The following is a 71,719-nucleotide window of genomic DNA, read 5'->3' as shown; positions in this document are numbered from 1 at the left end:
TTTATTCAAACAAAAACAAAAACAAAAACAAGAAACATACAGACGCTCCAAGTAAAGTACATAAGATGTGATGGAATAAAAATATAGTTTCACTAGAGGAACCTGATAATGTTGTCGATGAAGAAGGGGATGCCTTGGGCATCCCCAAGCTTAGATGCTTGAGTCTTCTTGAAATATGCAGGGATGAACCACCGGGGCATCCCCAAGCTTAGAGCTTTCACTCTTCTTGATCATAGTATATCATCCTCCTCTCTTGACCCTTGAAAACTTCCTCCACACCAAACTCGAAACAAACTCATTAGAGGGTTAGTGCATAATCAAAAATTCACATGTTCAGAGGTGACATAATCATTCTTAACACTTCTGGACATTGCACAAAGCTACTGAAAGTTAATGGAACAAAGAAATCCATCAAGCATAGCAAAACAGGCAATGTGAAATAAAAGGCAGAATCTGTCAAAACAGAACAGTCCGTAAAGACGATTTTTTAAGAGGCACCAGACTTACTCAGATGAAAATGCTAAAATTGAATGAAAGTTACGTACATATCTGAGGATCACTCACGTAAATTGGCAGAATTTTCTGAGTTACCTACAGAGAATTCAACCCAGATTCGTGACAGCAAGAAATCTGTTTCTGCGCAGTAATCCAAATCTAGTATGAACCTTACTATCAAAGACTTTACTTGGCACAACTATGCAACAAAGTAAAGATAAGGAGAGGTTGCTACAGTAGTAACAACTTCCAAGACACAAATATAAAACAAAGTTACTGTAGTAAATAAACACATGGGTTATCTCCCAAGAAGTTCTTTCTTTATGGCCATTAAGATGGGCTCAGCAGTTTTAATGATGCACTCGCAAGAAATAGTATTTGAAGCAAAAGAGAGCATCAATAAGAAAATTCAAAACACATTTAAGTCTAACATGCTTCCTATGGAAAGGAATCTTGTAAATAAATAAGTTCATGAAGAGCAAAGTAACAAGCATAGGAAGATAGAACAAGTGTAGCTTCAAAAATTTCAGCACATAGAGAGGTGTTTTAGTAACATGAAAATTTCTACAACCAAATTTTCCTCTCTCATAATAACTTTCAGTAGCGTCATGAGCAAACTCAACAATATAACTATCACATAAAGCATTCTTATCATGAGTCTCATGCATAAAATAATTACTACTCCCAACATAAGCATAGTCATTCTTATTAATTGTAGTGGGAGCAAATTCAACAAAGTAGCTATCATTATTATTCTCATCATCAAATATAGGAGGCATATTGTAATCATAATCAAATTTATCCTCCATAACAGGCGGCACCAAAAGACTACTATCATTATAATCATCATAAATAGGAGGCAAAGTATCATCAAAGAAAATTTTCTCCTCAATGCTTGGGGGACTAAAAATATCATGCTCATCAAAACCAGCTTCCCCAAGCTTAGAATTTTCCATATCATTAACAACAATGGTGTTCAAAGTATTCATACTAATAACATCGCCATTAGCATGCAAATAAGGTTCCATAGCTTTTCAATTTTTGCAACACACCATTTATGTCTTAACTCAGGAAATAGATTAAAAAGCTCCATGTTGCTTTCCATTATGCCAAACTAGTGATAAACAAGAAACAAAAAGATGCAATTGCAGGATCTAAAGGAAATACCTTCGAGCACTTACAACGACGCCGGAAAATAGCTTAGTAGCCGAGATCCGGAGTGTGAGTACCTTTTACCTTTCCTCCCCGGCAACGGCGCCAGAAAATAGCTTGATGTCTACTCACGCTTCTTTTCATGTAGACAATGTTGGGCCTCCAAGAGCAAAGGTTTGTAGAACATCAGCAAGTTTTCCCTTAAGTGGATCACCCAAGGTTTATCGAACTCAGGGAAGAAGAGGTCAAAGATATCCCTCTCATGCAACCCTGCAACCACAAAGCAAGAAGTCTCTTGTGTCCCCAACACACCTAATACACTTGTCAGATGTATAGGTGCACTAGTTCGGCGAAGAGATAGTGAAATACGTGTGGTATGAATGTATATGAGCAGTAGTAACGGCGCCAGAAAATACTTGATGCTACAACTGGCGTGTGGTTGATGGTGGTAATATTGCAGGCAGTACAGATGCAGTAAAACAGTAAACAATCAGTGATTGCAGTATTTGGGAACAAGGCCTAGGGATTATACTTTCACTAGTGGACACTCTCAACATTGATCACATAACAGAATAGATAAATGATATACTCTACACTCTCTTGTTGGATGATGAACACCACTAATTGTGTAGGATTACACGAACCCTCAATGCCGGAGTTAACAAGCTCCACAATATTCGATATTCATGTTTAAATAACCTTAGAGTGCATGATAGATCAACACAACTACACCAAGTACTAACATAGCATGCACACTGTCACCATCACACTATGAAGGAGGCATAGATCACATCAATACTATCATAGCAATAATTAACTTCATAATCTACAAGAGATTACAATCATAACCTACGCCAAGTACTACACGATGCACACACTGTCACCATTACACCGTGCAGGAGGAATAGAGTACTTTAATAACATCGATCACTAGAGTAGCACATAGATTAATAGTGATACAAAGCACATTGCAATCATAAAGGGATATAAATAAGCACTTCACTATGCTATTCATAACAGTGAATAAGTATTCTGTGAAATATAGCCTAAGAGACCCACACGGTGCACACACTGTCACCTTTACACACGTGGGACAAGGAATCTCCGGAGATCACATAAGTAAAATTCACTTGACTAGCATAACGACATCTAGATTACAAGCATCATCATATGGATCTCAATCATGTAAGGCAGCTCATGAGATCATTGTATTGAAGTACATAGGGAGAGAGATTAACCACATAGCTACCGGTACAGCCCTTAGCCTCGATGGAGAACTACTCCCTCCTCATGGGAGACAGCAGTGTTGATGAAGATGGCGGTGGTGTCGATGGAGAAGCCTTCCGGGGGCACTTCCCCGTCCCGGCGGCGTGCCGGAATAGAGACTCCTGTCCCCCAGATCTCGGCTTCGCGATGGCGCCGGCTCTGGAAGGTTTCTCGTACCGTGGCTTATTCGTATCGAAGATTTAGGTCAGGGACCTTTAAATAGGCGAAGAGGCGGAGTCAGAGGGCTAACGAGGCGGTGACACCACAGGGGGGCGTGCCCCCCCTCTAGCCGCGCCAGGGTGGCGTGTGGGGCCCCCATGGCTCCCCTCTGGTGGCTCTCGGGTGTTCTAGAAGCTTCGTGGGATTTTAAGATTCTGGGCGTTGATTTCCTCCAATTCCGAGAATATTTACTTACTAGGATTTCTGAAACCAAAAACAGCAGAAAACAGGAACTGGCACTTCGGCATCTCGTCAATAGGTTAGTTCCGGAAAACGCATAAAATCATCATAAAGTGTGAACAAAACATGTAGGTATTGTCATAAAACAAGCATGGAACATAAGAAATTATCGATACGTTGGAGACGTATCAGACATCATCTCCATCACCATCATCATCATCTCCATCATCATCACCGCCGTCTCCACCGCTGCACCTCGTCACCGCTGTAACAATTTGGGTTGGATCTTGATTGTTTGATAGGGGAAACTCTCTCGGTATTGATTTCTACTTGTTATTGATGCTATTGAGTGAAACCATTGGACCAAGGTTTATGTTCAGATTGTTATTCATCATCATATCACCTCTGATCGTGTTCCATATGATGTCTCGTGAGTAGTTCGTTTAGTTCTTGAGGACATGGGTGAAGTCTAAATGTTAGTAGTGAATTATGGTTGAGTAATATTCAATGTTATGATATTTAAGTTGTGGTGTTATTCTTCTAGTGGTGTGATGTGAACGTCGACTACATGATACTTCACCTTTATGGGCCTAGGGGAATACATCTTGTACTCGTTTGCCAATTGTGGGGTTGCCGGAGTGACAGAAACCTAAACCCCCGTTGCTATATCGATGCAGGAGGGATAGCAGGATCTCAGTGTTTAAGGCTCTGGTTAGATTTATCTTAATTACTTTCTTGTAGTTGCGGATGCTTGCAAGGGGTATAATCACAAGTATGTATTAGTCCTAGGAAGGGCGGTGCATTAGCATAGGTTCACCCACACAACACTTATCAAAACAATGAAGATTAATCGGCTATATGAAGCGAAAGCACTAGACTAAATTCTCGTGTGTCCTCAAGAACGTTTGGTCATTATAAGTAAACAAACTGGCTTGTCCTTTGTGCTAAAAAGGATTGGTCCACTCGCTGCAATTATTTCTCTCGCACTTTACTTACTCGTACTTTATTCATCTGTTACACCAAAACCCCCTGAATACTTGTCTGTGAGCATTTACAGTGAATCCTTCATCGAAACTGCTTGTCAACACCTTCTGCTCCTCGTTGGGATCGACATTCTTACTTATCAAAAATACTACGATACACCCCCTATACTTGTGGGTCATCAAGACTATTTTAAAGCGCCGTTGCCGGGGGAGTGAAGCGCTATTGGTAAGTGGAATTGGTAAGGGAAACTTTCTTGTTAGTGCTGATTTTATTCACACTTTCTTTGCTATAATTCATTATGGAGAGATCTTCTCTTGAATTTTTATTTGGAAAATCTACTACTACTGCAAAGGTAGTGGATGAGGCGCCAGGTGAGGAAGAAGTACCATACTACCTATGAAAATTATTGAACGTGTTGTGGATAACCGTTATACAGGGGATGGAACTGTCCATCCTGGAGATCATTTACTGTTCTTACATGAATTATGCGGTTTATTCAAGTGTGCAGGTATTGCTATGGATGAAGTGAGGAAGAAACTATTCTCTATATCATTTATGCAGTAAAGCGGCGCATTGGTATAAATTACTGGATGATAGGGATTCTCTTGAATGGAATGATATTGTGCCCCGATTTTATTCTAAGTTCTATCCTCCAAGTGAAATTCACAAAGACCGGAACCGCATATATAATTTCTGGCCTCATGATGGCGAGAGTATTGCCCAAGCGTGGGGGAGATTGAAGTCTTTAATGCTCAAATGCCCCATTCATGAGCTTCCTGGTAATATTATCATTGATAATTTCTATGCAAGACTTTCTTTTCAAGACAAGACCTTGCTGGATACTTCTTGTTCTGGATCATTTACACGCAACAAAGAAGAGTTTAAAAGGGACCTTCTTAATCGGATCCAGGAGAATACTGAAGGATGGGAGAACGACAAAGATAGAGAGTCAGGTATAAATTATATTATAAATGCATTGAAGCTTTTATGGATACCGATAAATTTCGTAATATTAGTGCTACTTATGGTCTTGATTCTCAAGTCGTTGCAAATCTTTATAAAGCTTTTGCCTCTCATTATGAATTGCCTAAGAAGAATTTTGATAAGTATCATGAACCGTATAAAGATAAAATTGATTCATCTATAAATAAATGTGTTGTAATTGAAACTGTTGATCATGTTATTCCTGAAGCTTATATTGAAAAAACTCCTTTCCCTGCTAAAATGAAGGAGTTATCTGTTATAAATAGTGCGGTTAATAAAAGTGAAAAGAAACCTATAGAACCTGAAGAGCAAATAAAAGTTGAACCTGCTGTTGCAATAGTTAAAGATCTTGTGACTGAAAATGTGGAAGATGGTCATATTATTTTCTGTGAAGATGCTTCTAATATTGTTTCACATCCTAATAAGTCTAGAAAAACTAGTGTTCCTATGCTATCTGTTAGAATTGGTGATCATTGCTATTATGGTTTATGCGATATTGGTGCAAGTATTAGTGCTATTCCTTATGAGCTTTACACGGAGATCATGCACGAAATTGGTTCTTGTGAACTTGAGGATATTGATGTGGTTATTCGTCTAGCTAATAGAGAAACTATCTCTCCAATTGGTATTGTTCGAGATGTGGAAGTTCTATGTGGTAAGATTAAATACCCTGCTGACTTTTTGGTACTTGGTTCTGCTGCTAGTAAGTATTGTCCTATCATTTTTGGTAGACCTTTTCTAAATACTTGTGGAGCTGTTATAGATTGCAAGAAAGAGAAAATTTTGACTAAATTTGCTGGTGAAGCTTATGAGTTTAATTTCTCTAAATTTGCCAAAACTCCTTATAAAGCTGATTCGCCTAATAATGATTTTAGAGTTGAACAGTGTGCATCTATTGCTCTTGCTCCTAATAATCCTTTGCAACAACATTTGGAGAATAGTGAGAGTGAAGTTTTTAGGGAAGAAAGAAATGAGCTTGATGAAATTTTCCTTCGTCAACCTATTCTTAAGCATGATTTACCGGTAGAAGATCTAGGTACAACACTGCCACCAAAAGAAGATCCTATTTTTGATTTAAAACCATTGCCTGATAATCTTAAATATGCTCATATTGATGATAAGAAAATATATCCTATTATTATTAGTTCTAAGCTTTCAGAGATTGAAGAAGAAAGGTTATTGGAAATAATGAAGAAACACCGAGGAGCTATTGGCTACACTCTTGATGACTTGAAGGGGATTTCTCCCTCTATTTGCCAACATGCCATTAATATGGAAGATGATGCAAAGCCTGTTGTTGAACATCAGCGTCGTCTAATTCCTAAGATGAAGGATGTGGTAAGGAATGAGGTATTAAAACTTCTTGAAGCTGGTATTATATATCCTATTGCTGATAGTAGATGGGTTAGTCCTGTGCATTGTGTTCCTAAGAAAGGAGGAATGACTGTTGTGCCTAATGATAATGATGAGCTCATCCCTCAAAGAGTAGTTGTAGGGTATAGAATGTGCATTGATTATCGAAAAGTTAATAAGGTTACTAAGAAAGATCATTACCCTTTACCTTTTATTGATCAAATGTTAGAAAGGTTATCTAAAAATACTCATTTTTGCTTTCTTGATGGTTATTCTGGGTTTTCACAAATTGCTGTTAAAACTAAGGATCAAGAGAAAACCACTTTCACTTGTCCCTATGGAACTTTTGCTTATAGACGCATGCCTTTTGGTTTATGTAATGCTCCTGCTACTTTTCAAAGATGCATGTCTGCTATTTTTCATGGCTTTTGCGAGAATATTGTGGAGGTATTCATGGATGATTTTTCTATCTATGGGAATTCTTTTGATAATTGCTTGCAGAACCTTTATAAAGTTTTGCAGAGGTGTGAAGAAACTAACCTTGTTCTTAATTGGGAGAAATGCCACTTTATGGTTAATGAAGGAATTGTATTGGGACATAAAATTTCCGAGAGAGGTATTGAAGTTGATAGAGCTAAGGTTGAAGCAATTGAGAAAATTCCCTATCCTAGGGATGTTAAAGGTATTCGTAGTGTTCTTGGTCATGCTGGGTTTTATAGGAGATTCATTAAAGATTTCTCCAAGATATAAAAACCTCTTACTAATCTTCTTCAAAAAGATGTACCTTTTGTTTTTGATGATGATTGTAAGGAAGCTTTTGAAACTCTAAAGAAAGCCTTAAAAACTGCTCCTATAGTTGAACCTCCTGATTGGAACTTACCATTTGAAATTATGTGTGATGCTAGTGATTTTGCTGTAGGGCGCTGTTCTTGGACAGCGAGTAGATAAAAAATTAAATGTTATTCATTATGCTAGTAAAACTCTTGATGCTGCTCAAATAAATTATGCTACTACTGAAAAAGGATTGCTAGCTGTAGTCTTTGCTTGTGACAAGTTAAGATCTTATATTTTTGATTCAAAAGTTACAATTCATACTGATCATGCTGCAATCAGATACCTTATGCAAAAGAAAGATGCTAAGCCAAGGCTTATTAGATGGGTGCTTCTGTTGCAAAAATTTGATTTGCATATTATAGATAGGAAAGGTGCTGATAATCCTATTGCTGATAATTTGTCTAGATTGGAAAATATTGCTTATGATACTGTTCCTGTTAATGATAGTTTTCCAAATGAACAATTGGTTGTAATAAAGGTGAGCTCGCGAGATAGCCCTTGGTATGCTGATTATGCTAACTTGATTGTTTCCAAGTACTTGCCTCCAACCTTTTCAGCTCAGCAAAGGAGGAAATTCTTTTATGACTTGAGGCATTATTTTTGGGATGACCCACACTTATATAAAGAAGGAGTGGATGGTATTCTGCGAAGATGTGTACCCGAATATGAACAGCAAGAGATATTGAGTAAATTTCATGGTAGTGCTTATGGAGGACATCACGCCGGAGATAGAACCGCGCAAAAGGTTCTACAATCAGGTTTTTATTGGCCAACTCTCTTCAAGGATGCAAGAAAGTTTATTTTATCTTGTGATGAATGTCAAAGGGTTGGTAATATCTCCAGACGCAATGAAATGCCTATGAATTATACTCTTGTTATTGAACCGTTCGATTGTTGGGGATTTGACTTCATGGGACCTTTTCCCTCTTCAGAAGGTAACACTCATATACTTGTCGTTGTTGATTATGTTACTAAATGGGTGGAAGCCATACCCACAAAAAGTGCTGATGGTGAGACCTCTTTAAGAATGCTTTTAGATATTATTTTTCCTAGATTTGGAGTTCCTAGATATATTATGACTGATGGAGGTTCTCATTTTATTCATGGTGGTTTTAGAAAAACTCTTGCTAAATATGGTATTAATCATAGAATTGCTTCCGCTTATCATCCTCAAACTAGTGGGCAAGTAGAATTATCAAATAGAGATATCAAATCTATCTTGCAAAAGACTGTTAATAAATCTAGAAAGAATTGGGCTAGTAAATTGAAGGAAGCACTATGGGCTTATAGAACTGCTTATAAAAATCCCATGGGTATGTCACCTTATAAAATGGTTTATGGAAAAGCTTGTCATTTACCTTTAGAACTAGAGCACAAAGCTTATTGGGCTGTAAGAGAACTAAATAAAGATCCTAAACTTGCTGGTAAGAAGAGATTGCTACAATTGAGTTCTCTAGATGAATGGAGAAGTGAAGCTTATGAAAATGCTAAACTCTTTAAAGAGAAAGTTAAGAAATGGCACGATAGAAGAATTATCAAAAGAGAATTTAATATTGGGGATAAAGTCCTATTGTATCGGTCTCGTCTCAGATTCTTTGCAGGGAAATTACTCTCAAAATGGGAAGGACCATATGTCGTTGAGGAGGTATATCGTTCAGGAGCAATTAAAATTAGTTCTCTCCAAGGCGATGCCACACAAGTGGTGAATGGACAAAGACTCAAGCATTATATCTCAGGTGATTCTTATAATGAAGATGTTGATGTTATTCGAGTGGAAACTCCGGAAGCTTTCATCAAAGGACAAATTGACAGTCCGGCATAATTCGACTTTGAATAGGTAACAGTACTGGTAATAAAAAGTTCGCGTTTTACTTTCCGAACAATGTTTTTGCTGTATTTGTAAAATATGAAAAATTACGAGATCGAAACGGAGTGGAGAAGACGCACGAGGGCGTGCCCTCATAGGCCGGCGCGGGCCCCAGCCTGGCCGCGCCGCCCTATGAGGAGAGCCCCTCGCTGCTCCTTTCCGACTCTGGTTCGACCTGGTACTTTCCTTATGTCGTAAAAATTCCTGCTATATAATCCCTCGGACCCTTGGAGGTCCGTATATCGTTTTCTCGACGTGTTTTGTTTCGAGCTGTTTTCTGCCAGGATCTACTTTGGATCTAGAGCCATCATGTCTTCGTCGGGAACTCCCAAGGACAGCTTCTTTGAGGACGTCGTCAACCCGTACATGAACGAGCTGAAGATGCACCCCAAGGAATTGCTGCTCGTTGATGGAGAGTTGCAGATCAAATATGTCCAGGGTCCTAAAGGAGAAGGAAGCTTGGAAGACAGGATAGAGAAGCTAGAACAAGAGGTCTTCAACTACAAGAAGATGGCTGAGCGTGAAGTGGACATCTTCCACAAGATTGTGTCTGAACTTATTGATGGACACAAGAAGGAGACTGCAAAGCTGTGGGACGACATCCTCTCGCTTCACGACACCACCAACAAACTCCAAGCTCAACTCTATGATGTTCAGAATCAAAACTGTGAGTATGAAAACAGGTTTAAACACATAAGCTATGCTGCTAGTTTCAGGATTCCCGAGACCAAGATGTCGTTTGTTGATGGAGAGCCTCTTCCTTGGAAGTCTGATGATGGGAATTCATCACCACCACCGCTGAAGGAGTAATTCATCATCGGTATTGGCATCCCCTTGGTTTGTTCCAAGCTTGGGGGAGTGCCGCGGTATCACATCATCACTATCTTTTACTTTTTACTGTCAAGTAGTGTCATATCATGAGTAGGGAAGTTATCATATAAGATGGGTTGCAGTGTGGAAGTATCTCTCCTTAGTTGGTTGTCTATGTATCCCTTGGTGTGAGTTATCATTATGGAATATTAATGAGAAGCCTTATCATTTACATATTGCACATCTTATTTTAGTTTGCAATCTCTATTATATGATTGATCTTGTTATTAGTATTGGTATCACTTTGGGAGCATTGAATAAATCTATTTGGTTTTGGCAAACTTAGCATTGGTCAATAGCAACAACACTTCGAGGTTTAGTAGAAAAGAGAAATACATGTAGTTGTTTCATTGTCTTTCTTTCTTGTTAGCTCTTAGCTTATTATTCTGAAGTTAAAATTATTTGTGCTTACAAGGAAGATGCATGATTGTTTCTATCACATGTATATTTGTTTGTTTCCCTCAACTCTTATGCTTGCTAATCAACCTTGCTAGCCAAAAACCTATACCGAGAGGGAATGCTTCTCGTGCATCCAAACCTTAACCCAAACCTATGCCATTTGTGTCCACCATAACTACCTACTACATGGTATTTTCTGCCATTCCAAGTAAATACTTCGTGTGCTACCTTTAAACAATTCAAAATTTATCATCCTTTATTTGTGTCAATGTTTTATAGCTCATGAGGAAGTATGTGCAGTTTTATCTTTCAATCTTGTTGGGCAACTTTCACCAATGGACTAGTGGCTTCATCCGCTTATCCAATAATTTTGCAAAAAGAGCTGGCAATGGGGTTCCCATCCCCGATTAATTAATTTTCATAATTTTACAAATAGACACTCTTCCATGGTATGTGATTGTTGGAAGGCACCCAAGGATTCGGTTAGCCATGGCTTGAGAAAGCAAAGGAGGGGAGGAGTGTCATCTAAATTAAAACTAAAATAAAAAGGCACTCCTTCATGGTATGAGATTGTTGGCAGGCACCCGAGGATTCAGTTAGCCATGGTTTGTGAAAGCAAAGGTTGGAAGGAGTGTCAACCAAAAATAAAACTTTATGGGAGCCGCTCTTCGAGAGTTTGTCTGGAAAGGGGGTTAGAGTACCCGCTACCATTCGTTGACAACAACAAACACCTCTCAAAATGTTACTTTTATGCTCTTTATATGATTTCAAAACTGAAAAAGCTCTAGCACATGATTTAATCCCTGCTTCCCTCTGCGAAGGGCCTGTCTTTTACTTTATGTTGAGTCAGTAAACCTATTTCCCTCCATCTTAAGCAAGTATTTGAGTTGTTGTGATCAAACCATATATATTGTGATCTATTTCATCATGTCTTTTACTCTTCCTTGTTTAGTATGACGTGGGCATTACCCTTCGAGTAACTAGCGTTGCCCTATCCGGTATTGTCTAATTGGAGGCCCATGAAGATACCTGAAGGTGTGGTGGGCCTCTAGGTCGGCGCCCTAGAAGATTCCTTGACGTACAAGACGAGGAAGCGAACAAACAAGGAAAGATTGGATCTAAACTATTGTAAATCTAGTCGTGTTCGGTTAGACCCCTTGAGACCCGACCTCCTATATAAAGGCCAGGAGAGGGGCTGCCGAGGGACACGAACAACCTTAGCAATCTTAGCCAGGAAAAGCTTAGAGCTAGGTAACCCTAGCAATAGCAATCTCGACTAGATCTCAGCCGAACTATTCGGCACCCCATTGTAACCCATTGTCATCATAATCAAAGAACAGACAGGCAGGACGTAAGGGTTTTACCTCATCGAGGGCCCCGAACCTGGGTAAATTGCTCTCCCTGCTTGTCTGTGAACCGATGTCTCGTGTCAGCCTACAGGATTCCATCAACCCTAAGCCCCTATCGGAGGGCATTGGCGAGGAGTACCCTCGACAATTGGCGCCGTCTGTGGGAACCCTGTCGGCACAAGATCGGACATCGGCTGAACCCGTCATATCATCGGCAGCTTCATCAGCACCATCATCGCCTCATCTGGGAAGCCCGATCCGTTTTGGCTCCTACAAATTCACCCCGCACAACGAATCATCTCGCTCGACCTTCTCTGGTCTACAAGGCAACATGGAGATGGCTTTCGGGAGCGTCCACTACAACGTCAACTCGGAAGGAATCCTCTGGCTGCTGGAATCTCCTATCTCCAGATCGACAAGCCCAAGCGCATCATCGACACCCGACCTTTCGGCTGGCCTGACAAGCCCGTCGAGTCCGTCCGCGCCATCGACTCCTCGTTCGACATCTTCCATGTCGGTTGGATCTGATGACCCCGTGCCCTCGGAGCTGACCTCGTATTACTGCATGAACTGCGACACCAGGCATGGACTAGGGTCAAGCGACACACCATTCATTTGTAATGCCTACTATTCATCGGGAGAGGACAACATCGGCAGCATCGCCCGAGGAGACACCCGAAGAGTGGCGCCCCTCCAGGTTTACGTCGCTAACAGGGGAGATGGAGACCGCACCCCCCGTTCCAGCAGGCGGGCTAGTTTTGAGAATAGCGCCAGCAATGACAATAGCGACCACACCATTACAGAGGAGGAGTGGGCGGCGGCCAAGGCAGCTGTACTCAACAACACACCGCTTTCGGCGGGAACCACGGTTGGCACACTCAATGCTTACCGCTCCATATTGGAGAAAAATCGGGAGCGCCTGTCTAAGGAGCAAGCCACCCTCGAGAAACGCCTATCTGCGGCAGACCGGTCCAGCGAGCGACGAAGGGGCTCGCAGGGGAGCGCCTCTCGAAGTACCCACGGAGGAGGCAAACATCGATCGAGACTGTCCAGGCTTTCGGAAGATGACGCAAGGGAGATAACATCAAACCTGACCAAGTCTTTTATAACCACGGACACCGCAGGCATGCCACGGCCAAAAACCGTTGCGGGAGCAACAGCCAACCTCGCAGCATACCTCATTAACCAGCGTCCCGAAGGATCCATGGCTCAGGCCCACCGTGGCGCTTGGGAAAGTCTTGCGATACTAGGACATAATCTAGTTCCACCGAAAGAGAAGACCCTGCAGGCCAGCGGGTCAAAGCATCGCGCAAAAGACGCTCGGGACGAAATCACACAGAGCAGGATCGACAAAGCAAGACGGCGACGCGCCATCAGAGAAGGACTTGACAGTGATTCTTCGGACGAGACCCAGGAGAACGACGGCGAGCTTAGAGGAGCCGATTGTTGGAGCTACAAAATTCGGGAGGCGATGCCACCCAAGAAGTTCAAACCTACACCTACCGACGCCGCCAAATATGATGGGCAGCAGGAGCCAAGGTCCTGGATAGAGGACTATCTGCAGACAGTAATTCTGCAAAAAGGGAATCAGATAGCAACAATGCAATGCCTGCAGCTTTACCTAAAGGACTCAGCACGAGCCTGGCTCAGAGGGCTGCCGAAGGGTTCCATCAAGTCATGGGATGACCTAGTAGAAGCTTTCGTCGCTAACTTTCAAGCAACCTACAAAAGGCCCGTCGGGATCGAGGAGTTACGGCACTGTCAGCAAAAGCAGAAGGAGTCGATGCGCGCATATATCGGGAGGTTCACCAAACTCCTGAATGTTGTGGAAGACGTATCTGTCGACAGAGCAATCGACGCTTTCAGTGATGGCATCCGACGTGAAAGCTACATAGAAGAACTTGGGCGCAAGAAGCCGAAAACCATAACCAAGTTAATGGAAATCGCCAACAGCTGGGCCGATGGTGAAGACAACGTCCGAAAGCCGCGACAGCGCAGTGACGATGAAGAGGATGATCAGTCGAAGCATGATTCGGGTGGTCGAAGGGATCGGAACAAGAGAAGGAAGAACCGCAGTTACGATGACAATAACTTGGTGGCCGCAGGTTACTCTGATCGGCAGGATGATCGGTACGACAACAGGCGGGACGATCGGCGGGGCCGGTAATCGGAACGACTACGGGAACCGTGGCAAGCCAAACCACGACCACGAGAGAACTCCCAAATTGCCTTACGCTGAACAGATCAACGCCCCTTGCTACCTGCATTCATATACCGATTCCAAGGATGGTAAAGTAAAGTCTAGCCACCTGCTCGGGGGTATCGGCGGTTCCTCGATATGCATGAACTCATCCGGCGAGCGGGCCGGCAACAGCCTACCGCCACCACCACCGCCACCTCCGTCACGACATCAAGTCCAGCAAGCTCAACCTCATCAACCCAACGAGGCGTTTCCACCACCACGCGGGCAAATGAGTATGATCCACAGACAGGTGTTTCAAGGAGAGAGATGAAGAAGCTCACCCGAGAAATCAACTTTGGCGAGAAAGCGTCATGGCGAACATTCCCGAATATGTCGAATGGTCGTCTCAGGAAATCACGTTCAGTCGAATGGACCACCCGATGACTATACCAAAACCAGGGCACGCCGCCCTAGTGGTCGAAGCACAGATAGGAGGGTTCAAGATGAGCAAAGTCTTCATGGATGGAGGAAGTGGACTCAACTTGATATTCCTTGACACAATTCAAAGTATGGGGATCACCATGAGAATGTTGGAAGACTCAGACACCCGCTTCCATGGGATACTCCCTACTTCACCAGTGTACTCTCTTGGCAAGGCATACCTGAACGTCGTCTTCGGCAAACCCGACAACTTCAGGAAGGAGAAGATAGAGTTTGAAGTCGTGAACTGGGAATCACAGTATCACGCCATACTCGGGAGACCAGCTTATGCCAAGTTCATGGCTGTGCCGCACTATGCATACCTCAAGCTGAAGATGCCAGGGAACAACGGGACAAACATCACAGTTTACGGAAGCTTCTCGCGCTCGGACAATTGTGATCGTGACTTCCAAAGGATTGCTGCAAAGTTTGGGCCACGGCGAGACACTGTCGATCCCCCGCCCAAATTGACGATACAAGAAATCAAGGAGGAAAAACTCGACAGGGAGACCAAGAAGAAGCCAACTCCTGAAGCCCCAGCAGCAAAAGCATCGGCGGAAAAAGTTTCGGCAGTGGCAAAAGCAGAAGAGATAGGAGGCGGCAAGATGCTAACAATCGCTGCCCAGACACCTGGCGAAATCAATAGCGCTGCAGCAACCACCAGCATGGCAAAGAAATCGGAAGATGCTTCTGAAGAAGAGAAGAACCCCTTCCTTGATAAAACACTCCCTTAGTTTTAAATTTTTTCCTTTACTTTACACAGGGCCTCTTGTTTTTCGCCCTCTAGTTTCGTATTTACCCTATCAATAAGCACTTAAGTTTCGATTCTTGTTAAAGTATTGCAGTAATCTAAAGCATCTATGACCGTGCTGCCGCCAAGTAGCGGCCATAACATAACGTGCGGCAGAAGATAGCGCCCAGGGCAAAAGCCTCTACGAGCACTGCAAAGAAGAATAAGGACATTAATCCTTCCCTCTGCTTCAGATGCCTCTACGAGTGCCGTACAAAGCAAGAGTTTGGAAAACTTACACAACCCACGCTCGATATTTCACTTATGGAAATATCAGAGAGCAACGGGCTCATCGGTAGAATCATTACACCTGAAATATTTGGGAATGACTGTCGAAATTTACAAACGGTTGAAAGCAAAGTTGCGCATACAACAGGTTTAGCAAAACCTGCAACACGAGCTGATCACTCATAATGATTTGCTGACCAACTAGTACACATACATCCAACGGGCAATTAAGCTTTGCTCCTTTGAATATTTGCCAACGGCATGGTAAAAGTACATATTCATGTATTAACCAGATAAAAACGTTTTGGCTAAACAACCTAACACTCGGATGGACTAGCCAATACAATTTACAAAAGTAACTTTGCACCTTCATATCATCCTTGCGGGGTTTCCCTTTCCTCAGGTACCTTTGACATCTCCTCAAGCCTGTCGACAATTATATGGGCAGGTGCTAAAACCTTCGGGTACAGCTCTTCGAAATCACCAGTTGCATTGGCAATAGATAACAAGCAAGCTGAAGGATAACAAGCAAGCACAAGGGCAAGCGTGCACTTGTCCCCTGCAAAGACTTGAGATCTTACTAGCTCCCGAACCTTCTTGGCATTTCCAAACTCAGACATCAAAGTCAAGAGAGTAGGGGGAACTGCATTCAAAGGAAACATCATCTTCCAAACTACCCTCATAGCCTTGTAGCACTTGTCGAAGAACTGGTGGACCTGTTGCACTCGATCCTGAAATTTGACGACAGCCGAGGCCTTCGAGTGTTCCCGCCAGAAAATCTCTTCGGATGAGGAAAGCTGAGTCAAAGCATGCACTCGCTCGTGTATCCGCTTGTTCTCTTCCGCATGGTTCAAAGCTATGACTGCCAAAAGAATTAGTAAAGACTCAGACAAGAAGTTGCTAGCAAACAGGCAAAGGGATCAGGAAACTTACAGTTTAAACTTTCGGTAACCTTATGCAGCTCGCTAAGAATGTACCGCTCCACGTCGGCTGCAATCTCGCTCTTTTTATTGATGATGGCAGCTAAGGCATAAGTGCTGCGTAAGTCTTTTTCCATCTGCGTGACACGGTCCTTCATCCGCTGGATTCGATCACTTTCAGGAAGAGCACCCGACAAGTCGTCAACAAACGAGGGCATTGGGAAGACCTGCAGAAAATACCGTTATAAAGGGATGATGGATATGGTACAGCCGAACATCCAAAATAACTCCCATCGGGAGAAGTGCAAGAAAGTAATATCATAACAAAAGTGTGCTAACAACACTGCTAGCACGGAGTTTATTACAAGCACAAGTTTTGCGGCAGAACAATGTTTCGCATCAGCTTAAGGCACAAGTTTGTTACAAAAATCAAGGGAGTTGGGTCTGAGTTGATAAACTGGGTCCAGCCGACGACTTCCTTGATGAAACCAGTTCAAGGAGCTGACGAGCACAAGTAAGAGCAGATGCTTTAAAGGTGCTCAAATCAACAAGCTGCCCGTCTCGCTCTTTCGGAAGCCCCTTAGTCATTTCCTCGATGTCACCCTTAAAGCCGTAACCCATCATAAGTTGGAAGGCAAGGACAGCACCAAAAGTGCGCGATGTACGCTTGAATACCTCGATAACCTCCTTGGTGTCAACTGCGAAGGTATCGATCAGCTGTCCCAGGGTCTTTTCTTGCTTGATCTTGGGGAAGATCATCGAGTGCATCCGCGCCAAGGCACCTTTCCCCTTTACAAGAAGTTCTTGTGTAAGCTGGTGAGAAGCGAGGATCGTTGATACAGCATTTGCTGGGGAGTTATTTGGAACCCTTTCCAGGGCATCGACAGGGATGTTCGCTGCCTGCGATGAGAGAGGAAGGAAAAAATTCAGTCATTGACAAAAAGTTCGAATCCATAAGTACGTCTTTCGACAGAAGTATAACAGAAATTACCAAGCAAGGCCAAAGAAGACTGGCGAAGGACTTCATCCTTTTCGGCTGTTCGAGCTTCAGCCGCCAGCCTGGATGCTTCCTCCTCCTTTAGCTTCTCTTTCAGCTTGACTAGTTCTTCCTTCAGGGAATCGATCTCTTGGCGAGCCGCAGCAGCTATCTTGACTGCGCCATCCAATTTCGAGGAAGAGGATTCGACTTCCTCTTGTAGCCGAATCTTGTCAGCTTCTAAAGAAGTAAATCGGGAGGCAAAAACTTCCAGAGAAGAGATGACACCTCGCAGGTCCTTAAGAGAGAAAGAAAAAACAATTAAACAAGGCACGCTCCAAGAAATCTGTATTGCAATCAGAAGAGGACTTACAGAAAAAGGAGCCGCAGTAGCAGCAGTTGGAGAAATATCCTTCCCTTTGGAAAGGGAAGAAGCAGTCGATGCTTGAGCCATGGGGGCAGCCTTAGGAGCCGAAGCTTCGGAAGCCACCACGACTGGCGAGACAGCATCAGATTTGGCCTTTTTAGGCGGAGGCTCGATAAAGCCCTCGTCGCTGCAAAAGTGAACGGTCGACTATGATTATAACAGGGGTATGAAAAGTAGAAAGGCACATTATAACTTTTGGAAAAGAACTACTTACATGTCGAAGAGATCATCTTCATCGGCAAAGCCGCCGGTTGATCTCTTCGCAGGTGAAGCCCTGGCCCCTTCCGCAGCTGCATCAACAAAAGTATCACGATAAGTGTCGTCATTGCGCACTAATCCATTTGCGACACAAGTGTTATCGGCTGGGGAGGGAAGGTCAGTGTGGGCAACTTCGAGATTCAGCGGACCATTATATTCATCCTCTAGACCTGCTTGCTCGGTGGTGTGAAAATCTACGGGGATTGATGAGCCTCTCCCCTCGGAAGTATCATCCAGTGAATCATGTGTATTTTCAGAAGCCATGGGGATCTGGCAAAGAAAAATGACAAGTAAGAACAAAGGTAATTATGTCGGCTAAGAAAGAAGGCATAGTAGAGATGTGAAGAAAGGAAAATACCCCAGATGGTGGATGATCAACGTCAAGGGGAGCATAAGAAGAGATCAGTGGAATCGAATCTTCCTGGTTGAAGGAAGTAAGGCGACGGACTTCATCAAGCAACTCCTTTTCTGATAGATCGGCAGCATTGATCCTGGTCTCATCCTTTGGACCTGAGTACAACCACATCGGGTGAACTCTGGCCATGACTGGCTGGACTCGGCGCTTCAGGAATACTACTGCCACCTCTGTACCAATCATAGTTTGGCCGTCGGCCTCTTTGATTCGAAGGAATTTGGCAAATAATTCTTCGGCTGAAGCTCTTTCGTCGGTTGAGAGAATATTCTTCCAAGAGTTCTTGGGCTTGGCTTCAGAAACATCGGCATAGCAAGGGAGCCGACACTCGGGTGACGAGGAGTCCTTGACGTAAAACCATTTTAGCCTCCATCCTTGCACGGACTCTCTCATTGGGAAGTTAAAGTAATTGACCTCTGAGCGAGCGACAAAACCTACTCCTCCGGTAACAAAGTACCCATTACTACTGCTGTATCTCTTCACATAGAAGATCTTCTTCCACAGCCCGAAATGAGGTTTGATACCCAGAAACGCCTCGCAAAGGGTGATGAACACAGCAACATGGAGGATTGAGTTGGGGGTAAGTTGCCATAATTGGATTTCATACGTCCGCAAGAGATGGAGGAGGAACCCGTGAGTAGGGAGCGAAAGGCCTCGGTGAAGGAAAGATAAGAACATCACAGTAAATCCAGCAGGAGGATCAGGCCGAGAAATCGCACCTGGAAGGATCACATCTCCCGCATCGGAGGATATCAATCCCAGGCTTCGGGATCTCTTCTCGTCACGCTTGGTGACGGTTGATGCAACCCAGTCTCCAGGTTTGACCATTGAGCTTGGCGGCGCTGGCGGCGCCGGAGCTGGAGGAGGGGCGCCCGGAGCGCCTCCCTTCGGAAGAGAAGAGGATGACTTGGCGGCGGCGCCTCCGCTGGTGGAGCTAGCGGCGGCGGCAGGATTCTTCTTCTTCACCATCGTGGGATCAAAGGGAGATTGGAAAAGCTGTGGTGGCGGCGCAACAATGGCGAAGGAAGGAAGAAAGGGGAGAATGAGGAGATACTGCGGGAACCGTGGAGAAGATTGGGAATTTCTCGCCCTTTGGAGATTTTGAGGAGAAGTTAAGAGTTAAGTAAGCACGTGGCGCTTGAGGAAGGGGAGGAACTGGCGGCCCACTACGCCCACGATTGCCCGAAAACCGAGGAGCCACCTCGATCGTTACGCTTATAGTGGTAAATCCCTACAAAACTGTTTGCACAGAGCTAGGGCAAGCCTGTCAGGTCAGGACCCGTCAGATCAGCCCGCAGCTGTTACACGTCATCAATGACGTCATAAAAAAAACTAAAGGCACTCGAAGGAAATATGAAAAGTCATCGGATGAAGGACTTGAGTCTACGCACGGATTACAAGCATCCGAACCTAGACTCGGGGGCTACTCCCATCGGGAGCACTGACGTGCACCCGATAAAAAGAAGGCTCGACAGAATAAGCAGTTGAAGGGAAAGAAGTTTGAGTCTGTACCCAGATTCGATAATTACTCCCATCGGGAGGACGTGGTGCACACCCGTTGAAAGTTTTTTACACTCCAGGATCATGCCCGGGGACTTGATTCCGTGTAGGGTAACGTTGTTTTGCCATCGGCAGTTAACCAACAAAAGTTGGGCACGTTACTCATTATCCTTTGCGTAAAGAAAATGTATCGGATGACCTATAAAGACTTGCGAAAAACTCGGCAGAGGAAAGTATTCGAGTAGTACAACTTGAGTCTACGCACGGATTGCAAGCATCCTTACCTAGACTCGGGGGCTACTCCCATCGGGAGCGCTGACGCGCACCCGGTAAAAGAAGGTAAAGCAGATTCAAGATGAACAATGACAATGAAGGAGAAGAGTATCAAGAGAAGACATGCATTAAGTCTCTACCCGAATTATCTTCGGCTAGACACTCGGGGGCTACTGACGTGGGCATTACCCTTCGAGTAACCAGCGTTGCCCTATCCGGTATTGTCTAATTGGAGTCCCATGAAGATACCTGAAGGCGTGGTGGGCCTCTAGGTCGGCGCCCTAGAAGATTCCTTGACGTACAAGACGAGGAAGCGAACAAACAAGGAAAGATTGGATCTAAACTATTGTAAATCTAGTCGTGTTCGGTTAGACCCCTTGAGACCCGACCTCCTATATAAAGGCCAGGAGAGGGGCTGCCGAGGGACACGAACAACCTTAGCAATCTTAGCCAGGAAAAGCTTAGAGCTAGGTAACCCTAGCAATAGCAATCTTGACTAGATCTCAGCCGAACTATTCGGCACCCCATTGTAACCCATTGTCATCATAATCAAAGAACAGACAGGCAGGACGTAAGGGTTTTACCTCATCGAGGGCCCCGAACCTGGGTAAATTGCTCTCCCCGCTTGTCTGTGAACCGATGTCTCGTGTCAGCCTACAGGATTCCATCAACCCTAAGCCCCTATCGGAGGGCATTGGCGAGGAGTACCCTCGACATAGTACAAGTTTTATCTGAATGAATATAGCTTTGAAAGTTATCAATGATTATGGGAGATTATTATGATTGAGTATGCAAGTTGTGCCATATAAGCTTTAGCATAATTTGTTAATTGTTCTCTGACCAAGAACGAAGTTTTCCATCACCAATTATGATTTCTTATGCACCTTTATTTGTGATTACCTTATACTTGTTTCAAGTTGAATTATATGAGGAAGTTGTTCACTAGAATGTCTTGTGTGAATGAATATGATGCTTCTTGTCCGTATTTTATTTATCGACTCTTCACTCCATAAACATGTGGTCATGTTTACCGAGTTCAGTTTCGCTTGGGGACAAGCGAAGTCTAAGCTTGGGGGGAGTTGATACGTCCATTTTGCATCACTATTTTATATCATAATTTGTTGTTATTCATTGATATATTTCATATTTAGAGGTGATACTTATGTTATTTCATCTATTTTGCATGTTTCATGATTATTGGAGGATCGCGCACCGGAGTCAGGATTCTGCTGGAAAAAGCGCCGTCAGAATGCAATATTTCGGAAGATCAACAATTGACGGAAATTATATGAAAAATCCTATTTTTCCAGAAGACGAAGGGAGCCAGAAGGGGGAGCCGAGGAGGGCCGCCATGGGCCCACCTCATAGGCCGGCGCGGGCCAAGGCCTGGCCGCGCCGCCATGTGAGGAGGGGGGCCCACAACCCCCTCTGGCCTCCTCTCCTTCGCGTACATCTTCGTCCCGAAAACCTAAGCTCCGGAGGATAGTCGCGAAGAGTCACAGCCGCCTCTGCGGGGCGGAAAACACCAGAGAGAAATGAGCTCTCCGGCAGGCTGAAATCTACCGGGGAAATTCCCTCCCGGAGGGGGAAATCGACGCCATCGTCACCGTCATCGAGCTGGACATCATCTCCATCACCATCATCATCATCTCCATCATCATCACCGCCGTCTCCACCGCTGCACCTCATCACCGCTGTAACAATTTGGGTTGGATCTTGATTGTTTGATAGGGGAAACTCTCCCGGTATTGATTTGTACTTGTTATTGATGCTATTGAGTGAAACCATTGGACCAAGGTTTATGTTCAGATTGTTATTCATCATCATATCACCTCTGATCGTGTTCCATATGATGTCTCGTGAGTAGTTCGTTTAGTTCTTGAGGACATGGGTGAAGTCTAAATGTTAGTAGTGAATTATGGTTGAGTAATATTCAATGTTATGATATTTAAGTTGTGGTGTTATTCTTCTAGTGGTGTCATGTGAACGTCGACTACATGATACTTCACCTTTATGGGCCTAGGGGAATACATCTTGTACTCGTTTGCCAATTGCGGGGTTGCCGGAGTGACAGAAACCTAAACCCCCGTTGGTATATCGATGCAGGAGGGATAACGGGATCTCGAGTTTAAGGCTGTGGTTAGATTTATCTTAATTACTTTCTTGTAGTTGCGGATGCTTGCAAGGGGTATAATCACAAGTATGTATTAGTCCTAGGAAGGGCGGTGCATTAGCATAGGTTCACCCACACAACACTTATCAAAACAATGAAGATTAATCGGCTATATGAAGCAAAAGCACTAGACTAAATTCCCGTGTGTCCTCAAGAACGTTTGGTCATTATAAGTAAACAAACCGGCTTGTCCTTTGTGCTAAAAAGGATTGGGCCACTCGCTGCAATTATTTCTCTCGCACTTTACTTACTCGTACTTTATTCATCTGTTACACCAAAACCCCCTGAATACTTGTCTGTGAGCATTTACAGTGAATCCTTCATCGAAACTGCTTGTCAACACCTTCTGCTCCTCGTTGGGATCGACATTCTTACTTATCGAAAATACTACGATACACCCCCTATACTTGTGGGTCATCACCACGCCATGTATGATCCACCGGCATGGAACCCTGACCCTCGCTGGGGTTGATCTCCACTTAGGCCAAAAGCCTAAGCTTGGGGGGAGGTACACCGACATCTCACTCATCTACATATCATATCTTGTCGGTACTTTGTATATCCATGTTTCGATTTTCTTTCTTTCGTTTTGTTGCTTGTTGTTTATTTCTGTTTTCCAAAACACGAAAAGACCAAAAATATTTCTGTTGTTTCTCTCTATTTATTTATTTATTTATTTATTTAGTATTTAGTATTTAGTATTAGTTTGCTTAGTTTTTAATTCGGGTTGCTATTCAAATATCCAAAAAGATTTTGCTTTGTTTGCCTGTTTTCTTTTGTTCTTGTTTCCAATTCGAAAACACCAAAAATATTTGTTGTTCTTCTTCGGTTTTGTAAAGTTTATTATGGAGTTCAGCGGTCTCCGGTGGTTGGAGCTTGGTTTTCATTTCATATTATTCAAGCCACACAAGTGAAAGGCAATAATGACGATCTACGACAACTCGACTGTGGTGAGAGGCTGGTATGAACTCTATTTGTTTTCATTTTTGTACATATACTCATCCATGTGAGCATGCTTAGTTGGTCCATGTGAGGTATATGTCATTTAATGAAAGTCTAGTAGTTCATGATCTCTCATGTTTAGCTCCAATTTATTAATAATGAGTAGCATGTCATAAATATTTGCTTGCATTGTTTTATTCATAGATAGGTATGACATTGTGGTATCCTCCTCTGAATAATTCATTTGAATTGACTTGGCACATGCTCACGCATGCATATGACTGAAAAACAAAAGGTCAATTAAGCCTCAATGATTTACTTTGCTTCAGAGTTCTTGTATCACTTTTATGCCTCCGTTAATTTTATTTTGTCGCAAGCATGATTATGACGGTTATTGCTCTCTTGATTGTCGCTTCCTAGTCTATTGCTATCCTTAACTTGTATTGAGCGGGAATGTTGCTCGTGCTTCCAAATCCCTGAAAACCAAGTTATTCCAATGTGTCCACGATAAATACCTATGCATGGCATTTCAAACCATTCCAAGTAAATTTTCATGTGCTACCTTTAAAACCTTCAAAGTACTTCTCAATTTGTGTCGATGTATTATAGCTCATGAGGAAGTATGTGGTGTTTTATCTTTCAATCTTGTCAGTCAGACTTTCACCAATGGACTAGTGGCATATACATCCGCTTATCCAATAATTTTGCAAAAAGAGCTGGCAACGGGGTGCCCAGCCCCAATTAATTACAACTTTCATTAATAATTCTCTTCACATGTTTTGCCCTGATTTATCAGTAAGCAACTTAATTTGCAAATAGACACTCCTCCATGGTATGTGAATGTTGGAAGGCACCCGAGGATTCGGTTAGCCATGGCTTGTGTAAGCAAAGGTTGGGAGGAGTGTCATCCATAATGAAACTAAAATACATGTGTAAACAAAAGAGAAGAGGGATGATCTACCTTGCTGGTAGAGATAACGTCCTTCATGGGAGCCGCTCTTGAAAGTCTGGTTGACAAGATAGTTAGAGTGCCCACTACCATTCGTTGACAACAACAAACACCTCTCAAAACAATTTTACTTCTGTTTTAAAAATGAAAAGCTCTAGCACATGTTAATCCCTGCTTCCCTCTGCGAAGGGTCAATCTTTTACTTTTATGTTGAGTCACCATCCTTTCTTTGAGCACCTTCTTGAGAGCATAATTGTCATTCTTAGTGTAATATGTTTGTCCCAGAATATGGTTAACTGTGGTATAACTTTGATGCTTTTATCTTTGATAATCTTTACTTCTAGTCCTCCCAAGAATTTCAGAGGTGCCTGGGCATTTATGTTTTGTTGTACAAATACGGGCAAGCGAGATACCACTTTATCATATCTTTTTATGAGCATTGCAATCCTGCTGATAGATATGTTTCATGATGCTTATTATTAGTTTGTTGGTATCTTTTTCATGACTGACATAACTATTAGATGACTTTATTTGCATTTATCTTATTATGAATTGCCTAAGTACTCGTCCATATAATGAGAATATTTACATCATATGAGAAAATGTGTTCGTGAAAGTTCTTTTATCGCACTCAGTTGTTAACTGAATTGCTTGAGGATAAGCAATAAGCTAAGCTTGGGGGGGAGTTGATACGTCCAAAACGTATCTACTTTCCCAAACACTTTTGCTATTGTTTTGCCTCTAATTTGTGTATTTTGGATACAACTAACACGGACTAACGTTGTTTTCAGCAGAATTTCCCTGGTGTCTTATTTTTGTGCAGAAAATCAACTTTCAGGAAAATCCCCGGAAATAATTGAAATGGGCCTATTTTTACAGAAGACCCACGGAGCCAGAAGACGAGACAGAGGGGGGCCACGAGGCGCGCACACCACGTGGCGGCGCGGTGGGCCCATGGCCGCGCCGCCACATGGGGACGTCGCCTCGGCCAGCCCCAGGCGCTCCCCTCTGGACTATTTAAAGCCCTTGACCTAAAAACGCACGGGAGGTTCGACCAATTTTCGAGAAGACATCCAGAACTCCGCCGCCACCGAAAACCTTATTTCGGGATCAGAAACTCCGCTCTGGCACCCTGCCGGGACGGGGAATTGGAGGAGATCATCGCCATCATCGCCACCGACGCCTCTCCATCGACCATCCATGTTTCCCCCATCCATGTGTGAGTAAATCCCCGCTGTAGGCTGAAGGGGATGGTAGGGATTGGATGAGATTGTTCATGTAATAGCCATAAGATTGTTAGGGCATGGTGCCTAGTATCCGTTGTTGGTACTTTTATGATATTGTTGCAACTTGTTATGCTTAATGCTTGTCACTAGGGCCCGAGTGCCATGATTTCAGATCTGAACATGTTATTGATTCATGATGATATTCATTGTTTTATGATCTTACACCAAGTTGTATACACATATTGCTGTCCGGAACCCGAGGCCCCAAAGTGACAGAAATTGGGACAATGGAGGAAGGCTGTGATATGAGGATCACATGTGTTCACGGAGTGTTAATGCTTTGCTCCGGTACTCTATTAAAAGGAGTACCTTAATTACCAGTAGTTTCCCTAGAGGCCCGGCTGCCACCGGCTGGTAGGACAAAAGATGTTGTGCAAGTTTCTCATTGCGAGCACGTACGACTATATACAGAACACATGCCTATGGTTATTTAGTACTTGGATATTGTTTTATTATTATCTGCAAATGCCTTGTCTTGATTATTACATGAGTTATCTTATCCATGCAGCACCCGTTCATCCATCCCTATGCCTACAGTATTTTAATCCTGTTGTTTACTATAATCACTACTGCTGTCTTTATTACACTGCTGCTTATATTTCACTCTATCTTGCTATAGAACTGTTGCTACTGATAAACTATTGCGAGCAAGTCTGTTTCCAGGTGCAGCTGAATTGACAATTCCGCTGTTAAGGCTTACAAATATTCTTTGGCTCCCCTTGTGTCGAATCAATAAATTGGGTTTTACTTCCCTCGAAGACTGTTGCGATCCCCTATACTTGTGGGTCATCAACTGCATGCGCTGAAAAACCGACACACGCTTTGTTCCAAAGTAAGTTGAATTTTTTCTTTGTACCACCTGCCATTCCGAGTCACTTTCCTTGTAAAATTTCTTTTCTTCTATCAACCAGCTTGGGCCACCATGACCCCAAAGACTCAAGAACAATTCAAACATGGGAGTGCTAATCTTCGATTGATTGTATATTTCAAACCCTACTGCTGTTGAGGACACTGAGAATTGAAAAGTTCTATCACGTGAAAACTTAACTTTGAATGAAGAAGCATTCCCTTCAAAGCAAGATTGCAGAGTGACAACAACAGTATGAATATCAAGTTTGAAGCTAGCTCTTCCAAAAGAAACCACAAGCAAAAAAGCTCTTCGGAGTGAAAAGTTGGCAAGGGTAATAGGGTGGCCAAACTTACTTTTACATGCTGCTTCAAAAGGCACTCCTCTAGTGAAGTCCAAGGCAAGATCCTTGTAAGAAATAGCTGAAGCATTGTTCTATTGAGAGTTGTGTAAAGAATTGCTTGTAGATTTCAACAATTGCACCCCTAAAACCAGAGAGTCTGAAATAATGCGCTCTCCCACCACCACAGTATGTGATTTTAGGTCTAAGATCGATCCAGAATGTACCCTTTCATTTTCCAAAAGGAATCTAGCATCCAGTACCTCCTCCTGCATATCAAGGAGGACCAGCCTCTTGGCTTGAGGCCGCAGCAGAAGAAACGCTTGAATAGAGGGAGAAACTTTTTGAAAATGTGAACAAGAAGCCTTCCAACGAACAGGGGGAGCTTCTGGAATAGAGGTAGCATTCAAAGGTTTCGAAGAATTCACCACTTGCACAAAACTTCTAGAGCCGAGAGAGGACTTGTTTCTAGATGTAGATAAATCATCCTTGAAAGCAAAATCCAGAGAGCCAATACATTCACCCACCAAAACAGAGTGATTCTTGAAGTCCAAAATATAACCGATCTTAACTTGTTCACCTTGAAGAAGAGATCGAGCAGAGATCACTTGCTCTTTTGGATCAACTAGAATTATCCTGTGTGCATGAGGCTTCAGAACAAGAAATGCAGATTTACCCATGGGGATCTTTGAATCCATTTGACCCAAGGGAGAGAAAGTCACCCTCCATCTAATAGGAGTGGGCTCCGAAAATGACGAAAAACCAGGAGGCGACACAAGGCACTCTTGCACAAACACCAGATGAGAAGGGAATCTAATGAAAGATCCAGTGTAAAAAACTTCCCCATCACGCATGGATTTACCAACCAAAGGAGAATCCTTATGATTGACTATAGCCAACCAATTATTTGGCCACAAAAGGAGAAACCCAGAGGCAGAGTTGCTATTACCATCGGCAAGGAGAGATTCAAAAGAGACTTTCCAACGGCCAAGAGGGGAAGGAGAGGGAGCCATGAAGGAGATCACCTGAAGGAGGAACGGATGCTGTTCAGGATGATCGGAGCAGCTTGGAGAGATCACCGGAGATCAGAAGGTTCGCCGTAGGGAAGGGTGGAGGCGAGGAGGGGGAGCCATCCTTCTTCATCTCTGGTTCGGTAACCAAGTTTCCTTTTTTGCTGGACCTAGATTCGATTGTGCGCACCAATATTTTTTTCTCGGCCGTTTGGTTTAGGAGTGAGTGGCGGAAACACTACTATCTGTTGCCATCAGGTCACATGTTTGGGTCCATTGTAAAGTCAGAGATGGAGAATGTCATGAAAGTTGAGTTGAGAACTAGTAATGACGGTTCGAGTCTTTGCAGCGATAAGGAATTTGCTTGGTGTTTCGGCTTCATAGCAGCGGCATGCAAGTGGGAGCGACAACACATATGAAGTTCAAAGTCTTACCTTTTAGGGTGAAAATTCAATGGCTGGCCTTAATTGGTCTCGGAGGGGTCACTTTTAGAGAACCTAGATTTCAGGTGTTGTCTTGGTGGTGTTTATGCTGCGGCCGCATACATAGGACTTTACTTTTTTTTAGCTTCTTCCCCTTTTTTGCCTTGTGCATCTGTGATACTATTCATCGTCGCAGAATGAATGTAATTGGTATGTTCGAAATATTTATATATTTCCTTATAAAAAATAGGGAGTATCTAGAGAGATCAGTTGCCTGAGATTTAATAAATCTAAGTCACTAACACCGCTTATTAAACAGTGTACTACTTTAGTTTTGGGTTTAGTTTTGTGCGTTTGTATTTTTTACTAGTAAAATAATCTCTGCAACCATTTAAGACATAAGAAAAATCTTAGTAGCAATTTACGTGTAACTGGAAAAGACTGAATTGCAACCCACGTGTAAGTGGAAATTTTTAGTTGCCACGTATGTATAACTGGAAAAAATCTCAGTTGCAACCCACATGTATGTGGAAATTCTTAGTTGCAACATATGCGCAACTAGAAAAATCTCACTTGCAACGCTCATGCAATTGGAAAAAAAATCAGTTTCATGTAAGTGGAAATTCTTAGTTGCGACGCAGACGTAACTGGAAAAATCTCAGTTCCAACCCACATGTGGAAATTCTTAGTTGCAACGTATGCGCAACTAGAAAAATCTCAGTTGCAACGCTCATCCAATTAGAAAAAAAAAATCCGTTGCAATCCACATATAACCGAAAAAATCTCAGTTGCAACCCACGTGCAACTCATAATATATCGTTTGCAACACACGCACAATTGAAATGCATGGCGTAAGCGGTTCCATGGAAGAGAGAAAGACGCCTTGTAGATAGGAACCGTTACCACGAGCCCACTTCACAAGTCCACTCCGCGAGGCCCGCAAAAAACAAGTCAGCCCGCTTACACGTCGGGCCAACAACAACACAAACACACACAAACAGCCCAAAAGTTAGAGCACGAATCTACAAGTACAAAATACAAATCTCCAAACGCTGACTTAAACTTATTAAATATCAGGCGCCTGATTTTCAGCAAATCTTAAAAAAATAAAAAAGATGATTATACGAGCATCACAAGAGGTCAAAAAGCTCAAATAAAATAAAACAAATTACAGTACTTCCTACGATTCGACTGTATTTTGTTTTCAGAAAAGAAGTAAAACCAAAATCCGCTACTCTGCTTCGTTTCCACGCGCACGAAACCCTAGACTAGAAATCCCCCATCACCTCTCCCCAGGATCCCCACCTCTCTCGCGCCGGAAGCCGCAGTTCTCGCCCGCCCCCCTCCCAATCGCTCAATTCCGCCGCCCGAACCCGGGACTTCCACGCCCTTCTCCTATCGGTTCAGGCGGCCGGCCGGCGAGCGACCCAGGATGGTGTTCTACTTCAAAGCGCGGCCCGACGCCGGCGACTACACCATCTTCATGGGGCTCGACAAGCATGAGAACGAGGATCTCATCAAGTACGGCTTCCCCGAGGACATCTGGTAACGGCCCCTTCAACCCATCCACACTCTTTTCCTCTGTAGTTACGATTTTTTTTTGTTCTTTATTATGCGTCTTTAATCGATGCTATACTATAGAATCGATGGAACAAGGAACTTTATCTCGTTTTAGAGGTCTTCTAGACTCTAGCGAGAGTTTTGAGTTGGTTGTTGATTCCCAAAAGTATGCTATGGTCAGCAGCTGTTTACTTGCTGATGATTCCAGATCCTGATATTGTTGTCTGTTTTGATGTTTTATTCAGAATCAGTATATAGCTTGAGTGAGCAGTAGTTTGGACTTTTACAAAGGAGGCCCGCTTGATTTCTGTCAGAAATTATTCCTAGTTTAACTGTGAAATGCTGTCATAGTGAAGAATATCTATGTCATTGCTGTCAGTGAGTTTTGTATGATGGATTAATGGGTGTCCTTCTTGATGGCATCATGAACAATAATCACAGCCAGGGTGAATAAAGTACTCCCTCCGTCTATAAATAGATGTCTTAACTTTGTTAAAATTTAAATGTATCTAGACCCATTTTAGTATCTAGATACATTCAAATTTGTCCTAAGTTGAGACATCCTTTTATAAACGGAGGTTAGTATAAAACAAGTTCCTGCCTCAACCTTACGCATAGGCAACCAAACACAGGCACCTTTACGGACTCAGCCTGTCCCGAGCTATCTAGGTTTTATGGCGATGCACGAATAGCCCATTGGAGAGGATGATGGTTCCCACCTTAGCCATGTTTCTCACGGATGCGGGTGCCAATTGTGACTTGGTCACTGCACTTGCTTGTGGTAAAGTTAGCATCGTCGACATGTTGCTCTTCTGTTTGCCCTAGATTACAGTGCTACTATGTCATGGTGTCATACTGGTCTTGCAGTATGGTGTTACCGCTACGGTACAATTTTGACAAGTATCTGTGGATTTTACTTTTAGTTTCCAGAGAAAGTTAGAAGTTCGTAATACCGTGTAGATACTTCCTGGACTGAAACCACTCGAGCGGAAGCTGACTAATATCTCAATACAAATCTAGATCCCTTAAACTGTAAAATCAAATCTATTACTTCTGTTATGCACTTCTGCTCTACTGCTATTGCATAGTCGATTAGTCGGTTACTCCTATTCTCAGTCTGATATGCTCCTGTTCCGTCCGATGCCATCAAGTCTAGCTCAGTAGATATTTGATTTATTAATATATGTAATACTCCCCCTGTCCAAAAAAGGATGTCACAGATTTCTCTAAATTTGTATGTCTCTAGATGCAATTTAGTGTATAGATATATTCAAATGTAGGCGAAGGGCGGGCCTGGTGCAGCGGTAGAGCCTCACCGCCTGTGACCGAGAGGTCCCAGGTTCGAGTCGCGGTCTCCTCACATTGCACTTCGTGAGGGTAAGGCTTGCCACTAACACCTTCCCCAGACCCCGCACAGTGCGGGAGCTCTCAGCACTGGGTACGTCCTTTTTATATATTCAAATGTAGGCAAATCCGCGACATCCTTTTTGGGACAGATGGAGTATATATCTATGTCTGCAGATTCAATATTAATAATTTTCTCTTAGTGAATCTAATGAGCAGCAAAGGTTTTGTACATAATTTATTTGCTGTGTTCCCAACTCGAGTGCTTTACCTCGTAACACATCATGAGAGAATGAAAATTCATAACTATCAACAAAAAGCATACATAAAGTGCTTGCTGAAACTGCTTTTATATTTCTTATGTTATGCATTTTCGAAATTCTGTTCCAATATGGCTTCTCCACTGGCAGGTGCTGGATTTTGCAATCTTCCATTTAGGTAGCATTTTAAGTAAAATTTGGACAGATCTTTTTTCTGCCTATATAATAATGATGTCTTAGAGTCCTGAATCCTAAATGCTCAATTTTTGTAGTACACATTGGTAATCTTCTGTTTGTACCGTGCTATTTGAAATACTAAAGTTCTCCTTGACTGCAAACGTTAGTTTTGGACTTTTTGAAATCATGGAATGAAATCAGTTGCATATGTGGTTTTCTTGAGGCATGTCAAGTTCCCTTGCTAACACAGATGATATAATATTCATGTTAGCCTGTTTCATTTCATATAATCTCCATGCCTTCTGTTTGTTGGCTAGAGTTCAATCTGTTTGGACATGATTTTTTCATGGATATTCATGTCAAGTTCTTTTATGCCATTCAAAATAATCTTTTCATGCTTTGAGCCTCAGTTAACTTTTGTTGCACACAGGTTCCATGTAGATAAGATGTCCTCTGCTCATGTATATTTGAGACTGAATAAAGGTCAGACAATGGATAGCATAAGTGAAGGTGTGCTGGAAGATTGTGCCCAGCTTGTTAAAGCAAATTCTATTCAAGGTTGGATAAATTAGTTGAGGAAGCGTTGTCATATCTGTCATGAATTTGTTGTGTAACTCGCTGGTTTGCCTTTACTCAGACACATCAAACTGTCCTGTTATTGGTTATAGGTAATAAGGTGAATAACGTTGATGTGGTTTATACACCATGGTACAATCTGAAGAAGACACCATCCATGGATGTGGGTCAAGTTGGGTTTCACAACTCTAAACTGGTGAGAACCCATCATTTCCCTAAGTCCCTAAGTCCTTATGCGGTACTCTTTGTCTGTATGTAAAAGAGTAAATTGTCTCTGGATCACTAAACCTTCAAGTGATGTGAAAAACAAGTCACTGTTTTCCTAATTTTTACATCTAGTTCACTAAACTAAATCAAGTGTGTTCTGTGTATAATTACACTTACTCAACCATCAAATGTAGTGTGGCGATGATGTGCAATGGTCCTGTTATTTAGTACCTGTGACCTAGATGTGCAAATTGTGAGAAAGATAACCTATTTGACACACTTGAATAAGATTAGTTACCCAGAATATAGAATATACTTTACCTACCTTTAGTACCCGTCTAGAATTTTAAACGTTTGGATAAGCCTGATAGGGCCCCCTTCTATTGAAAAGCTATGATCTTGATCTTTGTGACAAGCTTTGTAATATCCATGTTGTTGATATTTCCTGCTTCGTAGTGCGTTTCCAGTGTTGTAGGGCAGGGGAAGTGTAAATTCATCCGAGGAAATAGTTTTAATTTCATAAATATTCATGTTTACACATACTTACATCTATGGTCTGTAAAAATTTCTGAGTTCTGACTATGCATTGATGAGATACTTCTGTAATGTCTCCGATCATTAGGATAAAGTCAGAGATTTACTTAGATGTGACTTATTTCTCTAAGCAAGTCTCCCTAGTTCTTAAAGTTTTCATGGCATGTGATTATTGCATCTTTCTTTGAACATTATGCTTTTGATAGTATGTGATTGATATGTAGCTAATTTCTATTGCCCCCTGTTTAATTTCCAAATGATTTTATTTGTCTCATTTTAAACCAAATTTGGGGACTACTCTCTTTTCTGGGTCTTATGTATCTCTCCCATGGAAGTTGATTTACAATCTACCATTACAGTACACCTTTCATCATTAGTTTTGTTCTGCACCTTTTGAAACACTAAATCAGTATTGTTCATTCTCCCACACTATTAATTTATCTTTTCTACTAAATCAGTACTGTTCATTGCCTCGTTAATGCACTTGGTTCTGTTATTTATTCATGCTGCTTTTTCCCCCCCTTGGTAGTAACTGAACCAAACTGAATCAATCAGTCCCTAATTTATGGATATGTTTGCAGGTTCGGACTGTTCAAGTAGAAAAGCGGCTCAATGAGGTGGTGAACCGGTTGAACAAGACAAAGGTGGAGCGGACGCCTGACCTGAAGGGTACGAGACTTTTCTGTGGAACATATTTTATGTTCTCATTTTAAAACATTTTTCCATTTTGGACTTCTTAACGTATAGTATTTGGTTTGCACCTATTATTTTTTGAAGAGGCTACAAGGGGAATGACGAACTGGTGTGCAATTTAGGCTTAGACCAAGTCTCTTGCAAGTGTAGGCTAGACTGATACGATTTCTAAAGGTGCAACTTGCAACTAGACGGGTAGAAAAGAAAGGAAATTTGAGGTATTATAACTTGAAATGGAGATACCTATGATGGGTTTCAGCACAAGACAAGCAATTGCAATTTTCTTTGGTTATTTTTTAGTACTAAGAACAGAAGGCATGATCAACCATGTATCTGTGCTGATTTGCATTTATGTGTAACTTTTTGTTGCTGCCCCACTCCCCTCTTCATGTGTGTTTCTGTTAGTTGTGATTATATATCGTATTAAGTACTGACATCTGTTGTCTTTTGCTGCAGCTGAAAGAGAAGCTGTGAGTGCTGCTGAAAAGGCAGAAAGAAAGGTGCAGCTTAGAGACAAAGTAAGCTAATCATCATCCCTGTGCTGTGTTGTTAATTGAGCCTTGACCAGACAATGATGGAAGTACATTCTCATCTTGTTTCAGAAACGCAAGGAAGAGATGGAGAGGATGGAGAAGGAGAAGCAGGCTGAGATAAGGAGCTACAAGGGCCTGATGGTCCAGGACAAGATGACTTCAAACAAGCAGATTGCGTCTGGTAGCAAGACCTTGCAGGAACTAGAAGAGGACTTCATGTGAGACAAGACAATGATGCGACAAATTCAATTATACCGCAAGAGCTCTCTAAGAAGTGCTTCTGTCAAAGACAGGATAGGCATCGCTGGCTTTCAAGAAGACCCTTGACCTGATGATTCCAGGCGGGACCTTGACCTGTTGTGCTTGGTACTTTAATGACCTCTGTAAACCCTGTTTGATGTGTTTGAGACAACAGTTATGTGTGATCTAGCTGCAGCCGATATATTGATCGGTTAATCGTGGACCTGACATTTTAATAAAACTTGTTTTCGATGATTTATCTGCGATGAGTAGATCAGGACAACATTCCATTCCTTACCTGGAGCACACTTTTGGGATCTTTACTGATCTGCCATAGAAGTGGGGCGACAACCAGCTTGCATTAGGGCATCTCCAGCATCGCGACGCATTTCGGACTTCCAATCGGACGTAAGTGTCGGGTTGCGTCGGGGGGTGCTCCAGCGGCACGACGCATAATTTTTTTTTTCATTCATACGTCATAATTTACATGATAATAAAAAGTACATAAAAAAGCCAGGAAGGGTGCTAAAATAGGCGCTGTCTACTGGTCGTCGTCGCTGACGAGGTCAATCAGCTGTGGCGTCGGCCATGGAAGCTCGTACGCCGGCGGTGGAGGAGGTACCGCCGCACGGGCAGGAGGCTGTGGACAGGGATCCCACGCTGGAGCAGCTTGCGGAGCTCGGACGTTGGAACGCGTCAGCGTGGCCGGAGGAGTCGCCGGCCTCCCCTGCGCGAGCTCTGACTCGCGGAGCTGGATTGCGAGCCCGTACCACAAAGCGAGCTCGTTGAGCTCGTCCTGCTCGCTGTTGGCCAGTGCCATGGCAATGGCCTCCTCCTCTGAAATGTCCGGCGGCTGGGTCTCCGGATCCCACGCCGGTCCGCCGTCGTCGTGGTCGTACTGCGGCATGGTCACGTCGCCGTCCTCGTCCTCGTCGCCATCCTCGTCCGCGTCCGCATGGTCGTTCTCTTCTTCTTCGGCGGCGATCTCGCGCTCGAAGTAGTCTACGTCGGCGAGGTAGGCAGCGCGGCGCCGCGCGTCGAACTCCCACGTCCCGAAGGAAATCCACTTGTAGGAGTTTAGCGCGTACGCCGGATCCTCTCGCAGATCCGGCGGCAAGACCGCGCGGCGGCGCCGCACCTCGTCCCGCCGCTCTCGGCCCTCGCGCGGCACGGGGGGGGGGGGGGGGGGCCGGCACGCGCCGCGAGTTCAGGTACCAGCCCCCTCCCGGCAAGTTCGCGTCCGGCCATGGTACCGACCGGTTTTCCTCTCATAGCTGCCGAGCGAGGTCAACGCGGACGTACCGGCCGACCCGTGCTTTCTTGCCGGAACGCGAGCCGCTAGCCTCCTGGTCGTTCTTCGTCTTCCGGAACGGCCAACATTTCTTCCCCATGGCGTCGGTGTGGTGGCTACTGTGGGATTTTGCCAATGGTTTTGGTCGGGGAAACGGGCGCCGGGAGCGTCCCTTTAAGGCTCCGACGCCATCTCGCCTTCAATGGCCTGCCAGTGCAACGCCTACTAGCTGCGCACGCTCGCGGAAGCCGAGGCACGCCATTAACACGGCTCCTGCAAAGGCTGCAGCACGCCGCCCAGAAGTAATACCGCGGAAGACGAAGCAGTTGTGCCGCTGCCAGGCGGGCCCGCGCGAGGACCGAGCGGACACTTTGCGCGTCCGCCGAGACACAAACCTGGCGCACTGGCGCATATTTGGGCCAGGTTTGCGTCTCCGCGGACGGCCCGGTCACTTTGCGTCGCCTCGCTGGAACAGGCCCCAGATGCATTTCCGGTCGTTTGCGTCGTGCCGCTGGAGATGCCCTTACTTTGGTTGTTCCAAGCTTGCATTGTGATTCCAAATCAAATTTATTCGAAGTTTCTCACACATTATCTTAGGAAGCACTCTTTTACAGTTGCTTGTTAGAGCATCTCCAGCCGCGTCCCCCAAAGGGATTTGGGGCGCGCCGGACAAAAAAACTGTTCCAGCCGCGTCCCCCAAAGTCCATTTTTGTCCGGCGCGCCCCCATACGGTGTCCGGCGCCCCGAGCCCGTCCCCGTCCCACAGGGGACGCACCGGGCACGCCGGACACAACGAAAAGCGAGGCGGGGAGTGGCGGGGCCGACCCGTCAGCGGCACGGAAGGCTAAAACCCCGTCGCCTACCTTTGGTCAAGCGACGTTAATGGCGTCCCTGTTTTCCCAGGCGACGCAGGGACGCGTCTCGTCGTGCATGGCCGCGTGGCCGTCCGTGCCGGAGTTATTGCGTGCAACCACCCGCTGCCGCCGCTGTTTTAAGACGCCCTGCAGTTCTCGCCGCTCATCACAATCCTTATCGACGCCGCCACCTCCCCCCTCCCAGATCTTCTCCTCGCCGCTCCGAAAAATGTCGACCTCGTCCTCCCGCAAGATCGCCGCGGCGAACGGCTTCGCCCGCGGCAGCCTCACCGTGGCGCAGGCGTGGGCGCTGTACCACACCCGGTATCCAGTCCCGCCGGACATGCGGCTACCAAGCAGCGGCGGCTGGAAGATGGCCGTGAACGGCATTGGCATCCCGCCGCCGCCGAAGCCGGACACGGATCAATGGAGGGACGCCATCAAGGCCCGGCGGGCTCAACTCACCCCCGCAGAGCGGTTGGATCCAACGTGGGCGGTCACCAACAACGACACCTGGTGGACGACGTACTTCAAGGCGAAGTACGACGTCGAGATGCACAGCACGGAGAACCTCGTCGGCGGCCCCAACAGCTGGAACAAGGACGGCCGCGCCCTGTTCTGGGGCGTTCCGGGGCGCACCCTCGACAACGTCATCCGCGGCATCCGCAACGGCGCCCCAAGGCTGGAGATGCCGTCGTCGCCGCCGCCGTCTCCTCAATGGCAGCCGAGGAGGACGACGTACTCCTCCTCCTCGCACTCTTCTTCCTCGGGACCGGCGCGATCGACACCGTCCTCGTCGTACCGGTCGGCGCCCTACAGCGTCCCCAAACGGGAGGTCAAGGAGGAGCCGGTGACGCCCGTCAACACGAGGCGTGGCGGCAGCGGCAGCCGACGACAGCAAGGGAGGCGCGGCGGCGCCCTCCTCATCCCGAAGCCGGAGGTGAAGGAGGAGCCGGAGGAAGCGTCGCAGGCGACGCTGATGGCGGAGTACGAGCGGCAGCAGCGGCTCATCGCCAGCAGCGACGACCCGAGGACCGCCCAGGTCTGCGGGCGGCGTTCTTGGCGTCCATGAACGACAAGGACGCCTGGAGGGGCGACCTGGACGCGGCGATCGCCATGTCCATCCGCGACTCCGGCAAGCCGCTGGTGGACCTCACCGACGACGGCGAGGCAGGACCAAGCGGCGCGGTGAAGGACGAGCCCGTCGACGAGCCCGTCAGCGAGCGCGTCAAGCAGGAGGTCGTCACCGATGACATGTACAACTTCCAGCAGTACTACGACGCCTCCGGCCGCCGCAAGTGGTTCTAGATTAGGTTTAGTTTAAATTTAGTCAAATTTCGTTCGAATCTATGTAAGTTTGGACGAATCTTAGTCGAATCTCGTTAAGTTTAAAATTTCCGAATTTTTGTTTGGGGGACGCGACTGGGGAGCGATGTCCCCCAAAGGCGGCACGAACGAAACACGTCCCCCAAACGCTCAATCCGGCGCGATTTGGGGACCCTTTGGGGGACGCGGCTGGAGATGCTCTTACTCTAGTTTGTGCTAACAGATCACAATGGAATCAGGCTAAGAGGGAAGTATACAGGGCAACTAGCATAGAATGAACGATTTCATACCTACATTCCTGACCTTCATCACACGGCTGGAACAAAACTGTGTTGGGCGAATAACCTTCGCTGGCAGCGGGCACGGGGCACCCATTCGCTAATAAATCCCCATCTACAAAAACCCCAGACAACAAGCAAAGAGAAAGAGGACAAAAAAGCCATGGCGCAGCGGCTGCTGCTGCTCCTGCCCGCGCCTTCCCGGACCTTCTCGAAGCCCCTCCCTACCCCCTCCTCCTCCCTACCCGGGCGCCATGTCCCCTCTATCTCCTTCACACGCCGGGTAGTCGCGGGCGCCGCCGCCGCCGCCCGCCGCGACCTGCTCCGCTGCGGAATGCGGCGCTCAGGTGAGCCGCCCTCTTCTTTCTTGCCGCAGAAGACGTACGCAGATTGGAGTAGTGTGGAATCTCTTATCACATATTTTCGTTTTTATTTGCACATTTGATCAGACTTGGTGTCCGAGTTGGAGCTCGCCAAGGACAAGAAGCAGCAGGGCGGGCGTGCTAATGCGATATTCTGGATCTTGCTCCTTAATTTTGGCCTCTATGTTGCAGACCATTTGTTACAGGTACCCTTGCAATCTCTTGGCTATCCCAATGTGCACAAATCTAAGTAGTGCGTTGTATGCTATATAAAATTTGCATAAACCGAGTGATGGGAGATGTACTGTACACGCTGTTGAATTGTGTTGATATATTCCTTCCTATTTCAATCGAGATAGCTATAGAATTTGACATACTATGGTTATAGCATTGCAAGAAACCCTGTAGAAATAAACAATACAAGGAAAAATATAAAATGCTTTGTGATCATAATTTTCTGATTCAGTTGGTGTTCTTAGATTACTGGATTTATATCCCAAACAGCATGGATGTGCCTCTATTGTTTATATTCTCGTGTAACGATATACTGTAGTTGGCAAGCTTCATGCACTAGCAAATGCAACCAAAAGTCCGAATTCATGGAAAGGGCTTAGTGCAATCCACTTATACACTTTGCAACAGTAGTGTTACTTTGTTGAAATACTAAGGATATATTTTTACTCTTTGTTTTCTGTTCTCTCTGCATTTCAGATCAGACAGATAAAGGCCCTGTACCTATACCATGCTTACCCTTCTTGGTATCAGTTTGTGACATCAACTTTTTGCCATGCTAACTGGTTAGTTTAACTTGTTCTAGATTGCATTTTCACTTCTACCTATGCTTCAGTTTAACCTGCTCTGCAAATGCAAAAAGTAGTAGTAACTAACAAACTAGTCTGTTGATATATCAGAAGCAGTAACTGTTTTAACATTCTTTCGGGACATATTCACTCACTTCTTCAATTTTCTATGATATTACAGGAATCACCTTTCAAGCAATCTCTTCTTTGTGTACATTTTTGGTGAGATTTAGTACCTAAAGCAGTGCTCTGCATGATGTTTATAGTTCGGTTAAAGGACACCTACTTCTCATCTGAATATACAGGAAAGCTTGTGGAGGAGGAAGAAGGTAACTTCGCATTGTGGATGTCTTATATTTTAACTGGTGCTGGCGCAAACGTGATTTCATGGCTGCTTCTTCCAACATCATCTGTATCTCTTGGAGCATCCGGGGCTGTTTTTGGCCTTTTCACAATTAGTGTGCTAGTAAAGGTGAATATGCTAAATCTTGGTCTGTTCCAGAATATTTTCTGATGAGCAATAATCTCTTTTAATTGTCTCCAATATTTTTGCTGCTCCTTTCTTTCAACAGATGTCCTGGGACTGGAGAAAGATTCTTGAAGTTCTTATTCTTGGTCAATTTGTTGTTGACAAGGTAAGTTACCATCCTATGGGAAATCCGCTATTTTGTTGCCTGTCAAACCATTTGTTTGTAGAACTTATCTTATTGCAGAGATGAAATAATTGCAGTGTTGCCCTGTTTAACCTCTATACATAAACATTCATAGTTATATTTTCCCCTGAAAAAAGGTTAGTGTTATCTGTTAGGCTACTTTTCAACTACCGCAAATTCACATTTCTTCAAATTTTCACAAGGCCATGTATCACTAGTCTCGAGGACAAAATATTCAGGACTGCCAAATTGACATATTTTTCCATTCATCATAAGAATAAGAACTCAGATACATTTCTAGATAATGAAATAGTAAGATATTTGATAGTAAGGACTACTGCAATGGTCGATCATAGTTCATGTGCAAATGAACTGATTGAAGCAAACTTCTTGCTTTCTGAACAGGTAGACGTATTACTAGTGTATTCTGTTTTACTGTTTTGCTGGTACTAGTAATGTATACCAAGCAGACATTCTTGATTAACCCGATTTGGCTTGTACCCTAATAGGTTATGGAAGCTGCACGTGCAACCACCGTAACAGGCGCCGCACTTCAAGTAAACAACATTGCCCATGTATCGGGTGCTTTGATTGGTGCTGCGTTAGTATTCATCATCAACAGAATCCCCTCATCATCTAACGATGATAGTCCAAAGGCTCTAAAGGATAGCAAGGACAAAAGAAGTTAATTTAAGCTAGAGCAGCCATCCTAACATAATATATCGTACATTAATCGCTGTGTTCAGATTCATCTGTAGTTCTGATTCGTTTGGAAAAAAAACATACATCCCGTAGAGATTCTGCTGGATATCATCACAGTTGTAAGGTTCATTGTGTGTAAGTTACAAAGGTTCGTTTTCGGAACCTTTGTGAGAATGCTATGGAAATGATAAATTGCTCTGGACTCACACTTGGTAAGAGGCGGCAGATTCATGTTATCAGTTGATTGAAATAGTATTTCCCTTTTCTTTTTGCGGGAAATAGCATTTCCCTTGCATGAGAGGATACATGTTGTAGATTTTTTCGATAAAGGGAATATATTAATATCAAAAGATACAAATTACACCCAACCTCTGCAACAACGCATCAACCTAATAGCACTACAGATGCACACAACAAAAAAAAGGAAAAGAAAACTAAGAAACAAAAGTCCCGCTACAGTATCTTGGGCCTAACAATAGCAATACATCCACCGCCAAGACAACACCTGAAATACAGACTCTCCGAAAACGACGCCTCCAAGAAGGGAACAGTGCTCTAACACCGTCGTCGCCCGATCAAAGATCTTAGGTTTTCACCCTGAAGATAGTCACCGCTCTCAAAACAATGCCTCCAACAGGGTCATTACCAGACATAATCAGTTAAGGCCAGACCTTGGGTTTTCACCCTGAAAGGTAGGACTCTGAACTTCACCTGTGTTGTCGCCCCCACTTTCATACCGCAGCTGTGAAACCCGGAACACCAAGCAAGTTTCTCAACATCGCGGAGATTTGAACCTCCCTTAGCTAGTCTTCCTCTCCGACCTTCATGAAATTCTCTTCTTCCGACGTTCATCATGGATCCATAGTCACTTGATGTCAACACAGAAAAAGAGCTTCGCGCCACTCCCCCCAGAACCAATCGGTCGGAATAAAAGCATGGGTACACACGACCGAATACCACCGATCCAGCAAACTCTAAGCAAAAGCACTGTTACATTCACCGGTGGAGCCTTCCGTAACTCAACACTCCGGCCAGATCACGAGTCCAGGCCTACGTTAGGTCCTCCTCTTCACGCAAGAGAGGCCCTAGGACCGCCGCCTTTATATAGGTCGGACACTCCAACCCTCCACCGGCGACAACATCGCCGGCTTCCAATCTCCTCCATCAGCCACCGAAACGCGGTGATATATAAATAGATCCACCACCACCAACCGCAGACCGATCCTCTCCGGCGAAGAAGAGGGTCACCTCCACCGTCGAACCCAAGGCTGCTGCCCCGGGCGTCCACGTACCGCGGGAGAAGCCCAAGATCATCGCCCCTCACCGGCTAGAGGTGGAAGGAAAGGCGCTGTCCGCCTCCACCAGCCACCACCGCCGGCATGCCGCCGATGGGAGGCCGCAACCCACAACTGGATCGTCCCCGGGAGGGCCGCCGCCGCCCCTCCATCCTCGTCCGACCGCCACCGCCCCGGGAGGCGGAAGGGCCGCCGCCGTGTGAGAGACTCCTTGGCCGCCGTTTCCGACGCGTCATGAGGGGAGGCCCCCGCCGCCGCCACGCCCCGAGATCTTTGCCCCTGCGGCGGCGGCGGGAGGGTTGGGGTGCGGGGTTGAGAGGTTAGGGTTGGGGTTCAATACGTTTATACAGCTATCAGGCAACAATGCAGCCCTCAGTATCCAACAGATGATTCAACAGAGAGCCTTGCTCCGGTGTCCCCCCCCTAAACCCACCACGGTAAGTTACTGAAAAAGTCTACATAACCCCTGGGAGTTTTAAAATTTGGACAGTAACCCTTCAACTTTAAACTGGTACGTATCTTTAATTCCGAAAATTATGTAAAACGAGGCAATTGAACCCTAGACTCGGATAAGCTACTTTGGAGACTGGTTTTGCCTCGCTCCATCATTCGCCCAACACGGGATTGGGTTGTAAAAAATTAGTCAACATCCATCTTCTTCTTGCTGACGTGCACGTCGGGGGAAGGGACGAGCCATGTTGCGCTGCTGCGTCACGCCACAAACTTGGTCCCGATTACCACGTCGGAGCCGTCGGAATCGGAGCGAGGTAATAGAGCATGTCCGCGAGCGGCACAAGTACGAGGAGATGCAGCAGCCGAAGAACGCCGCCGATATCACCATGTGGGCGAAGTACGGGACGGAGCTTCAGCCGCTGTCGTCACGTTCAGGTCTGCCACAACCGTGGCCGTTTCCATGAAAGTTCAGCTTTGCATGAATTTTGCACTTCTCCGTGGCCGTTTATGTACAAGATCCGATGATGGAAATCCCATACTAGTTACGATGCTTTGCAGCTCATCGGCGCCCAATTTCCTGAACTAGCGACGCTCTGGCTGCACATCTAGCCACGGCCACGATACTCGACAGGCAGTGTGCCGCTCTCGTTTTGTCAGCGCCCCTGCCCCTTTGACAATGAGCGGCCTGATGCAGTACACCAACATGGTCAGGCGGTTTTATGGACGCCTACATGGTGACGCCATTAGTAGCCTCGACGGTGACGGACTTCCTTAGCCGCTCCAAGTTGTACCTAATTTTGGTAGTGCCATGTCCCCAAAACCGACCTCCCAAATAGCTTACCAAAGGTTAGAGGTTAGGGGGTAATTGTTTGATTTTAGAATTTTAGAGATTTAAATATGTCAATTTAGAGCTGAGGGGGTTTAGTGTCTAAACTCTAAAAAATTTGAGGTTATGTAAATTTTTAATAAACTAGCAAAAATGCCCGTGCGTTGCACCGGGTCTAAAATAAATTGGTTTGACTTAAAACACGATTTTTGATGTACTATTGTTTAAGAGGTTTGCACCGTTGTTTCTCATATCTATCTTGATGTTATGTCATTCAAAATTGTCCATTGTTATATGAGAGAAGTCCAATTTAGCCCCCTAAACTTCTCTCAAAGTTCAGATTACAACCCTCAACTTTACTTTGGTTCAATCTTCAACCCTGAATTCTATTAACCGTTCGGAATTGAACCTTCAACCCTTTTTGACAAGTTTTGAACCGAGTTTTCTTGCCAGTTAGCGGTTTTTCTCCCTATATACTGTGCCAACTCATCAACATATAATATACACGGTACATATACTTCCTCTCTCTCAATATCGCATGATCACCTCATGCCCCATCATGATCGTCTTCCTCCCTGGAATGAGGCCATGGCGACCACAAAGGGGTACCTCCATCAGACAATAACACCTGGCATCTGCCCTCTACATCACATGTCGTGCCCAGCCTTCCGCCAGCACAGGGCAACCACCACGCAGCGCAGCGAGCCGCGGGAAAGACATTTTTATTCCGGCGGGTGAAGAGTTGAAGATGAAGCATAGAGTTAAAGACATAGAATACATGTACGCACTATTTTACCAATACAATACATTACGTGACAAGAAAAACCGGCTTAAGACAATGCAAGGGGTGATTCTGAACCGTTTTTAGAATTCAGGGTTGAAAGTTGAACCAAAGTAAAGTCCAGGGTTGTAAGGTGAACTTTGAGACAAGTTTAGGGGGTAAATTGGACTTCTCTCTTGTTATATTATAAGCATACAAAAATAAATAAAGTAATAGATTTACAATGCTAGCATCACCGGTGATGGTACTGAGGAGATATTTGTCAATTAAGTCTTAACTTTTACATGATAGAAGCAAGAAACGGAGGCAAATTCTCCATGTCACAAGCAACCTGAACCTAGCTTGTCCACTGATATGTTATTCAAGGATTAAATCATTGCTCCAGAACTTTAGCTCTAGTAAACTCGTGCTCCCAGTGTGGCTCTTGCACTTTAATCGCATCAGATGAGCGATACAAAAAGAAAATAAATTCGAGCTGAGGCAGCAGCTACCTTCACCACACGCTAGGACCTTGTCTCTCACGGCGGGCTTCAGCTCCGTGTGCCCGTCGTCGTCATGTCAACTTTCGTTCCTTCATGGTAGAAAGGGGTCCATCCAAATTCCAATCTCTCCAAATCCCCTCGAGCCCAAACTAAACACTCCCCGTCTCAGCGTGCGGAAGCTGAAAAGAAGAGGAGCCAGGTTGCATCGGTCGTGTTGTGGGGACGGACGACGATCACGAATCGGCCTCACCCGCTACAGCCATGGATCGAAAGCGGCCGGGGATCTCCGAGAGTCCGAGCATGGATCGACCGGTCTCGCCGACCTGTGTGCGTGGTATGGATGAGTCTTTGCTGGCTGGAGGAGGCAGCAAAGCTTTCCCTGCTCTCCAGGTCGAGCCGGTTTGGACCCCGCGAGTTTGGAAGCGGTTCCGAACACGCCGGCAGGCGAAAAATACGGGCTCGACGTCCTCTGCTCCAGAGCCGCGTCGCTGACTCGTGCAGGCGGCCACCAAATCGCCCCGACGGCAGCGCGGATCCCCGATTCCCAGAAGTTCTCTTTGAAGAAAAGCAGGGAGGGGCGAGGGTCTAGAGGCCACATATGTTCCATCCACCAGCCGGAAGGGGAGCGGCTCTAGTGGGAGACCGAGGTGTGGCGGCGGCTCGTGTTATGCTCCGGTCCTCTCGAGGAGGGATTTCGGGGGAGATGAGGTAATAAGAAAGAGCGCCGGATGAAGGGTAAAGAAAAGCTGAACCGGTAATAAGAAAGAGCGCCAGATGAACGTTATGGCACGGTGGCATTTGGATGTATTATGCGTTTTGGTGGGAGGGTAAAACGGTCCCAAAAAAAAACGTTGACGAAACTTTTTGGCAGAAACCTTAGCTCCTTTATTATTAGGTATAGATTAGGCCACGAAGAGGTATCAGGAGATCCTGACCATCCACAATAGGCAACGTTCACAGAGGGGGGACACCGGAGCAAAAGCGTTCAACAGAAAGACAGATGATGTCCTTGAGCACGTTATTTGCAATAACACTCAAGTAATTTTGGTTTCGGTTGGGCGTCGAGTTCTGGCGGTGGAGCTTCCGCGGATAGCTGAGCAATAACACTGTAAATAACACTGTAGGTCACACGATAGGGTATCGATTTGGCTGGAGGTGCTCCACCTCCAAGGCGAGGTGTATTGTACGGTGATGTGGCTTGCCAGAGGGATAGAGGAAGTTGTGGATCGGTGCAGGCGAAATGGCCGCACTGACGGGTTTAACTTGTAAATGTGGCCAATTCCCTGTTGACAAGCTACAAACTTGTCATACTAAAACTGCACTGGAAGTGGATAGGTAGGCAATGCAACAGAGTGAGTATACAACAATATGAAATTTATGTTTTACTAAGTCACTGACTACAATAATAACAAGCTTGAAATAATGTTGACACCAACTAATAGTGTTGCGGTAGAGATTAGGGGGTACACAATGTTGAGAAAATCGGTTATCGGTGTCAACTCGTTCGGCGGAGAATTAGCGATTAATAGGCAAATCCGATTAATCGAGCGATAAATAAGTTAATCGGGCGATAAATGAATTTATCGGCTAATCGGTGACCATCAAGTAGTGATTAATCGTTAAATCGGATGATTTTTAGAACAGTGGGGTACATATGATTAGTGGGGGTACATATGATTACCGATTGTTATTAAATGTAAATTGAGGTGTGTATGTGGACGGTTGTTGTACACCGAGAAAGCTGACACTTCCACTTTTGTTAGATAGCTTTGGTTGTCTCGTGGAGCAAGACACACTCTTATGAGAGAAGTGAAGGTTCTTAACAAAAGAGCAAGGCTATCTGTGAGTGAAAGATGAAATAGGGCATATGCGTTAATGTGAACTAGTCTATAGTGGACTATGGATATTGGTGTGCACTAGCCCATGTTGGTCTAGGTAACCCTCCACCATGGTGGACTTCTTGTTAGTTTTTTTCCTTGACTCTATCTTTTTTTTCTTTGTTTAGCATACATAGTCATTTGAAATTTTGTTTTCACGTAGAAGCCATGGAGTTAGCGGGAGCTCCTGGTGGTTCTATCTATTCTACAAACAAATAAGTACCAATGCTTTTTCAGTAAAAAAAAAATACTATGTTATAGTCTTGCGCATAACGACGATATAAGATTTTATGCTCCCTCTCTCACATAAAACATAAAAGATGTCACAGTTTTATCTAAATTTGAATGTATCTATACCATAGTTGTCAGAGTCATGATTCTACTATGCGACTCTACGATTTACGATCCAAATTGAGTGGACAAGTGTACGACTCTACTAAGTAAAATCTAAGATTTCATGATTCTGAAAGTTATGATCGTGCGGTTTACGATTCTACCATACATAGAGGTTTCTGTCAGATACAAAATCATGATTCTGACAACTTATTCTAGCTTATTCTATATACTGATCACGTTTAGATACATCCAAATTTCGATAAAGTTAATACATTTTTTTGGGACGGAGTGAGTTTTTTTATTATTATATGTATCTAGACGCATTTCAATGTGTTTGTTCACTCATTTCAGTCAATGTGTAATCCATATTAAAATATTCAAAACATTTTATAATTCGATATAGAGGGAGTAGAGGACACCAAATTTTTAAATGGCACTTTTTCAACCCAGATTTTTAAAATATTCAAAATATGGTGCCACTTTTTCACTCATTTTAGTTTGAACCAGATTTTAAAAATCACCGCATGGGTTGAATGAATGAAGCAGGGTTTTTAAAAAGTGGCACCATATTTTGTTTTAACTTGATTTTCTTAATTTGCCCCCCACTTAGGTTGAGTGAATTAAACATAGGGCTATAGTTTGCATTTTGTATGATTTGCTGATCCGAAAAGGAGTTTTTTTACGAAAGTAAGGATACAAACTTGACTGTGCAAGAATTCGTACTCCTTCTATATCTACTAGCATGGATGGGCGCGACGGCACGCCGCGCCAACTGTGTAATATGATGGTTGTAAGAAAATTAAGGCCACACTTGGATTGATAGAAGTAATGAAAATTTTCTCGCTTAACCAATAGGCTCTAAGATGGTTGGTAACAAAATCTGATATAGCATACACTGACCTGATCACTACCATTATGTTCACTACCATTATGTTTCCAAATAGCTAATATACTGACCAACACTCAAGCAGAATACATAGATCACATTAAGACGAATTCCAGGAAATAAACAGTTGCCTTATCATAAATTTTGTTAGCCAAGCTGATACATGGATGGAAAAACTCAAGAGGCTTGGCCTTCCCTAAGCACCAGGATGCATCACCTTTGTTAGAATCAATTTTGAATGTTCCTTCCATATTTCATGCCTCAAACAAAAAAGATGACAACCTTGTCTCATACATGCATAACTTGAGGCATCAGTGCACCTATCATGAAGCGCTTACTTGGCTTTGCATTATCCTTTCCTCTGTGAGATAAACGGTAGTGGCTATCTGTATGCAGAAGACCCAAGTTCTCCACTGACAGGCAATGCAGAGATATCCCAGTGAGCAGGTGGGCTTCTTGGATTCAGGTCAGGACTCCGATGGCGAGAAGATTCTAGAGGTCTCTAGAAGTAAAATAAAATAATATATGTATGCAGAAGACCCAAGTTCTTCTCTGACATGGAATCTAGAGATATCCCAATGAGGACGTGGGCTTCTTAGATTCAGGTCAGGACTCCGATGGCGAGAAGATTCTAGAGGTCTCTAGAAGTAAAAGAAAATAATCAGATAGCTAAACCAGGAAAGAAAATGGCAAATTGCCTTAGTTTAGTAAGACAATAATCCAATGCCTATCCATGTACATGTAATGTAGTGAATCTATGCATTGGTTGCTGAAAATGGTAGACTCCAGGAGAGCAGGGTAAAGAAAAAAAATACAAATGAAAGGTCTATGGTGAAGCAGAAAGATAGATCTGGTGAAGTGGTGCTGCAAACAAAATCTGTAACGACTCCCACGTGGTGATCTCACAGAAACTACTTTCGACCCAAAAATCAGAGAAGGAAGAAGTGTGCACGGGGCACACCAGGCGTCTCTATAAGCATGTATGTGATGTTACTTAGTATAAAGTTTGCTCGTATTTTTTGAGTCAAATCGACATAAAGCATTTAATCATAGATAATACTTGTCTAATTCTATGAAGTAACATGACCATTACAGTCATTCTAAGCACAAAAACCTGATTGTTTGTTTCTATGGATGTTACTTAATTTATTAAGAAATTATGAAAACAACTGTATGCACACATGAGGTTGGCTGTTTGGCCTAAACCAATCCTGTCTACTGTGAACATTTGATGTATCATTGATAACATTGTAAAAATTCATGGACTTTGATTACTTGTTATGTTTCATTCCTCTCGAATAGTCAAGTAGCATTTTGAGTCAAGTCGACGTAAAGCATTAAATCATAGCTAATGCTTCTCTAATTCTATGAAGTAACATGACCGTTACAGTCATTCTATGCACAAAAACCTGATTATTTGTTTCTATGGATGTAACTTAATTTATTGGGAAATTATGAAAACAATAGTATGAGGAGGTTGGTTGTTTGGCCTAAGCCAATACTGTCTGCTGTGAAGATTTGATGTATCTTTGATAACATTGCAAAAATTCATGGACCTTGATTACTCGTTATGTTTCACTCCTTTCAAATAGTCAAGTAGCAACATCTTAGTAGATGCACTTTTGAATTCTAAATGATAGTTCAAGGACTAAGCATCACACATGGAGAAGGGTCCTGATAGTATATGGTAATCGAGCATAACCATTGTCCTAATGAACAAATATATATACCCAAACTTTATAGGCTAATAAGAAATAATGCACCCCCTTAATAATTTCCAGAAATGGACCACCAGCACTCACATCAAAACAAAATAGAAAACACCAATGTTCTTGTGGATCTTGACATTAAGCTTGAAAATAAAGCGACAGAAGTTTACCGTAGCCTCTCAATGGTAACCTTGGAACCTTTGTCGCGGTCACTAACCTGTAAGTCCATTCAAATATCCGCCTGCACTATATACCATAAGAAACCTGCAAAAGTTCACGCTTCCTTACATGTATTTCTAACTAAGTATGAGATGCATCAGCGGAAAAAATTTGTTGTAAGGTGTCAACATTGAAACATAAGGCAATCACTAAAAACAATTCTAATGTAGTTAACTGTTAAAATAGTTGGCCAGAAATTTTGAATGTAGAAAATAATGAAGTGCAGTTGAAAAGATAATTAAGAATGAGAAAAAATATACATGGCCAAGCAAAGAAATCAGAAGTATGTGTGAATGATTCAGGTCATGTCTCTTGATTTCAAAGCAAATCTAACGCCAAGCATAATTGTTCGCTGAATACTTATGCTATATACTACACATAGGTGTTAATCAGTTCGAAAGTATTGTGTGTTGCCCAGACCAAAGATAAAGGCCATGTCCTGCAGAACAATAACAAACCTGTACATAATGTGACAAACTGCTGAATGGAATTGCATATAAACTTTCGAGAAGTCCTAAAGACTGTAAATTGCATATAAACTTTCGAGAATCCCTTAAAACAATGCTCAAGATTACCCTTCATGTATTTGCACAAGATGATATCTGGTTCATCTGAGGAGTGGATTACCAGTGGGAAGTTAAGCTAATGCAATTCATACTTGAACATGGCTCCATTGGGTGTGTAGTTAACTTGCAACTTAAATCTCCGTACATGTATACCTATGCATGCAAACAATATATACATCTCCGGTTCCTCATTCATCAAAGAAGATATACTTCTGCTTTATGTTCAGACATTTCGGTACAAATAAATCTAAAAGTGGTTATGCAACATGGCTCCATTGGGTGTGTAGCTAACTTGCAACTTAAATCTCCGAACATGTGTGACCATACCTATGCACGCAAACACTACATACATCTCCGGTTCCTCACTTCTGCTTCATGTTCAGCAATTTCGGTACAAATAAATCTAAATTTGGTTATGCTAATAATGTAGTCAATGTAACATACAAGTGAAGGGTTTGAATTTTGAAAAGAAAGTGAGATAGTATACTGGGTGAATTTGTTCAGACTCATCCATTTTACTATACTCAGATTATGAGCGCACTTGTATGTCCTATGCATATCAGAGTATGACAGAGAACCTCTCCCTAGAAACTGAAGCTTTGTGGCTTGGACAACGGAGGCATTGATAAGAGAAATTTCTAGAGGTAATAAGACAAATAAAATTGTTTCTTCACGGAGAGCTCAAATTTAGAGTATTCTCATTTGATTAAAGAGGGAGAGTGTTGAAGTAACTTTAAGTTCAATTCATCATCATTTGATTAAAGAGAAGAAAAAAAATACCCGTGGAACAAACATGTCTAAGTGTTTTGTTGTCAACCTCTGTTGTTAATGGAAAAATGTCGCAGACCATAGGAAATCCAAGAGGTTTCAAGGCACAGGTAGCTGATAAATTTATCAGTATCAACCTCCAGTCTGCAGTCAGTTATCTGTAAGAAATGCGTCTCTGAGTCATGTTTTGTCAGATACAATTTAGATCATGGTAATTGACGGCAATATAAAAAAGAGTGCGTTGAAAAGTTCTGTGATAATTAGTATGTAGTCGTTGTTTGTTGCCACCACATATCTGATGCAAAGATGCTCAAAGTTCTTATATATGCCATATCAATAGGATTCATAAAGCATGCTTGCAGGTGAGAAGAGAAGAAGACAGTAACCTTAAAATATCAAAAAGAATTATGGAAATTATGTGAATTGAATGAGCACATAAGTTCGACCTTGAGCTTCAGATTCCCCTCCTTGTCCTCCACTTCAGTGTTTACTTCCGACATGATATTGGATTATTGGCAGCCATGGTTCAGCCTGGCAAGCAAAAATCAAACGGCAGAAGATTTTGGGTCAAGACTGAGATCATAATCCAGTTCATGGCGGTAGCATGATCCATAGGTGATGAGCTCACCATTAGTCGACGGGTGCATGAGGTAAACGTATCAGTGAGCTCATCCAGGAAGCAGGGCGTCTCCTACCCGGCGTAGAAACCGCGGTGGACGCTTCCTCGCACCTGCCCTCCAGGGTCACCGCGGCCCTCTTGTGTTCGCCGGCGTGAAACCGCTCTTACCACTACGTACTCCTGTCGCCGGCGAAGCGTCCGGCGAGTGACAGCGAGCGGCTTGGCGTGCAGCACCACGAAGTGGCGCTTACGGAGGTGATTGTCGAGCGCTGCCGCATCTTGGAACAGCGAGGTGGTCGCGGCGGCCGTCGAGCCATGTCGTGCGTGGGTGGCCTGGCCGCACGCCACCCCTTCTCTCGCCTGGATAAAATTGCGGTGCCCCCTTGTTGAACTCGCGACCGAGAAGCGCCGGCCGCCGCAGCTGCCCCCACTGCTCACGAAGCGGCAAGGCCAAGAGCCGCCGCCACCCGGATCCCCTCCGTTCGTGCGCCTCTGCCCCGCTACGCTGGAACTATCCTCTGCACCCCACCTCTCCCACGGCGTCGTCGATGGCAGCAGGGCGGCCCGAGGTAATGCAGTGCTCCCCGATCCGGAGCAGCCGCCAGCGCTTCTGGTCGTCGTGCACCCACCCGGCGAACCGGACGGTCGATTCGAGAGCAGCCATCCAGGAGGGGAGCTACAACGTCGGCGGGGGACGGCGGGAGCGCCTCGGTGACAACCACCGCGTTGGAGGTCGCAAGACCGCCGGAAACGGAAGGGCTTGTGCTGGGGATGAAGTGGCTGAAAGCCTGAGATGAAGGGAGGACGTGTCGCGTGGGCACTGACGCGAATTTTCTAGAGGGGATCAAAGCGGTGCGGCAAGAACAGATCTAGCAGGTAAAGAGTTAAGCAGTGCCAGACAAAACTTGAGCAGCTACCTAAATAGCAAAAGCCACATCGCAACATAACACAACACTAAAGCTAAAGAGAGAAGAAGGAACCAGAATGTGCACGTGGTAACAATGCAGGAGCCGCAAGCTCACCTAAAAATTCTCACAAGACACCAGAAGTGTACACGGTATGCCCTCTAGAGAAATCAAATTATCTAAATAGCATACGTGTTAGCAGCACAATAAATCCTAATCATACTCCAAAATTCTGTGAAAAAAGATGTTTGTTCATCTTTAATATAGTAGTTATATATACATATGTATCCAGATAAAGTTAGGTCAGTTAATTTGAGATGAAGAGAGTATATTGGGTACATTGAGTAGAGGAGCTGCAACCTTCAATTTTGCATAACTATTGCTCCTCGGAAGAAACCAACGTCTTAAACAGTACGCAGATAAGCATCACATATGGACCAAGTTCAAAGTAGGGGTCTGAAAGTTGTGTATACCGATTATTGTGACATGTCGTGTGGTATGGCTGTGGACTGTAGGCCTGTACACAGATGATGACAGCTTTGAAGTGCATCGTCCACAACGCATCTCTATCGCCATTACTCCTCTACTATATTTCACTGATAAAAAAAACAATCCAATATTTTTCCAGAAAAATACACATCCACCGGTACATGCATGCATCCAAATCCACAGACTCAACCGCCGCATACATCCAAACCTACCGGCGACGTGTCATGTCTGGGCCGCGCACCCTCGCGACCGGCGCCGGCTCCACCTCCGACCACGTTCGAGGCCGGCCGACGGTGTCGACGGCCCTCTTGGACATGCAGCCCGTCAGCAAGCCGCCGCCGTTATTTCGTCTCCTCCGGTTGCTCTTCCCTCCTGCATCCTCGTCGCCGTCGTTTAAGTAATAGTAGCGGCCCGAGGCCGCGCTCGAGAAGTTGCCGGACGCTGCGCCTTCCGCGGTGACCACGCTCCACACGATGCTCGCCTCGCTCGGTGGGTACATGTACTCGACCTCGCTCGGCGCCGCGGCGTCGTCCACGACGGAGTCAACCCTCATGTGTGCTCGGTTGGGGCTTCCGCTGACACCGGCGGCTGCACTTACAGCACCACCCCGTGCCGTTCCAGCAACGATTGTATATGCGGAGCTTTGCGTCGCCGATACCAGCGTCCTCCGTTGCTCGTCGTACGATGCGTCAACTCTGGGATCCAGCATCCGCATGGACACTTCTCCGGGCTTTGCGGCTCGGCGGTGGGCAGCTTCCGGGAGCAGCAGGGGCGGTGGTCCGCCACCGTCGTCGACCCACTTGCAAGAGCCAGACATCATCCTCACCGTGGTGCCGTCCTCCACGGTGGTCTGTTTGCTCGTCCCTCCTGGAATCGTCGCATCTGCTTCGGAGCTGTCGTCCATTTCTTCGCGGTACAGGTCGTCGGCGCTCATCGACTCCTTGTTGTCGCTGGAGCCGCAGGCGCACCCTGCCATGCCGAGAATCCAGCGCCGCAGGTGAGACGACGACGGGCGTGCCTTTCCTGCGGTCGGCTCACTCTCCGTCGTGGAATTTGCCTTCCCCTCAATGGCCGGGGCAGCAGCTGACGCCGGATGGTTGGACAGCAACGCAGAGCGGCTGTTCCAGCTGGCCTCCGACGAGCTGGTGGCGGCCGTCGGCGCCAGGGCGGACTCGTCGTGCTGCCATGTCTTGAACGCCGACGAGTAGGACGACGAGGAGCGGTCGCACCATAAGGCGTCCTCACCGGCGAGGGCGTCGTTGAAGTAGCGCTCGGCCGTGAAGACGCCGAGCTCGGAGTCGTCGTCGGCGCTCTGCGACGCCGGTATCTTTGCTGCTCTGTGTCTATCCATGCTCTGCTTGTTCCAGCGTTGTACAGTATGTGGTTAGTGCGGTGAAGTGTGAGCTTGCACGGGGAGGGGGATATATAATCCCGTTGTCATGTTAACGTCACCATTTTTTGGGTGATGCTAAGGTCCCGTTTCGACTTTCGAGTCGACGAAAACCAGCAAACCAAAATACCAAATGAACATGCAGTTTTGCTAATACACACTCTCTACTCAGAGCATCCCTAGTTCATGCAGTTTTACTAATACTCACTCGACTCAAGGCATCTCCAGTACCAGAAAACTCGGTATACTCATACCATAAAATCGGTATGGATCGCGCAAAATAGGTTTGATATTATTTTCACTTTTCAAACCGATGCATTAACATATTTCAGATTCTAAACTTTGAGAATTCTAATTAACAATAATTTTTTGGGTTCAAAAGCATGGGCTAAACATAGCATCTATCAAACCTCCACAGAATTATGAATGAAATGCCCCAAATCAAGCAACACCGTAACCATCATCACCGCTAGCCGAAGCATGACCTATTCTTGACTGCAATATATCCCCTTCTAATCTCCCACCACTCTCCTGTCCTCTCATCCATTTCATTTGGATCCAACATCATGACTCCATTCTCCTTGGCAATGATGTCCGCCCTTTTCTTGGTCTCCTCAAGATGAATTCTTTGCTCCTCGTTATCCGTCTTGAACTTCTCATCCTCTCTAATTTGTTATCACCTTGGCAACTTATCTTGTTGATTCTTCTCGACCAACTCTTTTTCTGCTTGCATTTAATGAGCCACTAACCGTTTTGACTTCATCATCTCATCAAGTTTCCCCATCAAGCTTTCTGCCTCGGCCTTCTTCAATTATCTATTCTCCTCCCTTTCCCCCCTTATCTGGTCTACCTTTGTTTCTTACTCCTTTCGGTGCCGGTTCACCATATTCATCCTCATCATCATCCAAGGTAATTGGTGCTCCTTTTCTCGGTGGAGAAGCTTTTGGATGTCCCAACTTCCACTTCTCACGATGTTCAAGTAATATCCAACAATATTGGAGCACAAATGCTTTGCCTTTGGATGCGGCCATTTTCTTGTACCTTTCTTGTCCTATGCGATCCTATGTTCACAAAATGGCAAGAATTCAAATAGACAACAACCTACATAGTCATCAAAAGGATGTTGAAATATTGGGCCCACTTTTAGTGGCCCAAATTAGATTTCAGTTTTTCCTATAAATCTCAAAGCCCACATAGTGGCAGCCTTGTGAGTTTGAGCCCAAGTTGGTGGCAGCTCACTAGGGAGTGGCAAGAGGTGGGAAGTTTAGTCCCACATGGAAAGTTGGGAGGAAGTTAGACCACCTTATAAGGTGGGTTGTTCCACCACTAGTAAGTGAGTGAGAATAGGAGTGCTACACGCGCGCGCTTCTCCTCCTCCTCGCTCGTCTCGACTCGACTCGACTCGACTCGACACGTCACGACGCGCGCGCCGCGCTCGTGGTGAGTGGATTGAGCCTCGAGCCGAGACTTTCCTTACTTTTTGCAGCTCAGGAAAAACGAACAGAGTCCTAGACGGACGCGTCACAGTTAGTTGGTTCGGGTCGCTCCCGGATCGTGGGCTATCTGTAACCGACTCGAAACGTTCGTGTGACGTGGGCGTGGCCCGTTGCCTAGGATTTCCCGAGCCTATATAATCTCCTGCCCGGCTACCGCAGAAATACATCATATACACGAGTTAGGGTTTCCACCTCTCTCTGCTTGCGCCGCCATCGTAGCCTACTCCACCCCGCGCGCCGACGTGCATCGGCGAACGGGAGAGCAGGTCTCCGGAACCGCTCGTCCTTGCGATCCTGTACGGGAGAGGGCGAATTAGGTTTTTGGGAAGCGCTCTGCGCGACTGCTCAAGCTCTTCATCACGGGTCGCCTTCCGTCCAAGTCGGGCGGTGCTGCCTACCGTCGTCTACAACGCCGTCTACTTCGACCCGTCGTCCCCGTCGTCAACAACGTTGTCATCAACAACGTTACTGCTGCGACATCATCTGCTACACCTTCACCGCCACCTCTACCAGATCGGTACGTGCGACATATCTCGATCTGTTTAGCGATGGATGTTGTACTGTTTGCTCTGCTACTGTTCATGTTGATCACTGCATCTAGTATGTTCGAGTTTCACATGTTAGTAGTTACTGTCGTCATGCTTAATATTCTGGAATTAATCATGGAAATTGTGCCTAATTATCCAACAATCCAAAAACCTAATTGTAGGCAATTTCCTGAGTTAACAATGGCTGGTTTTTCTGATGCACTGAGGCCGGATAAGTTTACCGGTGTGCACTTTAAGAGGTGGCAGGTTAAGGCCATGCTCTGGCTTACTCATCTGAAAGTGTTCGAAGTTACTGATGGTTTACCTGAAGGAACTATATCTGACCAAGATCAGAACAAGTTCAAGGAAAACAATACTCTCTTCGTCGGATGCGTTCTGAGTATTCTTGCTGATCGTCTGTGTGATGTGTACATGCACATAACAGATAGTAAAGAGCTCTGGGATGCACTGAATGCTAAGTTCGGTGCAACCGATGCGAGCGATGAAGCTGTACATCATGGAGAGCTTCCATGACATCAGGATGGTTAACAACCGTTCTGTAGTCGAACAAGCTCATGAGATACAGTGCATTGCGAAAGAGCTTGAACTCCTTAAGTGTGCCTTACCTGACAAGTTTGTGGCTGGATGCATCATCGCTAAGCTGCCCCCTTCATGGAGGAACTTTGCCACAACTCTCAAACACAAGAGACAGGAGATATCAGTTGAAAATCTGATAGCGTCTCTTGATGTTGAGGAGAAAGCTCGGGCTAAGGATAATACTGAGAAAGGAGAGGGTCAGTCTAGTGCCAACATGGTGCAGAAGAAACCCTACAGCAAGAACAAAGGGAATAACAAGCCCTCCTTCAATAAGCCTATGAAGACTACAACCTTCAAGAAGAAGATGATGATAAACAAAGCAGATCTGAGCTGCTTTACCGGTGGAGAGACTGGCCATTTTTCTAAGGACTGTCCAGAGAGGGCAGACCGCAGAAAAAGGCGAGGCAAGTCAACACGGTGACCGCTAGCAATGCTGATGGGTACGGTAATCTCTTTACTATTCTTTCGGTATTTCAATCTCCATGTTGGTGGATTGATACAGGTGCTAATGTTCATGTGTGTGCTGACATATCCATGTTCACTTCTTACCAGGTCGCCCGGGATTCTTCCGTCTTGATGGGGAATGGGTCACATGCTTCTATTCGTGGTGTTGGCACGGTAGATCTGAAGTTCACTTCGGGGAAGATCGTGCAGCTGAGGAACGTGCAGCATGTCCCTACTATGAACAAGAATCTCGTTAGCGGCTCCCTTCTATGCAGAGATGGGTTTAAGGTTGTTTTAGAGTCGAATAAAGTAGTTGTTTCCAAGTTTGGACAATTTATTGGTAAAGGCTATGAGTGCGGAGGCTTGTTCCGCTTTTCGCTTTCTGATTTCAGTAATAAGTCTGTGAACCATATTTGTGGCAATGTTAGTGATGATACCAGTGTTTGGCATTCTCGTTTATGTCACATTAATTTTGGTTTAATGTCTCGGCTATCCAGTTTAAGTTTAATTCCGAATTTCACCATTGCCAAAGGTTCTAAGTGCCATAGTGGTGTGCAATCGAAGCAACCTCGGAAGCCTCACAAGGCGGCCGAGGAGAGAAACTTGGCACCTCTAGAACTCATACATTCTGATCTATGCGAGATGAATGGTGTGTTGACAAAAGGTGGAAAGAGATATTTCATGACATTGATTGATGATGCGACTAGATTTTGCTATGTTTATTTGTTGCGAACTAAAGATGAAGCTTTAGACTACTTTAAAATTTATAAGGCCGAAGTTGTAAATCAACTAGAGAGAAAGATCAAGCGTCTCAGGTCGGATCGTGGTGGCGAATATTTTCCTAAAATCTTTGATGAATTCTGTGAGGAACATGGCATTATTCATGAGAGGACGCCTCCCTATTCACCTCAATCAAACGGGGTTGCCGAGAGAAAAAACCGCACGCTGACTGACTTGGTGAATTCCATGTTAGCCACTGCTGGTTTATCAAAGGCATGGTGGGGGAGGCTTTGTTGACTTCATGTCATGTCCTGAATAGAGTTCCTAACAAGAATAAAGATAAAACCCCTTACGAGGAGTGGGCTGGGAGAAAACCATCACTTTCGTATTTGCGCACATGGGGATGTTTGGCGGAAGTCAATATTCCAATTACTAAGAAGCACAAACTTGGACCAAAGACAGTGGATTGTATCTTTCTAGGTTATGCTCCTCGGAGTGTAGGATATAGATTTTTAGTAGTTCAATCCGAGGTACCTGATATGCATGTTGATACTATTATGGAATCTCGTGATGCAACATTTTTTGAGAATATGTTTCCTATGAAAGATATGCATAGCATTGCTAGAATTTCTACTGAGATAATTCCTGAGTCCAGTACATCTAATGAGTATTTTGAACAATCACATGAGAATGTTACTGAGAAGGATGACAATGAAGCTCCTAAACGGAGCAAGAGACGAAGGACTGAAAAATCCTTTGGTGATGATTTCATTGTGTACCTTGTGGATGATACTCCCACGTCCATTGCAGAGGCATATGCATCTCCAGATGCAGATGACTGGAAAGAAGCTGTCCATAACAAGATGGACTCGATTCTTTCTAATGGAACTTGGGAGCTATCAGAACGACCCCATGGATGCAAGCCTGTGGGCTGCAAATGGGTGTTCAAGAAGAAGCTAAGACCTGATGGTACTATTGAAAAGTACAAGGCGTGGCTTGTAGCGAAAGGCTACACACAGAGAGAAGGCGAAGATTACTTCGACACCTATTCACCTGTCGCTAGACTTACCACCATTCGAGTACTACTATCCATGGCTGCCTCCTATGGTCTTATCGTTCATCAAATGGACGTAAAGACAGCTTTCCTTAATGGAGAGTTGGAAGAGGAAATATATATGGATCAGCCTGATGGGTTTGTAGTAAAAGGTGAAGAAAGAAAGGTGTGCAAGTTGCTGAAATCTTTATATGGCCTGAAACAAGCACCTAAGCAATGGCATGAGAAGTTTGACAGAACTTTAACTTCAAAGGCTTTGTTGTCAATGAGGCTGACAAGTGCGTTTACTATCGCCATGGTGGGGGCGAAGGTGTTATACTATGTTTGTATGTGGATGATATTCTGATCTTTGGTACAAACATGAGAGTAATACACGAGGTCAAGTCTTTCCTGTCAAAGAGCTTTGATATGAAAGATCTGGGAGAAGCTGATGTGATTCTGAACATCAAGCTGATTAAGAACGAGAGTGGGATTACTCTAACGCAATCCCATTATGTTGAGAAGATCTTGAGCCAGTTCGGCTATATTGATAGCAAGTCTTCTCCAACACCTTATGATCCCAGTGTGACACTACGCAAGAACCGGAGGATTGCCATAGATCAATTGAGATATTCTCAGATCGTTGGCTCACTCATGTACTTAGCGAGCGCGACTAGACCCGACATCTCTTTTGCTGTTAGCAAGTTGAGTAGGTTCATGTCAAACCCGGGTACTGATCATTGGCATGCACTTGATAGGGTCATGCGCTACCTATGTGGTACAATGAGTTATGGGATTCACTATTCAGGGCACCCAGCTGTGCTTGAAGGATATAGTGATTCGAATTGGATCTCAGATGTAGCTGATCTGTACGCCACAAGTGGGTATGTATTTACCTTTGGAGGTGGCGCAGTATCATGGAGATCTTGCAAGCAAACCATATTGACGAGGTCAACTATGGAAGCAGAACTTACTGCTTTAGACACAACCACTGTTGAATCAGAATGGTTGCGTGAGCTCTTGATGGACTTGCCTGTGGTTGAAAAACCTGTTCCGGCAATCCTTTTGAATTGTGACAATCAAACTGTAATTGTCAAAGTGAACAATTCTAAGGATAACGCGCAGTCATCAAGACACGTCAAGAGACGTTTGAAGTCTGTCAGGAAATTGCGAAACTCCGGAGTAATAACTGTTACATATATTCAAAAAAACAAAAACCTGGCAGATCCCTTTACAAAGGGACTATCATGTAATTTGATAGAAAGTGCATCGAGGGAGATGGGTTTGAGACCCGTTGATGTTATACCATAGTGGTAACCCAACCTTTGTGATCGGAGATCCCGTGAATTAGGACCTGGGAAGAACAAACTAGTGGTTTAATTGAGGAGAGTATTATGTAACCCTCTCTATGTGAAGATGCACAACTCTCAATTGCTGTAAGGCAGGTTGGCAACAAGCCTTAATGTGTTTATGTTGGCTATATTAGCAAAGATGCTGTCCTACAGAGCATTCGTGAAATAACACACCTATATGAGTCTGATTGTTGACGTCGCAATCTATGAGATTTGGGTGATCTCTAGTAAACTCATGAAGAGACCACGAAGTATGACGCATATGCTTCACCCGCGGGGTAGGCTACTGGCAGCCATGTACTGGTCATGACTTTGAGTGAAACCCTGTTCACGCAAAACTTGCAATTCAAGGCTTAGTCCATTGTTCAAGTGTGAATGGATGTAGCTTAAGGTTCTAGGCGGAAGTTCAACTTAACAGTCTCCGCTGAAACACTGGTATATAAACAAGTAGTGAGTATTGGTAAATCTCTAAATGGGGATTTGAGATCTGGTGGGGGATTGTTAAAATATTGGGCCCACTTTTAGTGACCCAAATTAGATTTCAGTTTTTCCTATAAATCTCAAAGCCCACATAGTGGCAGCCTTGTGAGTTTGAGCCCAAGTTGGTGGCAGCTCACTAGGGAGTGGCAAGAGGTGGGAAGTTTAGTCCCACATGGAAAGTTGGGAGGAAGTTACACCACCTTATAAGGTGGGTTGTTCCACCACTAGTAAGTGAGTGAGAATAGGAGTGCTACACGCGCGCGCTCCTCCTCCTCCTCGCTCGCTCGTCTCGACTCGACACGCCACGACGCGCGCGCCGCGCTCGTGGTGAGTGGATTGAGCCTCGAGCCGAGACTTTCCTTACTTTTTGCAGCTCAGGAAAAACGAACAGAGTCCTAGACGGATGACAAGGGATTAACTTGTCAATGCCTACGGGTTGTAGACTAGGGTTTAGTTGGAAGTAGAGGGAAAGTAGATCTCGAAGGTTTCAGCCGAAAAGTACTCGACGACTATGAAAACTAGGGTTTGAGAGACAATGATTCGATGCTTTCTTTGTCCCTCGACTCCCCCTTATATAGGAGGTGGAGTCGAGGGATTCGTATTGTACAAGTTACAGAGTCCGGGAGGGTTTACAACTCATCCCGCAAGATTACAAACATCATCTCTATTACAATTCTAACTTTCCTTAATATCAACTTGGGATTCCGAATCTTCATATTCTTCGGGTCGTGGGCCTTCAGTAAACCCAGGGTACTATCTTCGGCAGGCCCATTGGGGATGCCTATGTCAGTAGCCCCCGAGATTTTGCTTGAATCGTAGATTCAGGGAAAATCTCCACTGTTTATTTTTACTCGACAACTTAACACTTCACTATATTTCTTCATATGAATTTCTATATTGTACAGGGATAATGGTAGTTGGGGCTAGTTCATCTGACGGATCAGGTACTAGTTAACTGCTCTAGCGGCAATCCGCAAAAACCTACTTCAAGATCACGTCCCTGGACATGATCTCGGGATACTGGTGTAAACTTCGACAGGTGCCGCTTAAGGTCTTACCATTCTGTCGAGTCCCAGTCATATTTATCGGGTACCTAACGCGTCCGTTAGGATTTTTCTTCGTATCTGTTGATACGGATAAAAGTAGCAAACCGACGTCAGAGACGGCGCCACGCCACACAGAACGGATCTGGGGTCTTACCTTCGCAAATTTGCGGCATTCAGAAATTGTTCGCAACTTTGGCGTTCTGAGAATATATTGTCGAGTGCTTATTCGGCTGTTGGAATGGCACATTTTATTGAGTCAACGGATGACTTATATTGCTCTCCCGATGGGAGTATATGTAGAGTTATGTACATAACTCGAAATATACTCTCTTGTGCTTTAATCTATCTTCTTCTCCCTCTTTTTTTTTTATAATTTCATCGGGCACGCGAACAGCGTTCCCGATGGGAGTAGCCCCCGAGGCTACAGCCAAGAATTTGTGCTTGGGTGTAGGCTCCACGCCTTATGCCGCCATATTTTCTTTCTCTCCCGAATTTTTCAAATCTCTCGGGTGCGCGAACAGCGCTCCCGATGGGAGTAGCCCCCGAGGCTATGAGCAAATATTTGTATTTGATCATAGGCTCACGCCATTTCTATTTTGTCTTTCTCGAACTTTCCATTTTTCCAAAGTAGCCCCCGAGCATTTGATCAAAAACTTGTATTTGATCAAAAGCTCTCCAATATATATTTTTTTTTACTGTCGCCTTTTTCATGAAGTTGTGAAGTCGAATTTTTCTCCTACCAAAGTGACGTTACTACTGACGATAGCCACGATAGCAATTTCCTGAAATCGCGAGAAGTCCTCTCCCGCTGCCTTGCGGGCCCAAATTACGCATCATATTGACACGTCGTGCAAGTGGGGGACACACGTCCTCCGCTTTTCCTGGCGCACGCACTGTAACTCCTCCAGGGTTAAATTACTATTATACCCCTATTCCACGTGGTCATCATCTGCCGCACACTTTTTCCATCCAACGGTACGCCGCTTCGCCGCACCTCTATATAAGATCCCCTTCTTCTTCCTCGAGCACCTCCGCTCGCGCCGTTCTCCTGCTCTCCTCTGCAAAAACTCCTCTTGCGCCCCACAGTTCCCTGAGCTCATCTTCTCCCAAGCTGCATTCCTGCGCCATTATTAATGCCACCGCGTAGATTGACCAGACACAGCACGCCGGAATCGACGATGGCTTCCGTGGATCTGGGAAGCGCCGAGTGGGAGAGATCCAAAATCTCCACCCAAGACATCAACCTCCTGAAGAAACTGGGGATCAGCAAGAAGCCCAAGGCGCTGTGCTTCCCCAACGAAGAAAGCTACCCAACCCCTCCAATGGAGTATCGGGTTAGTTTTGTCGACCATCTCATCCGCGGCCTTTCTGCCCCCATTCACCCTTTCCTTCGAGGATTGCTTTTTGTTTACGGTCTGCAACTTCATCACCTCATGCCCAATTCTATCCTCCACATTTCCATTTTTATCACCCTCTGCGAAGCCTTCCTTGGCGTCCAACCTAACTGGGCGCTATGGAAGCGCATTTTCTTTTGTCGCCGCAATGGCTCTCCCAATGTCGCCTATAATATAGGCGGCGTTGTTATCTGCGTTCGCCCCGATGTCGAGTATTTCGACGTCAAATTCCCTGACTCAGTTCAAGGGTGGCGCAAGAAGTGGCTGTACATCCATGAGGAGAACCATGGATGTGCTGAAGACAATATTCCTCCTTTTGACGGTGCCGAGAAAATCTATCGCCGCCGCTCTTGGGATGCAGAGGCTACCGAGGAAGAAAAAACGGCGACATAGGCATTGATGACTCGCATCCACGAGTTGCAAAACACTCGCGGCAAAGAGCTATCAGGTATCCAAATCACAACATATTTCCTTAGAATCAGAGTGCAGCCTCTTCAGGCTCGCAAATACCCTCTCTGGAAGTATGCTGGCGACAAGGATGCGGATCGGTTGTCGGTGGATTTAGAGGTCAAGGACTTAGAGAAACTTGTCCGAAAAATCTCCTCCCTCAGCAAAAAAGATCCTGTCCCTTCTTCTTGTCGCGTAAAACCATACATCGCCACCAATGCGCTCCCCGAGGTAACCTTTGTCGACTTTGCTCATTTTGATTTGCCATCCTTTGCATAACTCTTTTGCTGACATCCCCCTTGTTTTTATATAGAACCATCCAGATCTTGTCTCGCTTCCTCCCCTTCCTGAAGGTGGAGAAGTCGAAGAACGTGCTGTTGTCAATGAAGACAACCAAGATGCTTCTGTCCCTGATAGTGAACCCGCAGGTTCTCGAAAATCTGCGGGATCCTCTGAAAAGGAAGCTGAATCAGAGGGTACCACGTCGGCACAGTCCCCTCCTCCTGCTGTTTCTCCAAAGAACAAAAGGAAAAGGGCTGATGTCGAAGATTCCGGCACCTCCAAAGCCGAAGAAGCTGATCCTTCACGCCAGAAGGCAGCTTTTGATCCATACCTTGAAGCCCTCGTCAGCTCGTAAGTTATCTTTTGTTTCTCCTTGTTTTGCTACTCGAAGATTTTTCTCTATCTTGCTTTTTATACTGCCGTCATTTAATCGTAGTGGCGACGAGGAAGAAATGCCAACTTTTGATGCGACTGCTCGAACGAGTACGTCGCATACTCTAGTTGTTTCTGAAGTGCATGTTGAAGGAGAAGAATCTTCGCCTCCTCAACAAAACATCGACGCTCCTACTCCTCCTGCAAGCCCCCTTGTCCCTTCACCAAAAAGGACAAGGGTTGAAACAATCACGGAGCCTACCCTACAATTGGGTAGCTCCTCGAGTCCTCTTTTGGATGATGTAAGTCCTTAATTTCTTTTTGTCATTGTCTATATTTTCTCTGTTTGCTTCTTTGTGCCATCTTTTTTTTTATACCAACACTCTCTTTCTTTATCCTTCTTTGACAGCCTATGATCAAAGAACTTATTCGCATCGGTGCCCAATTCGTTGGGTACCGCGAGTATGCCAGCAAGACCAAAGGTAATGACTCCCTGCTTGCCTTTGTTCATGACTTCTTGCTCCTGTTTTATCACAATTTTGACTATTTTTAACTATTTTGGCAGAAAAACTTGCGGAGGCCAACAAACTTGCCGACACGCTTGCTCAGAAATTAGAGCAAAGTGAGGCGGCTCGCAAGAAGGCCGAATCTAATGCTGGCAAAGCTAAGGCAGAGGCTGATAAGGCCAAGGCAGAAGCTGCTGGTGTCGAAGATCTTGAGAAGAGACTTCATGATGCCGAAACTTCCTTGAGCGAGCATAAAGCCGCACAGGCTACACGTGAAAAAGCGATCCTCAAGCGCTTGAACTCGCAGAATCGGCGCTTTGTCAGTAAGTTTTTCGATCTATTTTGTCTTCTTTAGACTTGCTTTTCTTTACTTGCTTGTCGACCAACATATATTTTCCTCGACAGATAAAACAAACCAAGAATTTGATCTTGAAGATCCCGACAACGATCCTCTTCTCGACACACTCTCTGTCCTTGAGTTTCATGGAACAGAAACTCATGAAGGCATTGAACAGGCCGAAACAGGATTGTCGCGGCTATTCCCTTACTTCTTCCCGAAGAAAAAGGAACCCGCTACTTTCCTTGCTCTTGCCAAGGAGTTCAATCCACCAGAAGATCTTGGACTGAAGATGCGCCAAGAGAATATGAAGATTGCTGTCGAAAGCACTGTCGCCTTAATTTCAGACAGCCAGCAAACCATCGACTGGACTAAAGTGGGCGACACACAAGAGATGGAGACCACTAAGTGGCGATCACTGATCAAGGCTGCGAAGCCCAACACGAAGAAAATCCTTGCCTATCTTGGAATCAAGCCAACTTCAACTCCTAGCTCGTCGAAGCCGGAGGTCTAGTTGAATGCCCTGTCTTTTCCTTTCTGTATTTTCTGTTTCTTTAGATATTGTCGCACAGTAGCTTTGGCGACAATAGTCGTAGTAGTCCTTTTGAAGAACTCCTGTAATATCCTTGTAAATTTCCTGAAGATCAATGGAATTCTTATCTTGCGCGATCATTTGATGTTGAAATTTTCTTTTCCAGTTGATATTTGATAATTACTCCGCCAATCCTTGTCCTGCCGATACTTCGCCTGCTTCTTCCTTCTCGAAGAAAACCCTTGTCGATGACAACCTTATCGAAGGTTCTTCAAGCAAACACTTGTCGCCAGATTTGCAAGAACTTCGCCAACAACTTCAATCCATGAAAAAACAAACTCTGGCGATGATGGAGCAATCTCGAAAAGCATCCGAAAGAGAGAAGATTGCTCTTCAACAAGCTAAAGAAGCCATAGCAGCTAAGGACACTGCTATTTCGGAAGCTGAGAAAGCAACTACTCGAGAAAATAGTATGCTCGAGCTAATGACTGAAGCTAGTGTGGATATGTTAGGTATGTTTTTCCAACTTAGCACCCGCTTTTATTTGTACCTCTCCTTAAATTTCTTGCTCTGTCTCTCAATAGGTTCGGTTCTCGACGCTGCTGCTGAAGATGAGAGAGTGAATGTGAGAACGAACCTCCTCGTCAATCTTTCACTTAACCATGGCTGTCTGTTCTGGGCCACTCCCGAACGAACCCAACAAATTGTCAGGTTTCAAGATCGCGCCTGTCAGGTTCGCAAATTTCTTAACTTCTGCACGAGAACCTTGACCCTTGTTTACAAGACTCTGTTCCCTCGAGATGAGGCTCCCGAAACTCTTCTTGGATTGATGGAGAAATTCAGAGATGCCCCCCGTATTCATAACTTTGTGCGAGCTCAGTTAACTGCTGGAGCAAGATTCGCCATGATCATGATACATATTTGCCATCCCAAATTGGACCTGACGAAGATTGTCGCTGACTGCTTGTCCAAGAAATCGCGGCGAAAAAATAACATTGATGCAATCAATGACATGGTGACTCCTGTGGCTGAGGCGATGATGGATGAACTTCTTCGGATGGATTCAGAATTCTTCGTCAAGGGGACCTATGCTGAACACAAGACAGCCAAAGGTTTATCCATAGATAGTATATTAGGCCTTGACTAAGTTGTACTATATTGCGAGATGTTATGTCTATATTTTTGTCGAACTCTTTTGTATTGATGAAGTTGTTTATATTGTAAAGTGTAGTCTATGTTGTGAAGCCCCCGAGCCTTTGGCTGGAGCTTATACTATTTTGTTATCTCGAAGATTTTTCTTTGTTGCGAGAATACATATATTTTTGCTGTCGATGGGTTATGAGCCCTCGAGCATCTTGGTGGTGACGTTCTATATTTTTGTTGCGAGGTTTTCAGACCAAAGCAATAGAATTTGAACGAGTATACTATATTTATGGGTGTTAACCCCTGATTTTCTATTTGGCGAGGTATTTTGTACCAAGGCGAAATATTTTTGTAAGTCTAGTTCATCTATATTGTTTATATTTTGTAACCTTGAAGGCATTTAGCCCCCGAGCATGTCGAAGAACAAGAAGTATATCTCCACTATTTTTATTATATTGCAGCACCGCGAGCCCGCCTCATTAAAAACCTTTCCAGCCCCACTCGGTGCCCTGAAAAGGAAAAGAGTGCGTCTGAAAACTCGCGGGCGTTTCAGTACATTGTATCTTTACAAGGGAGGACTATATTTTTAGCTCTAAGCGTAGAACACTTTGAGCTGGCGCCACGTTCCAGGGGTTTTCTCGGGAACCCCCGTTTTCTTGTCCTTGATCCTGTATGCTCCTCCTTCGATTACTTCGTGACGACGTAAGGGCCTAGCCATGGCGACTCGAGCTTTTCCATTTCTTTTGATTTAGCCGTAGGACCAAATCTCCGACCTGGAAAGATCTTGGCCTTAACCGTCGACTGTGGTAGTTTTTGAGGTCCTGCTGGTACTTGGTGACTCGTGAAAGTACTTCATCTCGAGCTTCATCGAGTGCATCTACGTCGTCCTCCAAAGCCTTTCTTGAAGTTTCCTCGTCATACTCTGTCACTCTTGGAGAATCATGCTCTATCTCAATTGGTAGTACTGCCTCAGCTCCGTGGACGAGGAAGAACGGAGTTTCTTGTGTCGCCGTATTTGGTGTTGTTCGGATACTCCACAAAACACTTGGCAATTCTTCTGGCCAGGTATGTCGAGCCTTTTCAAGTGGTCCTAGCAGACGCTTTTTGATACCGTTGCAGATGATACCATTGGCTTTCTCGACTTGGCCATTGGTTTGCGGGTGTCCAACTGACGCGAAGTGCAATTTGATGCCTACTTCCGCGCAGTATTCCTTGAATTCCTTGAACGTAAAGTTACTGCCATTGTCTGTGATGATGCTGTGAGGTACTCCAAATCGAAAAATGATGCCCTTTACGAATTTGACTGCTGATTCTCCATCTGGTGAATTTATCGGCTTTGCTTCTATCCACTTGGTGAATTTATCGACAGCAACCAACATGTACTCGTATCCTCCTGGCGAAGCCTTATGCAATTTTCCCACCATATCGAGTCCCCATTGGGCAAACGGCCAAGACAATGGTATTGGCATCAGCTCTGCCGCCGGAGAGTGGGGTTTTGCGGCAAATCTTTGGCACGCATCGCAAGTTCGTACTATCTCTTTTGCATCCTCGATCGTTGACAACCAGTAAAATCCGGCCCGAAAGACCTTGGCTGCAATAGCTCGACTGCTCGCGTGGTGACCACATATTCCCTCGTGTACGTCTTTTAGGATTTTCCTTCCTTCTTCGGGTGTAACGCACCTTTGCAGCACGCCCGAAATACTTCGCTTGTATAACTCCCCTTTGATCACTGTGAAGGCTTTGGATCGTCGAATAACTCGCCTTGCTTCAACTGGATCTTCGGGTATTTCTTTCCTTAGGATATACGGTATGTACGCTTGCATCCAAGGAACTTCTACCATCATCACCAGCTCCTGGTCCTCTTCTTCGTCTGGAGCTTCTTTGAGAGGCGCCGAAGTTTTCTCCTCCTTCGTTTTCTTCTGCGCCTTCTTTGGGTTTGTGGATCTCTCAGCTATTTCTTCCCAAAACACTCCTGGCGGTATTGCGAGGCATTGCGACCCGATGTTTGCAAGAACATCGGCTTCATCGTTACTCAGCCTACTGATGTGATTTACTTCGCATCCATCAAACAGCTTCTCGAGTTCGTTGTATACCTCCTTGTATGCCACCATACTGTCGTTGACTGCATCACTTTGGTTCATAACCTGCTGAGCTACCAATTGTGAGTCGCCAAAGATTTTTAGTCGAGTTGCGCCACAGGCTTTCGCCATCTTCATCCCGTGTATAAGGGCTTCATATTCTGCTTCATTATTAAATGCGTTTGGGAACGTCATCCTTAGGACATACTTCAATTTGTCGCCTTTAGGTGATATGAGTATCACTCCTGCGCCAGCTCCTTCTACTCTATTGGATCCATCGAAGTTCATGGTCCAAGTTCTCGACAAATCCGGGGGTCCTGTGTTTTGCAGCTCCATCCACTCTGCAATAAAATCCGGCAGAACTTGCGACTTGATTGCCTTTCTTTTTTCATACGTGATGTCCCGAGGGGAAAGTTCTATTCCCCAAAGGGAGACACGCCCTGTAGCTTCTGGATTGTTCAGTATATTTGAAAGAGGTGCTTCATTGACCACTATTATCGGGTGTGCCGAAAAATAATGGCGCAACTTTCTTGCTGTTGTAATCACTCCATATGCTAGCTTCTGGTACTGCGGGTACCACTGTTTAGAAGGCGATAAAACTTCACTGATGAAATATACCGGCCTTTGCACTCCATGGAGTTTCCCTTCTTCTTCTCTTTCAACGACTAGCACCGTGCTAACCACCTGAGGTGTGGCTGCGATGTATAGCAGGAGAGGTTCTTTCTCTTTTGGCGCCACCAAGATTGGTGGTGTCGAGATTGTGCGTTTCAAATCCTCGAAGGCTCTATCGGCTTCTTCATTCCACTGGAATTTCTCTCCTTGCTTTATTAAAGCGTAGAACGGTAACGCTTTTTCTCCCAGCCTGGCTACGAATCTGCTTAAAGCTGCGACTCGCCCAATTAGCTGCTATATTTCTTTCAACTTTGTTGGCTTCCTCATTGTTACGATAGCTTGTATTTTGTCGGGATTTGCTTCAATCCCTCTTGCTGAAACTAGAAACCCAAGAAGTTCTCCTGCTGGAACACCGAAGGAACACTTCGTCGGGTTCAGCTTGAGGCAGAATTTGTCGAGGTTGTCGAAAGTTTCCTTCAGATCCTCGATTAGCGTCGTCCCCTTCTTTGATGTTATGACGACATCGTCGATGTATACTTGTACGTTTTTTCCAATTTGTGTCGCCAAACACTTCTGCATCATCCTCTGGTATGTTGCTCCCGCGTTTTTCAAACCAAAAGGCATTGTTCTGTAGCAAAACACGCCGTACGGTGTGATGAACGCTGTTTTGACCTCATCTTTTTCTTTCAATCTGATCTGGTTATAACCAGAATACGCATCCAGGAAGGAAAGACGTTCACATCCTGCCGTGGAGTCGATAATTTGATCGATCCTCGGGAGGGGAAAGTGATCCTTTGGACAATGTTTATTGAGACACGTAAAATCGACGCATATGCGAAGGACTTTAGTGTTTTTCTTTGGCACCAATACTGGATTTGCTACCCATGTGGCCTCTGTATGCAGCTCCTTAATAAAACCAGCTTCTCTTAGTCGATCTATTTCTGACAGCATAGCTTTGCGGTTTGGCTCTGAAAAACGCCGCAAAGGTTGTTTGATTGGTCTCGCTAGTGGATCCAAGTTTAGGTGGTGCTCGGCAAGTTCCCTGGGTACTCCTGGCATGTCAGCTGGACACCATGCGGAGATTTTCCAGTTCTCACGGAGGAACTCGACGAGCGCGCTTTCCTATGCGAGGTCCATGTCGTTTGCGATGGATGTCGTCTTTTTTGGGTCTGTCGGGTAATCTGCACCTCCTTAGAATTTTTCTCAGTGTTGAAAGTTGATTCTTTATTTGGCCTTCCGACGTCTGGCAGCACGTCGTAGTCAGTCGTAAGCCTTGACGCCATATACTCGGCTTGCATCCCGAAAGTTTCTGATAGTCGATGAAAATCCTTATCACACTTATCGGCTAGAGCAAAGCTTCCTTTGACTGTGATTGGTCCCTTAGGCCCAGGCATCCTCCATAACAAGTACGTATAATGTGGTACCGCCATAAACCTAGCATATGCTGGTCGTCCTAACAAAGCGTGGTATTGTGATGGGAAATCCACGACTTCGAATTCCAGCCTCTCTATTCTGTAGTTCTCTCGTGTGCCAAACTGAACATCGAGGTTAATCTTCCCGAGTGGATAACTTGGCTTCTCTGGTGTAATACCGTGGAATCGTGTGTCGGTTGGTTTTAGATTTGCTAGGGATATGTTCATCTTCCTTAATGTATCTGCATACATAAGGTTTAAACTGCTGCCGCCGTCTATGAACACTCGAGATACATCGAATCCTGCAATTACTGCTGGTAAGATGAGTGCTGATTGTCCTGGTCGAGGAACTTGCTGTGGATGATCCGCTATTGTGAAGCCAATATCTTGCCCTGACCAATTAAGATACTCGACTGTTGGTGGAGGCATCTTCTCTGCCATGAACACCTGTCGCGAGATTACTTTCTGAGCTCTGTTGGATGGCCTGCCTTTCTGAATCATCGAGACCGCTCCATTGGAATTGGGATCAACATAAGGCGGTGGTGCAGGTG

At 44.9% G+C, this 71,719-nt stretch overlaps 3 protein-coding genes and 1 long non-coding RNA gene across 6 annotated transcripts; 2 read left to right on the top strand and 2 right to left on the bottom strand.

Moving 5' to 3' along the window:
• The first annotated feature begins 29,602 nt into the window (after positions 1-29,602).
• On the top strand, positions 29,603-34,750 carry LOC127296530 (uncharacterized). Its single transcript, XM_051326641.2, has 6 exons — positions 29,603-29,912; positions 32,139-32,266; positions 32,377-32,480; positions 33,607-33,694; positions 34,175-34,236; positions 34,321-34,750. Exons 1-6 carry the CDS (start codon positions 29,800-29,802, stop codon positions 34,471-34,473), a joined length of 648 nt encoding a protein of 215 aa, XP_051182601.1. The 5' UTR covers positions 29,603-29,799; the 3' UTR covers positions 34,474-34,750.
• A 3,599-nt stretch (positions 34,751-38,349) lies between these two features.
• Positions 38,350-40,973, top strand: LOC127296520 (rhomboid-like protein 11, chloroplastic). The gene is made up of 7 exons (XM_051326629.2): positions 38,350-38,587; positions 38,690-38,808; positions 39,314-39,399; positions 39,584-39,624; positions 39,708-39,874; positions 39,975-40,037; positions 40,565-40,973. The coding sequence occupies exons 1-7, from the start codon at positions 38,404-38,406 to the stop codon at positions 40,742-40,744; spliced, it is 840 nt and encodes a 279-aa protein (XP_051182589.1). The 5' UTR covers positions 38,350-38,403; the 3' UTR covers positions 40,745-40,973.
• A 6,683-nt stretch (positions 40,974-47,656) lies between these two features.
• Positions 47,657-52,747, bottom strand: LOC127296510 (uncharacterized). 3 transcript variants are annotated; one of them, XR_007848517.2, is made up of 5 exons: positions 51,584-52,747; positions 51,402-51,486; positions 51,005-51,113; positions 49,573-50,079; positions 47,659-48,334 (listed from the first exon to the last, which is right to left on the bottom strand). It is a non-coding gene; the product is annotated as an uncharacterized lncRNA (long non-coding RNA). The 3 variants fall into 3 exon arrangements; XR_007848519.2 differs by having other exon boundaries at positions 49,573-50,060; XR_007848516.2 differs by having other exon boundaries at positions 47,657-48,334; positions 49,573-51,113.
• A 336-nt stretch (positions 52,748-53,083) lies between these two features.
• Positions 53,084-54,347, bottom strand: LOC127296500 (uncharacterized). The gene has a single exon (XM_051326604.2). It carries the CDS (start codon positions 54,317-54,319, stop codon positions 53,177-53,179), a length of 1,143 nt encoding a protein of 380 aa, XP_051182564.1. The 5' UTR covers positions 54,320-54,347; the 3' UTR covers positions 53,084-53,176.
• Positions 54,348-71,719: the final 17,372 nt, after the last annotated feature.

The sequence above is a fragment of the Lolium perenne genome, chromosome 1 (genome assembly GCF_019359855.2).
Source record: "Lolium perenne isolate Kyuss_39 chromosome 1, Kyuss_2.0, whole genome shotgun sequence".
Lineage (NCBI taxonomy): Eukaryota > Viridiplantae > Streptophyta > Magnoliopsida > Poales > Poaceae > Lolium > Lolium perenne.
The sequence above is the reverse complement of the archived record's forward strand: the minus strand, read 5'-3'. Positions and strand labels throughout refer to the sequence as shown.

Excerpts from the sequence above, each read along its gene's own strand:
- LOC127296530 (XM_051326641.2), top strand. The coding sequence starts at position 29,800 with ATGGTGTTCTACTTCAAAGCGCGGCCCGACGCCGGCGACTACACCATC. Across the intron at positions 29,913-32,138 it reads GGCTTCCCCGAGGACATCTG|GTTCCATGTAGATAAGATGT; the intron begins GTAACGGCCCCT and ends TGTTGCACACAG. Across the intron at positions 32,267-32,376 it reads TAAAGCAAATTCTATTCAAG|GTAATAAGGTGAATAACGTT; the intron begins GTTGGATAAATT and ends TATTGGTTATAG.
- LOC127296500 (XM_051326604.2), bottom strand. The coding sequence starts at position 54,319 with ATGGATAGACACAGAGCAGCAAAGATACCGGCGTCGCAGAGCGCCGAC.
- LOC127296520 (XM_051326629.2), top strand. The coding sequence starts at position 38,404 with ATGGCGCAGCGGCTGCTGCTGCTCCTGCCCGCGCCTTCCCGGACCTTC. Across the intron at positions 38,588-38,689 it reads CTGCGGAATGCGGCGCTCAG|ACTTGGTGTCCGAGTTGGAG; the intron begins GTGAGCCGCCCT and ends ACATTTGATCAG. Across the intron at positions 39,875-39,974 it reads CAATTAGTGTGCTAGTAAAG|ATGTCCTGGGACTGGAGAAA; the intron begins GTGAATATGCTA and ends TTCTTTCAACAG.